We start from the raw sequence: 72,089 nt of genomic DNA on the forward strand, positions 1-72,089 counted from the left end.
TCTAATGGCGATAACTTTGGCTAATATTTTGTAATCTAAATTTAACAAGGACAGTGGCCTGTACGAACCGCCCTGCATAGGATCCTTCCTGGGTTTGGGTAATAAAATACCGCTTCTCGAAACGTCGGAGGGAGGACACCAACCTCCAGTGCCTCGGCATACACTTCAACCAAGCGCGGCACCAACAGGTCTGTATAAGCTTTATAGAAGTCAGCCGAAAAGCCGTCAAGCCCCGGTGCAGAGGACGCGCGTAGGGAATAGATCGCCTCAACAATACTGTCCGACGTGATTGGGGTCAGAAGAAACTCCTGCATATAACGCTCCAAATAGACCAAGGCCACTTCAGATAGGTAATCCTCCTGACCGCCGGTATCTCCAGAGAGGGGTGAGGAATGAAGGGTCTTATAATAAGTGAGAAACAGGTCGCAGACCGTGGTGGTGGAGTGGACGGGGGAACCGTCCAATACGGCCATAGAAATTATATGCGTGGGGCCTCTGGGGGGACGAAGCGTGTTAGCCAATAAACGGCCGGGGCGCTCACCCTCCCTGTACCGCCGTGCCACACAGTGTTTATTAAGGAACAATAGTTCCCTCTCGGCCTCCTCCCAAAATTCGACACACAGTTCCAACCTGCGGGCAGCAAGAGGGTCCGAGGGAGAGACGAGCAATTCGCAATCTGATGCCGCAGTTTTCTCCTCAGCCCGATCCAAAGTGGAACGCAGATCGCGGAGAACCCTGGCGTGTTTTGAAATACAGACTCCCCTTATATAAGCCTTAAAACCCTCCCACAAGACCGCCCAAGTGTCGACAGAGCCAGTGTTCAGGTCAAAATAATCTTCTATAGCCTGTCTGACTTCCTCTTTGAAAATGGGGTTTAGCAAGGCCTGACCGGGAAAGCGCCACTGCCTTTCATAACCACCCTCCCTGGGAATAAATAGCTGAAGGAAAACCGGGGAATGATCGGAGAGAGTGCGTGGGAAGGTCCGAACCGATCCTAACCAGCTAGTGACCCCGGGGGAGACCAGCCAATGGTCAATTCTGGTACAGGTGTTGTGGAATCCAGAGTAATGGGTAAAGGCAGGATGGTGTGCATGTAAATGGGATTCCACGTCTACCAAGGAGTACTGTGTGAAAATCTCACGTAGGGCCAGTCGGGAATGGGGCTTGGAGTCTGGAGTAGAAGCAGTACTGTCTCTGGATTGGTCCAAAAGGAGGTTAAAGTACCCACCCATGACCAAAAGCCCAGCGTCCACAGCTAGAAGACAGGTCAACAGGGAATGAAAGAAGGAGAGAGAGTCAGTGTTCGGACCATATACGCACACAAGGGAAACCCTATGTCCCATCAGCAGACCAGTTACTATCAAGAACCGGCCATCAGGGTCCCGATGTGTGGAGTAATGTGCAAACTGAATTCTTTTATGTACAAAAATGGCAATGCCTCTTGAATAAGAGCTGTAAGTAGCAAAAAACCTGTGGGGGTGCATGCAAAAGCTATTGCGTTAGCACCAGCGCCAGCCAATTGTGTCTCCTGCATAAAGAGGATGTCAGCCTGATGTCATGCTACATAATTCAAAACCTGTCGACGCTTCCTGTAATTATTCAGACCCCGTACATTCCATGTTAATAACGAAAGCCCGGAAGGACCGGACACATTTCCTAACTGTACCATCTATACTGTAACAAAAAAGGGAAGTCAGTGTAAAAATGCAACACATCACATAAAGCAAGCCTCATTTTCTGAAAGTTGAAATATCCGTCATTACTCAAAACAAAAGCCCCCCTCCACCCACCACCCAACCTCTCAGTTACCAGAAAGAGGAACACTCTGACATCAAATCCCAAAAAACAAACCATGGAGGTATTCACCATGGGGCATGGCGACGCCACGCCAGACGGGCAAACCAGCAATAAAACAGCAGAATGAGTGATAATCAGGATAACATGTGAACGAGCCAAAGTTCGTTAAACGCTATGGGGCCAAGTTACAAAAGAGAAGAAAAAAGGAACAAAAAGAATACAAATCTGCACTCAGCCATTCCCTGTAGGGGAGAAAAGGTCCACGTTGGACTGTGATGCCTGCTGCGAAGGAGAATTGGACCTGGATCCATTCGACGCCCTACCTGTATTGTTCTTAAAGTCACGAAAGAACTCCTGTGCAGCATTCGGAGTGTCAAAGATCCTAGGACGGCCATCAATGTCCACCTTGAGACGAGCTGGATAAAGCATTCCGTAGTGGAGGCCCAGATTTCTAAGCATGGCCGTGACACTTTGATACTTGCGCCTGGCCTCCTGCACCATGACTGTGAAGTCAGGAAAGAAAGAGAGGCTGCTTCCCTGCCACTGGATCTCACCCTTCTCGTGGGCCGCGCGAAGGGCAGCGTCCCGATCGCGGAAGTTCATAAGTCTGGCGACAATTGGTCTGGGAGCCAACCCAGGTCTGGGGCGAGGGCCTAAGGATCGATGTGCACGCTCTACAACAAAGCCCTGGGTGAAGGATTCCCTGCCGAACAGATCAGAAAGAAGCTGCTCCACAAATGAGTCCAGTCGGCCAGTGGCTGTATACTCCGGCACGCCAAGAATGTGAATGTTTTTGCGGCGCCCCCTGGCTTCCAAATCTTCATTCTTAATAGCCACTTCCTTAAGGATTTTCTCGACCCGGTCAAGCCGCTTTAGAGAGGAGGAGGCCCCATCTTCAATATCAGAAACCCTTGCTTCAATCACATCCAGCCGACGATCGTGGCCCTGGAGCTTAGCATTCATGTCGGCAAGTTTCTTGTCGAGGTCATCGAACCGGGCATCCAGAGCCTTGAAGCCCGCCTTCATTTCAGCAAGCATGGCAGCAGCAATGGGGGCCGAGCCAGTCGCGTCCTGATGGGGTGCGGTCTCTGTGTCCGAGCACTCAGCAGGGTCCGATGTGGCACCAGGAGTCTTTTCAAATTGAAGCTTCTACTGCTGAGGGTCCTTCTTAACCATTGTGGCAAGCAAGGTGCACCAAGAGGGCGTGGAAGAGGACCAGACTATACGACCCGCAAGTGTGACACTGGGCAGGTAGATGCAGCCAGGCAGGAGAGCAGGCACAGGGGTGTAAAACTGGTCCCGGGGATGGGAGAGGTCGCCCGTGCAGTCAACCTCTCAGGCACAGTAAAAGGAGTAGCGAAATCCGGGCCTCCAAGTGCACACTAACCCAGGATTTAGAGGAGCGCCATCAGAGAGGAGTAGCAGTCAGGTGGGCTGAGCGTAGTGACAAAGAGAGGTGAATCGGTACTGGCATCATGGCAGGCCAGCTAGGAGAGTGCCACGTGGCAAACTGCGGAGGCAGGACACGGTCAGCCAATTGCTGGTAGAAGGACGGCCAATAGGTGCAGCAGCCAGTCCAGGAGGACAAAGGGTAGATGGAGGCTCAGCCAGCAGGGAAGGACGCAAATCAAATGGCCCAGGCAGCCACCAACACAGCCGGGCGAACAGCACCTCAGGTGAAACCCAGAGGGTCTCCAAACCGGAAGAAAGGGGGGGCTTGATAGACCCTTCAACCAGCCGGCTACGGAGCACCCCCCAGGCGTCGAGGGAATGGGGAGCCCGACCGCCCACCACCACAAGTCCACTACCTAACCACAACCCCCACCCGATCCCCGGGTCACCCCCCCAGCGACCAATGCCCAAAATTGAACCCCTCCCCTACTCGAGGCCCTGGCTTTCGGCTGCGTGGTAGGCCGAAACTGGCCAAAGTATCTGCACTGGCACTGGGAGCCAGGCAGGAGAGCGTCGGACAACAAGCAGGCCGCAGGAGCAGGCACCAGGGCAGGCGGGAGCCGGGAAAGTGATCGGGAAGGGGGCGGCAAGGGGCGCAGACTCACCCCGTCCTCGGCAGCACCACAATGGAGACTGGCTGGCCCGAGCCGGGTCCCGGTGTATTCAGGCACTGGCGATGTCCAGGATTGATCCCCAGCAGCACTGGCGGCATCAAACGCTGTCGCGTAGCCCCGCGGTCAAAGGGGGAGGTGTGTGTTCGTGGCGAGGCTCCCACATTGCAGGATCGGGGCTGGAAACATTGCCTGACCTGCGGAGCTCTAAGCTGATGCGGCCATCTTGGTTGCCTCCGTAGCCACGCCCCCGCAGATTCCAGTAGTTGGCTGGCTACCCCGAGTTGGTAAACTGGTCTGAGAAAAGGTCGCAAACAAGAAGGAGTTTGGTCCCTCTTATAGTGCTCCAGTTCCTGTGCTTAGCGTGCAGGGTACAAGAACAGTCATTTTACCTCCACTTCCTGGCCAAAACAAAAACAGGTACATCTCCATTGACAATGTCAAAGTACACAGAAACTGCTCATTTCTACTCGTAAGCCTTATAGTTTGCATGCAGCTCTTTCACACTGCTTCATAACTCATTGAGCAACATATCAATAGTTATAACTTATGACCCACGGGTAACACACCAATCTCTGCAGCAAAAGTTTCAGGCCACTTACTTGTCCACATAAAATACAAATCTTAGGCCTTGATGTTGCGCGTTGTGCTTTGTAACCCGCTCAATAATGCTCAATGATATTGTATGTAACACCATAGCTACTGGGTTTATAAAGACCACAACGACTGGGAATGAATGGGAAGATGTTTCCATAGACTGGAAACCAAAGTAATGTTAAACAAATCAAGTTAATAGTAATAACATTATGAAAAACTTGTTATGATAATGAAGTACTTATCTGAGCGTGGAGCAGCATTTAAAAGAGTAAGATTGTTCAGTGTGTACTTACACTGTGTGGATGTTCTATTCCTGATTGTTTTTGTATTATGTTGTAATGTTCTTTCAAGAGCTGCGTGAAGTGGCATTAAAGGAATAATGCATAATGGTAGCCTTCAATCTTGTATTGAAATTCGATTTAAACCTCAGTATCTACATACAAAGTATCATCTTTATTCAAATGATATCAGATCACTGCTACTTAACAGTAACTCGACTCCTGTGGATAAATGGGTAAAGCCTTACAATCTCACACTAATCTCTAACAAGCCACTTCCACAACTGGGCAATCCCCTCTAGTATGATTTTATTCATCTATTAGTCACTATGCCCCACCACACAAACCACTTACCAACCAACAATTAAAAAAAGTAAATGTACTTTCCTCTCCTATCTTCACCAATTCCACAATGACTCTACACATACAAATACCCAGGTCAGATGGGAGGCTACTGATTTTGTAAGCCAAAAATTGCTTTATTGTGCCAGTCTGGAACTTGAAATTGACTCTGCTACAATAAAAGTTAATGGAGGATACAGTTATATATTTTTTGAATTCTCCAGATTTCCTCTTCTAAAATGTTGGCGTGTGTGCCTTCACGATGTAGGAAACGTGCTGTTCTTGGTACTCAGTTGCTCCTGCCTCTTCATGTGCACAAGCCTTGATTTTTTAGTGTGACACACTCAGTAGGAATGGGGCAGTAGCTGTGGGCTCCTCAACAATGAGAAAATAAAGACTCTTCAAGTGAAAGAATATTACTTTCTGATCAACCACAGGATCGTTAAAAGCCATACACACAAGAATTTAAACAAAGCATTCAAAATACTTCAAGTAAATCTATTTTCCATCATGATTGTCCTCTCACACCCCTAATAAAGTCTGCTTCATTATTGAAAATATATTATATTTTCAAAGGAAACATTTCCTTTAAATACCAGAACAACCTCCTGTCCTTTCATTGCCATTTACATGGTTGATGATTATTAAAGCACATATCTCTGCCTAGTGACTTACCTCCCAATATAGGTATAGGTATGATTCCATTCAACTGAAAGTAAAACGAAAATACATTACTGTTAGCAACACTATAACAAACTGATTTTCGCGTATTAAACAATTTACTAAACAGGACTAAAACAGGGTCTTCATACAGATGAAGCAAACGGTTGTTTATTATAAACACTTCAATAAACACCAATGGGCAGATTTACATGCTCCTTGTGCCCCCTTTACGCCGTTGTTGCGTCACTTGTCTGACGCAGCAGCGGCGCAAAAGATGCGCCATTGTGCGGGGTACTTACAATGTGACGCATCTGGGAGATGCGTCATGTTGTAAAACCCTGCACCAGAAGGAGGAGTTCCTGCGTAAGGGGGGGGGCGTTCCGGCGCAGGAACGCCTCCTAAAAGTGGCTGAATGAAATCTTTTGCGACGCAAAGCGCCGCTTTTACGGCACATATGCGTGACGCATCTGTACCGTTTTTGCCCCGAGGTGCGCCGCAATTACAATGGTGACGGACGCATGGCGCACAATAACTGGCACATCCCTGCTGATATGCAGGGATGCGCCAGTTTTGTAAATCTAGTTCCAATTACTTAAACCACTCCCTTTCTGCAGCAGTCTGTGGGCCCACCAGCACAGTAGGTGCTTCATGAACCATTTTTCAAAATAGCGGCATAAACAAACATAATGTATCTCAAGGAAGATCTCTGTTGGACTCCCTCCGAGAATGGTGTAATAAATGCCACCTCAGTCCACAGCGCGCCTGCTCTTGCCACAGCTCCAGCAAGTCTCCCCACCGCTTTGCTACACAAAAGCACAGTTGAAGAAGGAGGGAGGTTCAGCCTCTTAAAGGGAAAGCAGTGTTATCAGGTTTTCTCTTCACATTTCAAATTACCAAGCGCACTCTATTTCTTTTTGGCTGAATCAGTTAATATTTAGGGGTGAGAGCGTGAGTAATATAAACTCGGCTCCTTTAGCGATTGATGGATTTATTTTTTCGGAACTCCATCAACCCCTCCAACAGAGCGGAGATCACCGCATACACATAGTTCTCATAGCCTTATAGCCCACTGTAGCTGGGCTATACTGGCCATTTACGTCCTGCTCCCTTGTTAAAGGCCCTCAGCTTTGGGTCGGGGCTTTAACCTGGAGCAGGCCTTTAATGGCTGGTTAAGCCCATGGCAGGCTACAAGGCTATATTAGAAGCCCGGAGCACTCCATGGAGCGCTCAACATTCCAATGTTTTATAATTATTACATTTGCTTCACAGATAGCTCAAGCCAAAACATGTTTCATGACTTAATAAATACAGTGCCGCCTAATCAGGGCTACTTTATCAGTTCAAACACTTATCGTAAACTTTTGAGATCATCACTGATCTACTGACTTCAGAGACTGTCTTTTATACACCACTCTGTGCTCACTCACACACACTGCATGCCCGCTCAAGACAGTCATCTTATGTGGGATAAGGGGGTTGAGCGGGGCATGGGGTCTTCCTCACTGCAACAGTTTTTTTTTATCTGTTTGTACGTGGTAAAAAAGTTAATAAACAGAATTTAAAAAGCCAGTCTTCTTGGTTCCTTCCCCCAAAGCAATATAGATACTTTAAATCTATCCTTACACACCCGCACAACAACCCAGGGATAGAAATACACTTAGACTGGTATAAAGTTAACATATGTAGAATATGTTTCTTTCTTAATTTATGCGCAAAATTATATGGACATGAAAAAGAATGGACAATGGTCCTTTCGTTTAATCTTAAGAATTCTTTCATAGAGGACATATAGTCAAAACCACACCTAAGTAAGAGTAGGTATTAACCGTCTCTAATCAATATGCCAAACGTTCAAATTTTTCCACCCACTTGGAGTTGGTGGTAACCAATTCGCAAATGGGAAAGGTTCCTCTAGGAACCCCTTCCCCTTTATGAAAGTAGGTGAAAGCATTTTTTAGATCAGACAGTGGCCCCACGGACCACTGCCTACCCTTAAAAAATGAAAAGAAAACTTTTCCTTTTCCATTTTGAAAAGCACCCAGTTTCCTTTATGGAAAAAGGGCTGCATTTAAAAAAAATGCTTTATTGAAATGAAATAACAGACATGGTGGTCTGCTGATCTGAGCAAGCCACCAGCCCTGTGATTTTTGCGATTCCCAATGGGTCGCAAACTAAAACCTACTTCATGAATATTAATGATGTAGGTCTATATGCGGCCCACTGGGAATTACTAAATGTGTGAAACACACATTTGTACATAGCGGTTTGCGATTACCAACTAGCGAATCGCAAAATATTCGCTAGTGGGTAATTGCAAACCCAAAGCTACGTACATCTGGCACCAGATCTTTGAACTAAAATTACTTGGAACAATTTACATTGACTAATTGTCATCTATTTAGTTGATGATCCTGATTAAATATTAATTGGTTAATATATTTAATTATTAAATGGTGTTGATTTTATATTTAGTAATTCCATATAATAATTTTATCTTAATTTATCGTTTTTAGTATTTTTTAATTTAAATTGTCAATGTTTGTTTTTTAGGGTAGCTGGGATGGTATTGTGTTTATTTAAAATATTGTTAGTATTTTTTTTATTTTGTATTTGTAATATACAATTCGTTTTTCCTTATGTTGGAGTAGGAATAGTAAAACGGACCCTGTCCAAAGTCTGAAACTTTTCCTATTTTGCTAATGTGGGACAGGAATAGTAAATCAGAATCCTTTTAAAATCTAACACTTCCACTGCTTTTGATTACATTAGACTGGGAATAATGAGTCTGGCCCCTCAAAAGTACAACACTTTCCCTACTTTTGTTCCCGTTGGAGTGGGAATAGTGAATCTGACCCCTCCAAATTCCAACACTTTTCTTACTGTTGCTCATATTGAAGTGGGAGTAGTAAATTTTACCTCTCTAAGTCAATTTTTCTAATTTGATTATTTTAAAGTTTCTATAATATATATTTTTAGATTTTCATCTTAAAAGTTAGTTTCATGGCAATTTTTTTTAATTAATTTTTGGTTATTTCATTTCTGGTATTTTATATATTTGTAGATTTCAATATGTAGTGTTTATATTTTAAATATTCTCTATAGGTGTATTTATTATTTATATTTAAATATTGTATTCTTAAATATAATGTTGAAGATTTTTTGCAGATATTTTAAAGTATATATTGATATTTTATGTTGGTAAATTATAAATCATATATATATATTATATTTTAAATATTCAAAGGTTATATTATTTTTGAATTTACTATATGTCTTTACTAAATATAGTGTATAATAGTTAAAATTCAATATTTTTACTCACCTTTGGATATTGTGAACATCTAGAGTTTTTGTTGTCCATGTTTTTGAAATTACATACAAACTATGTAAGCTTCATATTTGTTTCTTGAAAATGTTTAGCAAAATTATTGCTGCTAATATTTTTGTTCACAATATTTCATCAGAAAAACTTGTCTACACATCATTGCAAACGAATGTATGAAGTTAATATGCCATCCATTACCCACAGTAGGTTACAACGCAGACTTTACATCGTCCGCGTTGTTACCACGAATGGCTTTACATCACAATTAATTTCTACAACTTGTGCTAAATGGCGCGCTTGACTTCGGCATAGTATAAATTACTATTCCTACTCCAGTTAGCGCAACAGCAGGGAATGTGTTGGATTTAAAATCCAGCACATTCCATGGTGTTGCGTACCATCTAGCGCAAGCCGTAGAAATGACTTGCGATGTAATACTAGGCGTGGCAACAACGCGAGTGATGTAATGTCCATGTTGTTACCTACCCGCGTGGTATTACTAGCGTTGTAAACGCTTTTTCCCATTGCAAACAGAAGGGCTGTTTCACAAAGTTAACTTACACTTTTGAGTAAGTTTACACTTTGTAATAAGTTTACTACTTTCAGTATTCATTAGTTGAAGGGCTCATATATAGCATTCTAGTGTAGGCAGTGCAGCAAGGTGCCTTGCCACTCTGCCCTACTCCAAAGAGAAAGGGCAGGAATGCACATGTCTAAGCAATATGGTGCATTCTTGTCCTTTCTCCCTAGCGCCAACGTGGGCACGCTTGCACTATGGTGCAAGGGTGCCTCTGTTGCAGTCAGAAATAATTTTGTGCACGAAGCGGCACCTTCCTGAACAAAAACAATCCTACAAGGGTTTTCATCCTTCCATGTGTGCTGCAGTGAAAAACAAGGAGAAATACGCTTATTTCTCCTTGTTACATCTAACTCGGAAGGTGTGGTAAATAAAATATTACCCTGTCATAATTTCTATAAATAAACAAATGCATCATGCAGTAAATGAGAGGCAGAGTCCGTGGTATCCGAGTGAAAGGGCTTTATTCCAATAACTCGAGTTAAGGGAGAATCTGTTCCATCACCTCTAAGGTTCAGGAAGGGTCTTCTAAAACATTATTTTCTGAATACATATTTATACGTGCAATTTTGTACATAGGAGCGCTCGAGGCAGAGCAAGAGAAAGAGAGATAAGAGCATGTGGGCGTGAATATGGGCGTGCATTAGAGGAGGAGTCATAGGTGGGTGGATACATGGAGGGGGTTGCATGGCAGTCTGGAACTTTGCCCTACTTGTGCGTGCAATTTGATCATGACGTGCAACTGACGTGTGACTGGGGGGGAAAGCTGACATTCAGTCTAGTAGAGAGGCCTTTAGTGTCAGGGCGACCAGCACGTCTGGTATTATCTGATATCTTGAGTCCGGGGATGTTTTATCTGAAGCAAAGGTCGCTCATCACTAAGAGCCAGAGAGGGCATATATTTCTTCGTGCATTGCATGGGGGCTGTGAGCTTTCTACAGATGCAAGTACTGTAATTTCATTTAAACAGAGACAGAAGAGCTAGGCCCTATCTCTGCAGACGGGTTCTGTTTACCTTTTTCACTGGGCAGGAATGTGATTCTGTACAACAAGCAGATAACTATTTTGCAAAACACTGTCTTGGCACCCCTTGCTGGGCTTCTCTCTCGGCTGGGCCAGAAATATGCGAGGTCAGGGATACGTAACTGTAGCTTTCAGAGTGTCTGAGGTCATGAAAAACCCTTAATTCAGAAACGGGCTCAGGCTGAACCACAAAAAGGGTTCATCGTGATTTATTTAAAAGTGCACAATGCAATTACATGGGCCTTAAATGCTAACTTAATGTTTCTTACATGGGAGACTTGATGACTGGCATCCTAATGCAGGACGTAATGCAGAGGCCTTGTGATTCAGGCCACTACGGGAAAATGCATGGATGACATGCACATACATGAAACATAGGGTACACGCAGGGGACATATTGGTCAGGCAAAATATCATTTTCCTCATTCCCTCCTTGTCCCCTACTTTTACCCTTCAGGACACATCTATATTCATGAGACCGTATAGTTGATCATACAGCATCATTTGTTCATCTTTGATCCTTTGTACACGTGGATGTGGAACACAGGCAGTCGCACACAGGCCGCAAATGGCCGGGCCACACTGCAGACAGAGACAGCAGCCGAATATCATAAGCAGTATCATTCCTAGGAACGACAACACTTTCCATCCCCAAGCCGCTATTACACCCCAGAGCCAACTGGACCAAGTCCATGTGCCTGGGTCTTGATGTATATCATGAGCAATCTTGTGGAGTCTTGTTATCGCTGCGTACACAGATGGCGCGTTATTAGGGATAAAAATGCAGCAACTAGAGCTGATCACTCTACAAGCCCCGCCCCTATCCGCCAGGATGACGTCAAGAACAAGGCGGTTCTGAAGAACAACAAGTCTCATGGCAGACTGCTCCTGGGTCAAATTCGCCAGAGCAGAAGCAGTCACATTCACTACTGCTTCCAGAGTTCTTGTTAACTTGCGTATGAGTTTACTGTTTTGGACGGGACCTATGAAGAAAAAGAATCCTTTGTTGAAATCTGTATATTGCTCCCAAGCTGTTTCAGTCTGATCTATCTCTGAGGAATCGGTCTCTCTCCTTTGTCTAACATGCTCTAGTCGTGAATCTCGATGGTAATGGGATGGGGCCAGAAAGACTGGTGGCAGCAGGAACGCTATATAACATGTCCCACCCCAGTCTGGGGGTAGTTGTACATAGGCTGTCTGACCGCAAATGAAATAGGTATGGCGTGATGTTTTGAATGAAGACTGTCCTTTATCGTTAAACTCTACTATAGCTTTACACTCGCTGTGTCCCATATGTACTGAACCTTTCTTTCTAACACATAAATCACCTTTTACCGGTAGGACTGAAATAAATGGTGGACCTATATTTTGCATGGGCTGAGCGTTTAGTATTACAAAACTAACAGATGCATTTCCTTGCTCGTACTCTTCATTTTCTAGATCAGTTCCCTTCCTTTGGGGAAATCCGTCTTGGTCTGGAAAACATGCTTCATTCATTACTTTATTCAGGTTTCCATATATCCATTCATTTTGGTATACTATGGACTTTTTGTCTAGTGAGGTCATTAAGGCAAACAAGGGGCAAAGACCAGGGGTGTGGCAATACTTGCTAAAAAAAACAGGTACCAGTCAGGAAAAAATTGGAGGATTCATGGGGCAGATGGGTTCTAGTAGAATGCTTGGTTAATGGTGACTGGATTACTGTGGTAAATAAAATATTACCCTGGCATAATTTCTAGTCATTAACAATTAGCATGCATCAAGTGAGAGGCAGAGTCCGTTATCATCAAACTCTACTACAGTGTTACACTTGCTGTGTCCCATATGTACTGAGCCTTTCTTACTAACACATAAATCACCTTTTGCTGGCAGGACTGATATAAACGGTGGACCTGTGTTTTGCTTGGGCTGAACGTTTAACATTATAAAATTAACAGATGCATTTCCCTGTTCGTACTCTTCATTCTCTAAATCGGTTCCCTTTCTTTGGGGGAATCCGTCTTTGTCTGGAAAGCATGCTTCATTCATTACTTTATTCAGGTTTCCATATATCCAGCCACCTGGATAAGCTATGTACCTTCTATCTATTGATGTCATTAGAGCAAACCATGCTCCACACGAACCATTGTGTGAGAACGGTAAAGGGAAGAAGGGCAGAACTCCCTTCATCTTTTGATAAGGTGGCAGTTGGCCACATACCCAGCAATCAGTCGCATTGCTGGTCTGATGAGAACGGTGTAACATTCGGATGAAAGTATTGTTACGCAGGGCAAGTCGATATGACAGTTCATGAGGTGGCAGGTCACTGAATGTATGCTCTACAGTGTTGTTACGGGAAGAGTGCATATGTGAGGCAATAGGAGGAAAGAAAACATGTAGTATTAAACTTACACATATGATAACGATACACAGAAAAAATAAAATATTCAAAGAAACTATACATCTACTGCGTAATAACTTGCAGTACTTTTCTCTCATTTTGCTCTTCTTACTATTCTCGTATGTGATCTTATACATGTCAGAAATCTAGTCTAACCGATTCACCACCTAGTGGACTTAAACAATTAAACTTCGTCTGACTTACTAGATCGTAACTTAGACCTATACTCTTGCTGTGGAGTCTTTTCTAGCAAAGGCGGCGCAAGCGGCGCAAGGTCTTTAATGTCTTTAATGTCTTTATTCTTTTCAAAAGTTCCAGATTGTCCAAAGTATCTCTTGCAGTGATGGGCGTGAATCCATCCTTTTCTTCCTTCGATCTTTATAGCAGTCCTCGTGGTCAGTAACACCAACTTCGGCGTCTTCCAACGTGGCTCAAGGGGGCTTGATCGATCAAAATTCCGGACAGACACGAAATCTCCAGGGACTATGGCGTGTTCCTTGACCTGGGTGTTGTCAGGGAAGGTGGCAGCAACCTGTGAACGACAAGAGAGTAGTGCAGACATCAAGGAAGCCAGGTAATCTGTCAGCATGTTACTGTCAACATCAGTTATTTTCTTAGGCATAGGCGTACCCCACATATTTGGCGGTCTACCGAAAACTACTTCATATGGAGATAGGCCTGTTCTGGAATGAGCTACCATACGCATGTAAAAGAGGGCAACCGGCAAGGCTACCATCCAATCCACGCCCTTGTCGGCACAGATCTTCGCTAGTTTTGTCTTAATTGTCTGATTATGTCTTTCTACAAGGCCTGCTGCTTCAGGGTGTCGTACACAATGGAACTTCCAATTATATCCTAACAGAAGAGACACTTGTTTCATTAATTCAGAGGAAAATGGCTGACCGTTGTCTGAGTAGATGACACGGGGCAATCCATATCTGGGGAAGAATTTGCGCACCAATTGCCTGGCGGTTGTCACAGCAGTATAATCTGGAACTGGGTATGCTTCTGTCCATCTAGTTAGTGCACACACAACTACCAAGACGTACTTGTAACCTCTACATCTGTCCATTTGGATGTAATCCATCTGGAGGACCTCAAAAGGGTGGTCAGGAGGATGAAATCCGCCTTGTTCCACCGGGATGCCTTTACCTGGATTGAACTGGCAACAGATCATACATGTTCGTACTTTCTGTTTCGCTGCTGCACGCAGGTGCTTGTTAAACCAAATATTCTGTAAGCTGTCTATCATTGCCTTTTCTCCCAAGTGTGCTGGACTATGTGTTGTGTTTATGATTACTTGTACCATGGAATCTGGAAGAAACCATGTGCCTTTTCCCTTAGTCATCCAACCTTGGTCAGTCTGGATCCCTCCTTGTTCAGTCCATTTCTGCCGCTCGTGAGAGGAGTCACTTTGCCAAATCGTTTGCCCGCGCTACAGGAGTAGCCTGCATCTGTTCCAGGACACTTTGCCTGCGTGAGGAGGGTCAGGCGTGAGGCCGCAGAGGAGGTGAGAGGCGCGGCCCCGGGACTGCGAGGACCAGCCTTCAACACCCACAGCTGTGTCCTCTTCCCGGGTGAGCCGCGCCCCCTCCCAGTGCCTGCCCCCATCTGAGCGCTCTTTACTCCTCGCGGCCCCCGCTCCGCGGGTGCCGCTCGTGAGAGGAGTCACTTTGCCAAATCGTTTGCCCGCGCTACAGGAGTAGCCTGCATCTGTTCCAGGACACTTTGCCTGCGTGAGGAGGGTCAGGCGTGAGGCCGCAGAGGAGGTGAGAGGCGCGGCCCCGGGACTGCGAGGACCAGCTTTCAACACCCACAGCTGTGTCCTCTTCCCGGGTGAGCCGCGCCCCCTCCCAGTGCCCGCCCCCATCTGAGCGCTCTTTACTCCTCGCGGCCCCCGCTCCGCGGGAGCCGCTCGTGAGAGGAGTCACTTTGCCAAATCGTTTGCCCGCGCTACAGGAGTAGCCTGCATCTGTTCCAGGACACTTTGCCTGCGTGAGGAGGGTCAGGCGTGAGGCCGCAGAGGAGGTGAGAGGCGCGGCCCCGGGACTGCGAGGACCAGCCTTCAACACCCACAGCTGTGTCCTCTTCCCGGGTGAGCCGCGCCCCCTCCCAGTGCCCGCCCCCATCTGAGCGCTCTTTACTCCTCGCGGCCCCCGCTCCGCGGGAGCCGCTCGTGAGAGGAGTCACTTTGCCAAATCGTTTGCCCGCGCTACAGGAGTAGCCTTTATCTGTTCCAGGACACTTTGCCTGCGTGAGGAGGGTCAGGCGTGAGGCCGCAGAGGAGGTGAGAGGCGCGGCCCCGGGACTGCGAGGACCAGCCTTCAACACCCACAGCTGTGTCCTCTTCCCGGGTGAGCTGCGCCCCCTCCCAGTGCCCGCCCCCATCTAAGCGCTCTTTACTCCTCGCGGCCCCCGCTCCGCGGGGGCCGCTCGTGAGAGGAGTCACTTTGCCAAATCGTTTGCCCGCGCTACAGGAGTAGCCTGCATCTGTTCCAGGCCACTTTGCCTGCGTGAGGAGGGTCAGGCGTGAGGCCGCAGAGGAGGTGAGAGGCGCGGCCCCAGGACTGCGTGGACCAGCCTTCAACACCCACAGCTGTGTCCTCTTCCCGGGTGAGCTGCGCCCCCTCCCAGTGCCACGCCCCCTTAGAAGCTCTGTCTACATCAGCACGGTCAGTGTCACGTTCCGCGGGACGCGCGCGGGACGCAGCCCGGGGCTAAGCCAGGGCAAAGGGCGGGCCCTCTGTGGCCCTCCGGGGACCGAGGGTGCCGGGCCGGGACCACAACCCTTGACAAGTCTGTCCCCCGCCAGCGCCAGCACTTTGATATGTGAGTCAGAAACTGCTGTTGAAAAACTAATCACGCTCCCCCTTCTAAGCTCTGAATTATACCCCATAATGCCCTCTAAATTGGTAACCATGGACAATTTTTTAATTAAAAAGGTTGCCCAAATTAATAGTAATAGAAGGGCGTCTCTGGGGTTGGAGCTCCCTTCTACAACCACTCTGGAGCTCCCACTTATTCCTATAGAGACTCCCCTGTTAGAGGAACCCCCTGCCCCTGTACGTAAGATAATTACTGCAGTTGCCATGATACATGCGGGCCAGAACGATGAGGACTCCAATGGCCCAGCCTTTCTGGGGACAGGTATAGGCTCTACTGGAATACATGAGCTTGCAGTAAAGGAATCTCCACGCAGATTTAAGAAAGCTCGAGTGAGACGCAGGGGGAAGCAAGGGAAAAATAGTTATAAAAATCCAGAAGGAGGGGGGGTTGAGTTTGTATGAGATACTACTCTGCCTAAACGACCTGGTGATTCTTGTCTTCTGATTGATTTCTCACATACAGGGGTCGCTGCCAATGGCGAAAGCGTTGCCGATGACCCCACCATGACTAACAACCAGCCATTGTCCAGTACACCTACTAGTGTATCTGTACTGGACCTACTTACTGGGAATGATAGTATTAGGCTATCAGGTTCCCCGAAACTCCCCATTGAGCCATCCCCCATGTCCCCTACATCCCCCCTCATTAGGACAAGTAATGAAAACAGGGGGGGGAAGTCATTGGGAATGCAAGTACATAAAACACGGGAAGAGGTTGAGATTGTATCCCAATTAGAAACTGGCGAAACCCCAGGATGTGAGGCAGCTATGATGGCCAAAATCGTAGATCTTATCAGGGGAGTGATGCAACCTCTTCTAGATAGGACTTCTACGATGTGTGCACATCTAGACCTAATTGAGAAGAAGGTTGAGCAGAACTCCCTTCTCTTATCTGACCTGGTAAAGGGGATAGGAAAATCTAAGGTAAACCCGCTACCAAAACCCAATCCACCTGTAAAACCTCTAGTAATAGGTCCCCCTCCACTGCAAGTAATAACAACACCAGCACCAATAATATTGGTGTCTAAGCAAAAACAGAAACCAGTGAAAGAGGAAGTAAGTTCGGCCAGCCCGGCGATTACATTAATCACCCCGACCCCACCGATGGCCACACCACAACCGGCGGCTCCCGTAACTAAGGAGCAACCGTCTAAGGCAGGGGGAGGTCAAATTAAAGATGGTAGTAAGGACATGGCAACGACTAAGTCAAATAAAGGTAACAATAACCCCACTGTCCCTCAAAAAACTAAAACTAATCATATTATAGACCTAACTCCTGATTCAGCCCCTTATGTTATTGTATTGGCAGGGGTACCGGAACTGCCCGCAGGTAAATGGGAAGATCAGGGAGCGCTACGGAACAAGGTGGTGTTCTGTCTCCGTGATAATAGACCGTTACCCGCCTCAATAAATGGTGAAATCTTAAGCCTAAGGCGTGCTAACTGGGTAGGAGCTAGGCCAAAGGACAAAATTGGTGATGTTATAATCATCAATTTCAAGGATTATAGGGCCGTGAGGCATATCGGGGACTGGTTCGATGTTAGTAGTAGTGATTCAATCTCCACACATCTCCTCTCCTATTTTTATCCCTACGCACCCCCAAAAAGTTTTAACAACTGGGGCAGGGATAGGCAACTTATTAGGAAGCCTGTTCAACAACGTCGGAGGTTTGGAAATGTAAGATTATGGGACATGACTGAGTTGGAGGGAGCACCGCCCCCGTTGGGTAATTATGGTTATGTAAATGGTCAAGGTTCCTCCTTTTACACCCAGAGACCGGAGGACTACTATCCTAGAAATGAGTATCCACCCCACCAACACCCCCTTCTCAGTAATCCACATCTGGAACCCAACCCTTTCCAATGTAGATCAAGGAACAATAGAGAATCACTACCAAACATGTATAATTTACCGATCCAAAATCGATACCAGATTTTCTCTGGTTTAGAGGGGGTAGATTGACAACAAGCCCAGTCCCCTATAGAATTCCTGGATGGGAATAAGCCCCCTTCTCCAGCTTCCGAAATGTGCACTAGGGATGGGGTTTCTTCTTCTAATATCACTCCTAATGGTATAGAGGCCCCTAGTGAGCCATTACAAGAACCTTCCATATCAAATAAGCCCTGCGCCTTCGATGGGCTGACACCCTGTGACAGTGTTTCTCTGGATCAGGTGCCTTCCTTCGTAGGTGTTAATAATAATGGGAGTAGGGGAAAGATAGGCATTGGTTCAAGGCAGGCGAAGAGTGCTTTCTGTGAACTGCTCTTTTGGAATGTAGCTGGGCTGAAGCAAAAAATCATCAACCCAGCCTGGGAGTCTGTAATAGGAGGCAAGGATATAGTGGCCCTACAAGAAACATGGACCCAGGTCCCAATCCATATAAATGGCTTTAGAACCTTTTTTACCCCCGCAGTTGGAGGCCATTTTGGTAGGGCAAAAGGCGGTTTGACTACCTATGTTTCTAACCACCTTAAAACAAAACAGGTCCAATGTCACTTAAACTCCAAATACTTCCAGCTAATAATTCTAAGAGATCTTAAAGGAGCAAAGGTGATTATTATCAATTTTTATAATAATGTCCCGAGGGATGAAATTGTGGTTGCGATTAAGCAACTTAAGGAGGAAGTTCAATTAGAGGTAGACAAAAATGACAGTGAACTAGTAATTTTATGGGGGGGGGGGGATTTTAACTGTTCGCTTTGTACCAAAGGGAGTCAGGGCCTATGTGGCCTAATGACAGAGAGAGATGTGAATCTGACCCACTTCGATCACACTTTAATGGGGGATTTGTTGAACGAATTATTGTTTATGTTTGACTTAGGGTTTGCCAATGAATTAGCGTTAAAACCCACACCCTTTGTCCCGACCTTTGTTGGTAGAGGCTTATCAACTATTGACTTTATCATCGCCTCCAGTAACCTTGGTCACAGAGTCGCGACGGTTACAAATATTCCACTGCCCATAAGTGATCATCTTCCCCAATGCCTTAAGATTGCAGATCTATTCCAGGACCCATCTACGGCCGCGCCACTTGTTGAGGCAGCGGTTGATGTGGCTCTTGGGAGACAAAATGGCTATTCACTTAACTGGAGTAAAGTAATCCCCGCGACTTTCTTCAAGGAACTCTGGGAGGCGTGCTCTACTAGTTTTTCGATCTGTCTGGGACATAATTCTAGTAGTGATCAAATAATTGAGCACTTTGGCATAATAGCTGCAAACATAAAAACCAGCTTAAGGGTGGAGTCGAAGCGTAGAGGTAAGGGCCCCAAGAGCTGGTTTGATAATGCATGCACCAGGGCTCTGAAAAACCTAAAACATGCAGTGCACAGAAGCCCCAGGGTTATAGGTGAAATAAGATCATGTAGGCTGGCATATAATCAGGCCCTTACAGCAAGGAAATCTGCACTAAATAAGGAGGCCATTGATTCACTCTGTGAGGCTTCAAAGTCAAAAAACCCCGCTGCATTTTGGAAAGTAATCAACACCCCTTTCCCCTACGAAACCCATACGGCGCGATTGGAGATCGCTATCACTGAAGACATTTGGGTGGATCATTTCTCCAACCTTTACAAAGCACAGGTTGATACTCACAGTAGTGATCCTCAGACCAGTTGGGACTTGGAATCAGGTCCAAATCTGGTTGTTTCACTTGATGAGGTACTGCTTGCCCTAAGAGCTACTAAAGGAGGAAAGGCAGCCGGTCCTGACGGGATCCCCGCGGATATATTCAAAGAAAACCCTGAAATCTGGGGCCCATTGTTGGTACAACTTTTTAATGCAGCCTAATCAAGGGGCCCAAAGGAGTCTTGGTTCACTTCGGTCATTGTTCCCATTTATAAGAAGGGGGATAGAAACAGCTGCGCCTGTTATAGGCCAATCTCCCTTCTTGATTCCTCAATAAAAATCTTGGGTCGAATAGTGTTGGCAAGACTTCAAAGTTGGGCGGAGGAAAACGAAATTATGAGTGACCTGCAATTTGGTTTTCAAAAAGGGATTAGCACAATTGAGCAAGGCCTAAACTTGATGTTACTGCAACACAAATATATAAGGATCAAGTCGGAACGCCTGTATTTCACCTTTGTGGATCTCTCATCAGCGTTCGACTGTGTGTCGCACACCAAACTGTGGGCAGTTATGAAAACTTTGGGAGTGGACAACACCATCATCTCCTTCCTGAGGGACCTGTACAGTGGAGCCACAGCTTCTGTCCGTTACGGCAGGGGGGGCGAATGCTCCAGACAATTTAGTGTGGGTCGTGGAGTGCGTCAAGGATGCGTTTTAGCACCTTTTCTTTTCCTGCTTTACATTAATGGGCTTGAGCATCACCTGTTGCATGAGTGCAGGGATATGCCCAGAGTGGGGAGGAGGGCAATCCCTGCACTAATGTATGCGGATGATGCCGTGCTTATGGCACGCACTCCCCGGGCTCTGCAAAAACTAGTAGTAAGCTTCGAGAATTTTATGCTTAATCTAGACCTGTTAGTTAACTGTAGCAAAACTTTTACAATGAACTGTGGTCCCAAATCAGGTAAACCGATGAATCGGATGATTTTAAATAATGTTCCACTAGACAACACCCCAACTTTTTCGTATTTAGGCATTTTATTCCATGAGTCTGGTTCTTGGACAAGTGCAATCAAGGCGAGAACTCTTTTATTTATGAAAACTATCATGGCTTTAAAGAATTTTGTAAGAAAACTGGGCAGGAAGCCGATAAAAGAAATGATAACCATTTACAAAGCAACATGTGTGTCGGTGGCTATGTATGGCTCAGGCTTGTGGGGGTACTCAAATGTTGATCCAATTCAGGTTGTGGAAAACAAATTCTTGAGGGAAGTCCTTGCTGTTCCACAGTGTGTTGCCACTTTTAATTGTCACGCTGAACTTGCCCTGCCACACATAACTGACATTATTAAAATTCAACCCATCCTGCTGTGGCACAGGGTATGGACTACAAACTAATGTGTTATGAACCGGGCTCTATTACAGGATACCCTCAAATTGGATCACGTGGAGAGATCACAATGGCTGGGCTATGTTAAGTGCTTTCTAACTGAGATTGGGTGCTATTCTTATTATTCGGATCCATCTACAATGGATAGCATCTCAAGGCGCTCACTGAAGGCCCTTTGCTTGGTTCACCTGGAAGATAAGAGGAGGAGAGTTGAATCTCTAAAACACTCAGTACAGTCACACCTCCTGATTTTATGTGAGATTAAGTCTGTACAGCCATATCTATCCCTGCCTATGACAAACTATGATCGTTTCCTTTTAACTCGATTCAGATTTTGTATATTTTTTAGATTGGTGTCTCTGCCTAAAATGAACTCATGGACACGTACTCTGCCCCTCTGCCCGTGCGATGTCACCTCACAACAATCGGATATCCATATCCTTTTCTTCTGCAGACTCTATAGTGCCTTACGCAGAGAAATCATAATCCCCTTTTTAAAAGAAATGAATTTTACCAGATGCCGCCCAGCCTTCTTAGAGCTCCAGAGAATGGATACGGTTTTATCTGTATCTGTGGTTTTAAAATTTCTAAAGAGTGTTTTTAAATCACGGAAATATATGGTAACAGAAATCTGATAAATGTCTATTTCTTTTTCCGTCTTAAGAATCTGTCTTTTCGGTCCTCCTTACTGAAACTACTCTAAGAGCTGTAATTATTGTAATCTGTTTTTCATGTTTGTTACTTTCATGGTTACTTGTTTTTAACCGAATAAAGTTCTTTGAATCTGAATCTTGAATCAGTCCATTTCTTTATTTCATCTGTAGTGGCATGTGTCTGTATGTCGAGTACATCTTGAGAAGGATCCCTGACTGTCATACTTTTTTGTCAGTAATGGTACTTCTGTCCTTGTCGTGTCTGTTGGTGTCTGGGCTGTAAGTTTAGCTGTTCGGTCTGCCAGGTCATTACCCTGGGAAATGGTGTCTGTGACTTTGGTGTGAGCTTTGCATTTCAGGATAGCTATGGCTGTAGGTAAATGTATTGCTTCCAACAGGGCTTGAATAAGCGGGCCGTGCTGAATTTTGGCCCCATGAGAGGTCAAGAAACCTCTCTCCCTCCATAGTACTCCAAAATCATGAACTACGCCAAAAGCATGTTGTGAATCTGTATAAATGTTCACTCTTAAGTGCTTAGCTCTTATGCAGGCTTGTGTCAGAGCGATGAGCTCTGCTGCTTGTGCTGACAGTGTGTCTATTCTTTGTGTCGCTATGACTTCAGTAGCAGTGGTCACGGCATATGCTGCTACTAACTCTCCTTTACTTGTTCTCATGCATGATCCGTCTACATAGAGTGTTAGGTCAGGGTCTGGAAGTGCAATATCTGTCAGGTCTTGTCTTGGTTTCGTCACTCTATTCATTACTTCCACACAGTCATGTGGTGGTGCATTTACTGTACTTGAGGGCAAAAGTGTAGCAGGGTTTAGAATATTACATCGTCTGATCTCTATGTGTGGCTGAAATAATGTCAGTTCATATCCTGTCAGTCTTGCTATAGTTAAATGTTGTGTCTGTGTCCTGTTTAAGAGAACTTCCACTGCATGTGGTACCTTTACTGTCAGGGGGTGTCCAAGCACTATTGAGTCACTTTGTCTTATGGCTAGGGCTGTTGCTGCAACCGATTTCAGGCACTAGAAAAATAAGCACAAGGCTTGTGTTGTCCTGCTTGATCTTGTGTGAGGACAGATAATGCTGTTCCATCCCGTTCAGTTATGAAAAGCATGAAAGGTTTACTGTAATATGGAGTCGCTAAAACTGGCACTTGACATAATGCTCTTTTTAATTCCTCAAATGCCAAGGTATGTTCTTGTGTCCAAGGGAGGACAGTCGAAGTGGCTGCCTCCTGTGTTGTCAATTGTATGAGTGGTTTGGCTAGATAGGCATACTGGGGAATCCATTGCCTACAGTATGAAGTGAGGCCAATGAATGCACGTACTTCCTTTTGTGTCTTGGGCTGTGAAAGGCTAGAAATGAGCTATGTATACGTTCTTGTGTTAGCTGTCACCCATCCTTGGACAGCAAGTGTACAAGGAACACCACTTGCTGTCCACAGAACTGTAACTTTGAAGGGGACACCCTGTGCCCCTTGTCTGCCAGAAAGTGTAAAACTGTCAGTGATGCATTTTCGCAGTCTGGTTCTGAACGTGCTGTAATTTGGATGTCGTCTACGTATTGGAGTAGAGCTGTGTTTGGAGGCATGCTAATACTGTCCAGCTGTCTTTTCAATGCTTGACTGTAAATGCTAGGACCCACTGCAAGAGCGAAACTCCTGCCAATTATTCTGTTTACACTACGAGGGAAAAACTATTCATTTGCAAGCATGCCTTATCTGAAGCCAATGAAGCTTTCAGTGCTGGCTGTAAGGAAGAGCAACTTGACCCCCCCCCCTTATATAAACAATTTCTCCGTGGCTCATCAAGTTTTTTTTCTCTACACTGCCTTCCCCTTCATCGTGATGTCACCCACAGGGCTGTTCCTCCCCCTTTCAAAACTCCGAGAGCTAAGAACAGTTGCCAAGTTACTGGAGAGAGAACTTGGTCAAATTGCAAGCATCCTTTATCTGCATGCGAAGGAAGCCTGAGTCAGTTGGAGGACTGCCAACAACTGTCCGCGGAAAAGAATTGGAGTATGGCCAATAATAACAAGACAGGCACTGCTCGGCGCTCCAAGAGGGAAAAGCCCTCCCTTTACAAAATATCTTTCCCTGGTAGTCAGGCCACCTCAAGGTCGAAAAACACATTCTCTGTAATTCAAAACATATCTGTACCCAGGCCAGAGAGCTAACCAACATTCTCTAACTTAACTGAAGCAAATTCAAAACGTGATAAAAAGCATCCTAAAATCAGTAATTAATAAGGACATATTTTATTTCGTAACCTAGACACATGCTAGCATTTTAAAATAATTATATCATAAAATATTGTTACTAGCTGCAAAGGAAAAAAAGAAACAGAACAACATGACATGGAAACACATCACATTTTACTTTATGAAAATAACATGTGAAACACTATAATTTTCCATTGCAGAACCAAGAGTTTCATAATTAAGTGTGCAAGCTCTTCTATTCTACCTATTAAAAGGGCCAGATTCATCATTTTTCAAAAAAGCCATGTTTTCTAATTGAGTGGATTAACTGTCACACGCTATACTAAAGGGCAGCTTGTATTGGGAAGCATAACAATGTATATTTTGTAGAACAAATTTTAATTTAAAAAAACAACACACGGTTGCATTACACTAATTAACCCCTTCGACGCTCATAACAAGCTCAGCTCGTCATGGAGTTTCCATTGATTTCAATGGAAAATACATTGAGGAGCAGCATCAGCCTTAGCATCCAAGTGGTTAAAAGCACATTCTATGATGGGTCTGTTTTATATTTTCTTCTCAACCGTGAAAACATTAAAGCACCCTGTGCAAACCCTTATCTCAATCCGACTGGTTTATTTACAGCTTACCGACCTCTGAGTCAAACACATTAAATCAAGTGTTCCAAGGCAAACCCACACAAATACACGGACGCATTTGAAATAGAATGTTAAATGAACACTTCTTTACTCTCCATGCAAGACGTTACCATTCAGTCAGCAAACTGACAAAGCACATAGGCAGACCCAGCAACCAATGAAAAAGCTAAATCAAACCATCATTCGTCTGAACACTCACTGACTTTTAGTGTCAGCTCACATAACCATGCATGTTAAACAGCATGTTAAAACAAATACTGCCTTCTCAATACAAGATATTAACTCTTTGGCAGCTGAAGCACAATCTTTCCCCAATGACTGCAGTACATGGGAAAGTCATGAACTCATCTCTCCACGTTATCACATAACACGTACGCAGATCTCCAAAACGTTTTCTCCAAGCACTTGAAAGAGATCCAGCTCTCTCCTGCCTACCGTAATGATAACATGCTCTGCACAAACCATAACTACATGGCGCTATTCACAAGCCATATTCACAAGAAACTCAACAAGTTATAATAATGACATGCTCTTCATAAACCATATTTACAAGGAGCTATTTACAAGGAACTCCACAGCCTCTGATGCTGTCGGCTTCTTTCTACATACTCTATATGGTACAGGTGGTGGCGTTCACGACCTACTGGGTGTTTCTGAGGGGGTCACTCTAGCTAGTTCTTCTGAGAGGACGGGGTAAATACCAGTAACGATGGCATTTCTTTCTCTATCAACCTGTTCTAATTTGACCCGTACCCCCTCCTCTCGCAGTTCTTTTCTTTCGCTTTTTCCCCTGCCTGTTTAGTTCTCTCTACTTTATTAAATTCTTTCTCTGTTCTCCTATGTGACTCTTTGCGCCATAATTCAATGGCATCTTTCTGAGAGGGTCTTGATTTCTTTTTCCATAGCGCTTCCTCTACTCTCATAAGGGGTCATAGCCCGTGCTTATTATACATAAAATGACCAGGTGTGTCTCTAGGCGGGATGTTAACTGACTCTTCTAATATACCTTTCCTGGTCCCTATTTGACGTATTTTCGAAAACAGTGGCATGTTGAAACCAACACAATCGAAATACAATACACATAGAATAGACTGAAACAATCAACAATCATTCACACTACAACATTAAAACACTAAAACAGATACAGTCTAACCTGATACATGGAATAAAACACATACTTGAAAACAGTTAACTTTATGCACTGGAATACAGTACAACCATACCGGTCCCAAAAATGAGACACGTCTTTACCGTGCCCACGTTTTACCGTGGACCCGTCTTTACCGTGCCCACGTTTTACCGTGGACCCGTCTTTACCGTGCCCACGTTTTACCGTGGACCCGTCTTTACCGTGCCCACGTTTTACCGTGGACCCGTCTTTACCGTGTCCGTGTGAACGGACACGTCTCTAACTTGATGCGTTCCCCATAGTGGTACTCACCGGGAAGCAGAACTTGAAGGCCTCGGAAACTTGATACTTGATACCACGTCTACTTCTACTTCCACGCATGCGCCACGGAACAGGTGGGCCTTCGGAACCTCGGACCTTGCTCTCTCACGGGTTGGGCTCTGGTTGGGATGATCCGCGATCCTCACCGCCTCGTGTGGACGCCTGGTCGCAGTCCGTCTCCTCCGTGGGCCTGAGGGAGTAAGCAGGAAGTCCCGCTGCGTGTACACTTTAAAGTCCGTCACGGCTGTAGAAGGGGGCAAAAGCTGGACCTACGTCACCGGCGTGTGGGGAAAGGGATTAGTCCACTATTCGGGCGCCAGATTAATGTGGTAAATAAAATATTACCCTGTCATAATTTCTATAATTAAACAAATGCATCATGCAGTAAATGAGAGGCAGAGTCCGTGGTATCCGAGTGAAAGGGCTTTATTCCAATAACTCGAGTTAAGGGAGAATCTGTTCCATCACCTCTAAGGTTCAGGAAGGGTCTTCTAAAACATTATCTGTTTACCTTTTTCACTGGGCAGGAATGTGATTCTGTACAACAAGCAGATAACTATTTTGCAAAACACTGTCTTGGCACCCCTTGCTGGGCTTCTCTCTCGGCTGGGCCAGAAATATGCGAGGTCAGGGATACGTAACTGTAGCTTTCAGAGTGTCTGAGGTCATGAAAAACCCTTAATTCAGAAACGGGCTCAGGCTGAACCACAAAAAGGGTTCATCGTGATTTATTTAAAAGTGCACAATGCAATTACATGGGCCTTAAATGCTAACTTAATGTTTCTTACATGGGAGACTTGATGACTGGCATCCTAATGCAGGACGTAATGCAGAGGCCTTGTGATTCAGGCCACTACGGGAAAATGCATGGATGACATGCACATACATGAAACATAGGGTACACGCAGGGGACATATTGGTCAGGCAAAATATCATTTTCCTCAAAGGCATACGGATTTGATGCTTGCCTAGATTTTTGTAAATCTAGGACAGCATCAGATTCCATGAGTGTTGCGTGGGAAAACCAACCGCAAAGCTAATGAAACTCCTCATGGGCACAGAGTAATATGATACATCGATTTGCAAGGCATCACCTTACTCATTATTTATGAGGCACTCAAAGCCTCCAAATGTGGCTTTGCGTGGCTTCATAAATCCGATTGAGAGCCATGTGTCAGTCATGTACCAGTTTACGTGGTGCAAAAGTGATGCAGAGCTCTCGTAAATAAGCTCCTAAGAGTTTAAACATTCTATAAAATGTAAAACCACTCTTACTCCTTCCTATTCCCATCACCTTTAGTAGTAAGCCTGCCCCATTTCCAACTCACTCACTTTGTGTACCTTCCACATTTCCTGCAAAAATTAATACTAATATGTGCAGGGACTCCACAGTTATGCCAAAACTTACATTTTGTAATATATTTTGTAGCTTGTTTTGTAGTACTACAAAATGTGCTACCAATTTTTGAAGTTTGAGAAAAAAATGCAAGTATGCATTTTTCATGTCCGCCACCGTGAAAGTAAACACCCAATTCAGAAATAAACTTCTGCTTGGGAGATTTTTTCTGAAAGTTTGGTGAACGGCCGTTGAAACCTACAGAAGTAGTCCACCAAACTTCTCAAGAGGAAATGTATCCTTTCCTTTTTTTTTTTTAAATATTTTTTATTAGCATCATGAGTAACATCAAATACAGATAACTCAAAGAAGAAAAAAAAAAAAAAAATCAAATTAACAAGGGTATCAGACAAATCATGTAAGATGAGACATCGATCAGAACAGTACTAAAAATCAATATTTCAGTTTAAACATTAAGACATAATTAATCCCCAAATTTTTTCCACTTTTCCTTTTTTCTTCTGTCCCTTAGTTATCGCCAAAGAGCTTTCCATATTATGAATGTCTTTAACCAAAAGCCACCATTCCCTAACCGTGGGGGGATGACTTTGAATCCAAACCCTAGCAATAGCTAATCTGGCACATGTCAAAAGTATATTCATCAAGTCCCGGAATCTGTTATTTGCCCCAGCAACCCCGATCATAATATCCAGTTGCATGAGTACAATTGGCCTAGCCATTTTGGCTGAAATAACACCAGCTACATCCTTCCAGAAGATGGATAACTCAGGGCATGAAAAAAACATATGCACAATATCTGCCCCTTTAAGTGCGCATTTACGACATTTTGTACGATCATTCATTTCATTATTGCAAGCCCATTTTAAAATCCTGTCTGGAGAATAGTACAGTTGAAACAAAGTTCTGAACAGCTGTAATTTCAGACTTGACGATTGAACTGCGTTATTTAGACTGTTCAGTGAGGAGGTTATCATATCTGTGGTTACATTCACCTCTAACTTTGTACTCCACTTTTCTGCCACCTTACTGATATCATCCTTGTGTAAGATAGAAAAAGTCTTATAACCACAGCTGATCAGTGCCTTGTCAGAATCTCTATACATACAACTCCAGATTTCAGATTTGGCTATGCTATCAAAGCCTGTTCTACGAATAATATAATCCTTGATCTGATTGTATTTAAACCAAGCCCCTTCTGGTAGGTTATATATCATCTTTAGCTTTTCAAAAGTAGAAAATCCAATATGGTCATACAGGTCTCCAAGATTACTTATGCTGTTATCCGAAAACATAGTACTAGCTGAATCATGAAAAATTCCTGGCAACCCTGGATTATACCAGAGGGGCGTTTTGGCATGAAATAAGGAGATGTTATTCCTATTAAGAATAGATCGCCAAATATTAACCGTGTCTCGAATCGTCTTAAAACGTACTCGTTTAAAGTAGTTAGGGTCATTAAGTCTATACAAAAACATAACAGCCTCCCCCCCTAATATAAATCTATGAAAATAAAGACATTTGTCAGGGATAAGCAAGCTGCGAAATCGAGTTAAAAAAGCAGCCCAATAATATAATTTAAAGTCTGGTAACCCAAGTCCAACTTGGTCATAGGGGAGTTTAAGCAAAGATAGAGCCCGCCGTGCTTTTTTATACCCCCATATGAAGCTACTGATGATACCCTCCAGTCTGCTGAAATATGTGTTACACACTCTTAAAGGTATAGACCGAAAAAGATATAAAAATTTAGGCAAGATCTTCATTTTAATTAAGTTAATTCGCCCCAAAATCCCCATTGGAAGTTTGTGCCATTTCTTGAGGAGAAAAGAGGTTTCTTTTAACAGGGGTTCATAATTAAGTGCAATTATCGATTCAGGATTAGAAGAGATTTTTACCCCGAGGTAAGTTGCCACGTTACATACTCCAGCTACTGGTGTGATTGGAGAAAAGTTTATGATTACTTGCGTTTTGCTAGTATTTAACCGATACCCAGATACCAAACCATATTTATCTGCTTCGGTACCTATACCTAATATCGCATCAGGGACATTTGTAGAGAAAACCGCTACATCATCTGCATAAGCAGTTATTTTTAATATATTAAGGCCATTTTTAAATGGTATAATCATCTCTTGCTTATGCAGTGCAATCAAGAAGGGTTCTATTACTAAAGCGAATAACAAAGGAGATAAAGGACACACTTGTCGTGTACCACGTTTGATTGGAAAGGTAGGTGAGCAACGTCCTGAATAACATACCTTGCCCCTTGGTTGATCATACAAGGATTTAACCCATTTCAAATACTGACCTTTTATGCCGAATGCCGCCAAAACTGCCCAAAGGAAGTCCCACCCCACGCGATCAAATGCCTTTTCTGCATCTAAAAGGATCATGCCGAGTGGGGTGGAACACGTCCTAGCAACGTCAAATGCTGTTATAGCAGTATTAATGTGAGCGGTAGTATCCCTTTTAGGGATAAACCCGTGTTGAAATGGTGAAACCATCTGTGACATTAGTGACGCAAGTCTTGTCGCTAGTGTTTTTGCGAATATCTTAGCATCGGCATTAATTAATGATATTGGTCTATAAGACCCTCTCTCTTGTGGGGGTTTCCCCTTTTTAAGAAAAAATATAATTTGGGTGTAGTTCCAGGATTTTGGAGCTTGTTCTCCTTCGCCAATGGCCTTGATGACCATTATTAGGAGAGGGATTAATTCTTCCATGCACTTTCTGTAAAGTTCTAAGGGGATTGCGTCTTCGCCTACTGCTTTTCCCAGTGCTAGGGAGTTAATAGCTGCCTGAATTTCTCCTGCTGTTATATCTGCTTCTAAGTAATCAGCTTGCTCATCCTCTATATTCTGTACAGCATTTTCTGTCAGATAAGCTTTTATATTATCTCCTGTTGGGGTCGTTTCAGGCGTGTATAGCTTTTGATAGTATGTGGCAAACTGGAGTAGGATTAATGTAGAATCTTGATGTAGTTGTCCGTCGTCACCTTTTATTTCCTTAATCAGCATTTGGGCTCGGTCTTCTGCCACTTTATATGCCAACATTTTTCCTATCCTTTCCCCACTATTATATTGGTTCAGCCTATATTTAGCTAGTTTGGAAATGCTTTTCTCCCTAAAGAGATTTTTCAGTGCTAATCTTGATTCCATCAATTTTAAATTTAATTCTTCAATTTCTTTTACCATTGTAGTGGTAGCTAACATCTTAGATAGCCTATCTTCAATATTAGATATATCATCTAGTAATTTTTTATTTTGAATCCTACCAGCTTTGTTTTGTTGCCAGACAAACTGTTGGGTAAACCCACGAATGCTAGCCTTACATGCATCCCACACCATCAAAGGAGATGTAGAAAACCTATTGATATCAATAAAGTCCTTTATATGCCCTTTCAACAAGCTCACAAACTTAGTATCAGAGAATAAATACCTAGGAAAGGAAAAAGGCCTGGGTGGGTGCATGTCCGTATCAATTTCTATTGTAAATAAAAGCGGGTTATGGTCCGATGTTACCCTAGGGCATATTGACATTAAACTGGTTGATAGAATAGAATCAGAAGCAAAGACCATATCGATGCGTGAGCAGAGTTTATGGGCAGATGAATAATAGGTATAACCTGCTATGTGAGGGTATAGATACCTCCAAGCATCTCTGATTGCATGTATAGTGGCCAAGTCTGAGATAGCAGCCCTCGTCTTACGCATCCTCTGAAACGAACCCTTTCTGGTTGTGTCCAGATTGTAATCCATTACGCAATTAAAATCACCTAACACTATCCGCTCCCCCTCCCAAGTGAGTAACTCCATATTAACCTGATCAATTATTCTTGGTTCGTCCTGATTTGAGGCATAAACCCCACATATTATATATTGGAGACCTTCCAAAGTCACTTGTACCATGGCCCACCTGCCCGCTTTATCTGTCATTTTTCTGTTAACTTCTACTTTAAGCTGTTTATGTTTCAGCATAGCCACACCTCGGATTCAGACATTAAACTCCGTGCTAACCAAAAGATCATAGCCTAATTGATTCAATAAACGTCTATCCTTGTATGTAATATGAGTCTCAGTTATAACTACTATCTGAGGGTTATACATCCTAAGTTCTTCGTATACTAGACTCCTCTTAGTCCGACTGTTTAAACCAGCTACATTCCATACTAGAAGCTTTAATTGATACATTTAATTGTTTGTAATATATATTCTGACATGCCTTCTACCCATAAAAAAAAAGAAAAAAGGAAGAAACACTTTGCAAACATGTAAGCTTTCCTTAGCCAATAAAACATAGATATATTTATACTCATGATGCTTTTTTTTTATTATTTCCCCTCCCCCATTTCCCACCCAGTAGTTACCTGCTGGTCCCCCCGTTTGGTTGACTGCCGTTCCCCTGGCAGTTGATGAGCGGATAGAGCACTGATAGGGTCCAGGTAATCAGTACTAATCATAGCGACAAAAGAAAAAGAAAAAACCCGTGCTACACAATGCTCTTTATCTCGACTGTAACTTAGCCACAAGAACAATCACCTAAATACCGCAAATTTTTAGAGCTAACAATCATATAACCAGAAAAACCAAAGAATCCTGAAAGCCATATATGCTAAGCATACGTCATTAACTTAATCATTTCCCCAATCGCCAGGAGGCAATAGCACTTTCAACCTCATTTACTTCCAAAAAGAAATAGGATCGTCCGTTTTTAATCACTTTCAATTTTGCAGGTTCCTGCAAATAAACTTGATATCCAAGTTCTTTAATCGGATCGATGAATTGCTTCAATTTCCAACGTCTTTCTAGCGAGAGTTTGCTTAGATCCGATCTCACAAAAAAAAATAGTAGAATCAATGGTGACTGGAGTGTTAGGCCGTGCTTTTGAAGAGATAGCTTGTCGGAGCAAGTAGTTACCTATGTAAATCAAGATTGGTCGTGGGAATTTACCACTCTTATCCTTTTGAACTAGGGGTAATCGATGAGCCCGCTGAATCTGAGAGTCCCAATCCCAATCTGAGAGGTCGGGAAAGGCCTTTTGAAATAATTGAGTGATATATGCTCTCGGGTCTGCCCCCTCTGCTCCTTCAGCAATACCAAAAACGCGGAGATTTTGTCTCCTTTGTCTATTTTCTAAGTCTTCCAGCTTAGCTTGCATCTGAAGAAGCTGAGAGGCATGTTTATTCACTGCTATTTCAGAGCTTTGTGATTTCTCCTCTGTTACCACCACTCTTTGCTGCAGTTCCTCTATGTCTTGAGACACCGCCCCCAGTTTACACGCCATCTCTTGCAAAGAGGTTTGAGTTCTATTATTATCTTCCCTCATTTGCTGATAGTGATTTTTAGCTTCTTGTTTCTGTTCATTTAGAAGATGTAGTATTGTCTGAAAAGAAGCAGATACCTCCCCTTGCGGAATCCATTCTGTTGACCCGCTAGATAAAGAAGAAACAATATTTTCCGGATGTATTTCTTGTAAAGTCTCTTCTATTGGAGCTGTTGCTGCATCGCATATAGACGCCATCGGCAGTTCTTGGGTTATACTGCTATTGCTGTTATTACTGCTACTGCTATTACTGCTAATTGACAAAGAAGCAGAATTGTCTTCCATAGGTATCCTAGGAGGTACAGAAGGGTGTGGGTGGTCCAATAAACTTTCCCCAGAAGACTTTATCGGTTCCTTAGTCAGGCCAGGCTTATCCAGGCTATCGGTCTTCGCCTTTGTAGTATTAGAGGTAGTAGACTGAGTGGGGCTGAGTGGTACATTCATCTGTTTTAAGTCTTTGGTGATAATAGTTTGATCATTAGGGCTATTACCAGACAGTCTCATCGCCATTGATTTTACGCCACCCTTAGCCTGCACCCATTGATTAATTGGAATGTTCTCGGCAATCGCTTTCAAGACACTTGTCTTGGATTTGCTTGTGATTTTAGTAACCTTATTCTTGTTTTTACCCTTCGATTTTTTGGTATTGAAAGCTTTATTTTTGTCTTTGATCGCTTTTAAAGGCGTATTACCCCCTTGATCATTGAGATCCACATGTTCTTCGTCTGTCTCAGCGGCGTCTGTGTTGTCAGTGTTTTCACCTCCCTCACCTTCTTCCACGCCTTCGGCATTCCCTTTGTCTGGAGGCATGCTAGTCGTGCTAATCTTTTCAATGTGAAAGGCGTTCACGTTAATGTCGGGGTAGATCACCTTACTCAAAGTCTGAGGCTCTAAGGGTTCTAAGGGTTCTAAGGGCTCGATACCTCCTTTAGCCAGAGTAGTAGACACATTAGTTAGATCTGTAACCCCAACTTCTGCACCAGCCAGCTCCGTGGTAGCTAGCGCAGATAAGTTATTTACATTGCTTAAAGTAGCATCATTCTGAATTACTGCAGTACCACTTTGACATAATGTCTCGGGTTCCTTTGCTCTTATATGAATCCCTTCGTTTAATAAAAGGTTTTTTGCTGTGTTATCCGTGTTATCTGTTAAGTTACCTTTCGCTTGAGTTGGGTTTTTTCCCCCCCCAGGTTTACCGGTGTGCAGCTGCTCCACATCCAAAGTTGTCTCCGTGGCGTTATTGGTAGGTAAAGATTTTTTCCGCGCTGCTAGCTCGTTTATCGCCGCCACCAACATTGACAAGGGTACCGGTGTAACCGTCGCTTTCCCGCTAGCTGCTGTTGTGCGGGTAGTCCGTGTTGGAGGTTTCGGCGCCATCCCGCAAGCGCTCGCCTTCTCTGACAGCACTGCTGCCGGTGCCGCGGGGGGACGCAGACCAAACCAGTTGCCTGCTGTCGATTTTGCCCAGCTCGTCAAGTTCGCCCAGCTCGACCAACCTTTTGATGGCTCCTGAGCAAGACTCGATATTTTCCCGAGTTTCTGTGTGCTGGCGGAGCGTAGCAGGCCCCGGATGCGGCTCCCAATCAGCCGTAGATGCCGCATTCAAGATTCGATCCTTTGGTCTGGAAGAGTCACCAAGCTCTTCCGTCTTTACTTCTACAGAAAGGTGGCAGCGTCTTTGAATCCCGAAGTGTGATGCAGAAGTAAGTGTTCTAACCTCACATATGCTTGGTAGAGTTTTCTGGTACTGGGCTAGTCTGTGTTGGTTTGTTTTTTCGGTGCTCGCCTGCTCTGCCTGCACTACTGCCGGTGCCGCGGGGGAACGTATACCAAACCAATTGACTGCCGTCGATCTCGCCCAACTCGTCAAGCTCCGGATACGGCTCCCAATCAACCGTAGCTGCCGCATTCAAAATTCACGGTCAAACAAAGTCACCGAGCTCTTCCGTTCCAATACAGCCTTACAGCGTTACAGCTCCTGCATTGTGTAGCTGTATCAGTCGCCCGCTAGCCTCGCGTCCCCTGGACCCATTCAGCGTTCTCCACTCCGGCGGTGTCAATCCGCCATCTTGGACCTCAAAAAAAATGTATCCTTTCCATCCTGTAAATGGATTTATTTGTGCTAGTCAGGAGTAAATTGGTGACCTTTTCTATACTGTGATGGTTTGGACAGAATGTCGTGAATACCCACAACCGCATAGAATGCACACAAACTCACAGGTCATTCCAACTCAAAGAACACCAGCTTCCGATTGCTCTCTGCCCTGATTGGATGAATGTGTAGATAGAATTGTACTCTGCAGGAAACACTATAGACGAACATTGATGGCAAACATTTTTTACTGCTTAGTTCTAAAACTACTGTTAGATGCAAAAACCCGAAAGCATTTAGAAGAACTGGTGCAGATATGCTGGCTGTATTCCCAATCCTCTGTTTCTGTCAATAGATTTAGTTGTACAAATATACTCACCTGAATAAATCCTATATATGTGAAAAAACAGATCTGGGCTCAAACGGAAATTTGTCTCAAACTTGGGATTTGCAGTAGGGAGAAACTACCACACTTTTTCACTGCTCAAATCTTGCCAGATTTATTTATTTTATTTATTGAGTTTTATGTAGCGCGAACATGACCCAAGAGGGTATCAAACCGCTTTACAAAGAGTCAGCAGCAAATGAGAGGGATACAAGTGGGGCAAAACAACAACATGAGAGATACAGGTGTTCACAGGAGGACCTATGTATTGCAAAGCCGAAAAAGTCAATGTGCAAGAGCATGTTTAAGCAATAACAATGAAGGGTGTAGAACAGGAGACGCCTGTGCAGGTAACAGCGGTGGGCGGGGTGGGTGGGGAACTCTACAGACTACGACAAGGGGGAACTTAATCATTAATTTTCCCTCATCGTCATCTATTGAGTGCTACTCCCACCCCACCCTACTGCTCTTACCTGCACCGTGGGCTCCTGGTGTTGAATAAGCAACATATTCAGCAACGAAACAGGATACAATAGTGTCAAGCTTGGAGGCAAACCTCGTAAAAGGGGGAAAAACATGTGAAGAGGAAGCATCATAAAATGGACCCAAGGACTAAGTGGGTACATTTTTAGTACAGAAAGTATTCATCAGTAGTGTTTTCACTGGCACAATCTGTGGACGGGAACTACAATAGTCCAAGTTGTGTTCTGTATTTTAGAACTGGGGGACATGTGACTAGTCCTACATTATTCATTCCAGGGTGTGGGTCTCAGGATGGAGAGTTAAAAAATAGCACTGGCATTGGCATTTTCAGGTTGAAGATAATGCTCCATTTGGAAAGGAGTTGAAGTGCTTGATTTCCCAAACCATGCTGATGAGACATTGGAAATGATGAAAGCAGTGCCTGCCACTGATCACCAGCGCCAGGGTACCATTGGCTGAATGGCTCTAGAAGGTGATAACCTGGAGGAGACTCCCAAGTACCAGCACCTCCTCTAAGCATCACAACAATCAAGCTTTTGAGTGGGGACTCAGAACTCTCCTCCTAATGCAGCTGTGGAAGCCAATGATATTTATACTTTGAATCTCGAATCCGCCTTTTTATCTCTTCCACTGGGCACAGGCCACGCCTCCTCATCTCAGGACTCTGCATTACAGCATAAGACACTCAGTATGGTCTCTGGTCTTCAGGGGTATGCGCTCCAACACATCATCATAAAATGTTGGGACAATGTTTCCAATTCACAACTCCAAAGTGAGAAAATTTTAAAGTTAAAAATAACAAAACTGCTAGGTTTCTATTGGAGCAATTCCTTTATTCCATGGCCAGAGAAAAAAAAATGCATAAAACAAAAGGAATGCGCTGTGTAATGTGTAAGAAAGGGCCTTTTACTTTAAAACTTGTGGGTCATCTGCAATGATTTCTTCAGCGGGACTTAGCATAGATTGTGCAACAAAAAGGTGGTGTACTCCTCCTAAAGGCAGCCCTCTGTGGGGGAGAAACAGGATCCCATGGACGTCTCAGACATCACCCTGCAGGCGGTCGCGGTACTCACTGCACCCACCTGTAAAGGAGTCGCTAATCCCCCTTAACAGTGCAGGTGGGCTACCACCTGCACAGTGAATATTCTTGCACGCTGGGGCAGAGGTGAGCATGCCCTGTTTAGCATGGGTTTTGTATACCCTTCCAGTACAGATTCCTATGACTAAAGGCACTCAAAAGCATATTATGAACTGGATTTTACTGTGCACTTCAGCACACAAGCAAGGCATGTTTCATTTGATAAATGAACACATTTCACCAGTTACAATTTACTTCACATCCTCAATTAGCCATCAGCACAAAATAACCACCTGGCCAACCCAGGCATTCCAAAACAAACCAGGAAGGCTTATATAAAGCTAATAGAAACTCTTTAAATAAACTCAAACAATCTAAAGACAAAGGACAGGTGGGTCTCCCAAACTTTAAAGCTTATCAAACCTCGTTCCTATGCAAACAAAGAGCGGCTTGGTTAATCAAAAATCCTGATTACCGACCTCTATGGTTAGAAGTGGAAAGAAATTTAATTATGGATATTCCTCGTCCTGCAATCATGACAAAGACTACCTCCTCTCTCTTCCGCTCAAAATACATCATACAACACACAAAGCTCTCTGCGAATTAGAGAAGCACTTGACCATCCCATTCAAAAACTCTAATATGACAACACTATGGCACAGCCCCAAAATACAGATAGAAGGGCACACACTATATTGGCAGGACTGGTCCTAAAAGGCATTAATGTTATAAAGGATCTGTACGACAACACTGACCCAAAAACATTTTCAACACTAAGGTTGGAAAAATATTTGAAATCAATAGAACTATACATGAAGCTCAAAGTACAAGTAGCCAAACTCTCCATAAAACCGGTCTTCCCTTCACTTCCCATCAAATTAGCTCAGAATAATAAATTGGGACATATGGTATTTAAGATTTACAAATCACTACTACCAGAACCTCGTAAATCGCACAAAGAAAAGGAGAGGAAATGGGAAAAAGAAGGTAACACAAGCAGGATCAAACTTGATTGAGAGCAAATCTATAAGGCACCTTTCAGACACAAAATCTCCCCTACACTCTCCCACACAAAATGTATGACCATTAATAGAACATACCGGACACCAAACAGACTGCACACGCTTAGCCTTATGGAGTCCCCCCTATGCTGGAGCTGTAATAAACAGACAAGTGACCGTGCACGCATGCTAGACCACTGCCCCCTGCTCCAAACATTCTGGTACAACATCCTTCTTTGTACAAGCCACACCTTTCACATCAATCCAAATAGAGAATTTTCCTACATTCTTCTGGGACCCCTAACTACAAAATGACAATGACTGTGACCTTATACTTAATGCTGTCTTTGGCATTCAAAGTTATCTTATGTAACTTGAAGAATTATAAAGGCATTTCATACAAGATGTGGTAGGAGTGGCTCACCTTTCTTAGAGGTGCACACAACTTAACTCTACTACTAATTCCATGGCCCTACCCCCACACTCAAATAAGGAACACATTTGACACTTCCACCTTAGTGTTAAAACCCCCATGAACTAAAGGTGAGACATCAGTGATACTAGACCTACCTCTCAACGAATTAAATCAGGATAGCCCGGTCAGATCCATGTTAGAATAGACCACCTCTAGTGCAAATGAGCGTTTTGATGGCTCCCTCCTCCTTCTTTTAGTTTCCATACAGATTTAAATGTTACTTTTTCCGCTTCCACTATTCCTCTCTTTAGAAAAAAGACAATTACGGAACCCCCACCCATGCTTTAGCAAGGGACTATTAAAAATCAAACTAGAAAATAAATAGTCTCAATGAAGACGTGATATCTAACAATTTACCAATACCAATTATAGAAATTTGACTTTTGAAACAGCCACGATTTGAATATGTAAACAAGTTCCTGGTCATTTAAAAATGTATGAATATTGCTATGTTTGGATTATGAAGATCTTCTGCATAATCCAAACATTGTCTACAGAGATTGTAATACCTGATGTTTGTATTTTTTTTGTACTTTCCTTTTTAAAATGTCTTAAAAAAAAATTGAAATTGAAAAAAACTGACAGCAATGCACAAACTCTTAATTTACTATCAAGATAAGCCACTTAATCAAAGAAAACATCTCAAGCCAAACTGTGAAAGTTTGGAAACAGCTTGGAAAACAAACCTTTTCCCATCTAATGCAAATGTCAAGCCAGTCCAAACATTAGTTTTCTGAATGTACACAACACACTGCTTAATAGTCTCCCTGACACTGACTCCAGTAGAAAGCTTCCTACACACTTTAGCATGTCACATCACAACTCTGAAGACGTTCAGCCACATCTCTCCAACAGTGAAGGAACTACATTGAATCTCCCTCCAGGTTCACCACCATCTCACCCTGAAAAAGTAACCACTTTGAGTGAAGCACACCATACAAGAACCAACCCGTTTTTCAAATAAAAAATCAGGGCAACTGGAATTATGCAATTAAGGGGCTGCAACGATTTTCGCAAAATAATATATTTACAGCATTTGCCAAATACTCTGTCTTCTTATGCATAATCTGCAGATCTTAATAAAAAAAAAATTGGGGCTCAAATGGTTCAAATGTTACTGTAAAAAGTGACACAATGTTGCTGTGCAATGTTAGACCCTTTACAAAGCTTGACTGGTCACCTTTCTGTTGCTTATTGCTAATTTGGGCATTAAACCGGTACTAATGAGGTGCACCTAGTGCCCAGGCTCACACCCTCACTTCCATCTTTCTAATTCTACCTTTCACCTGCCTTCAAGAAGGAGATGAAAGGATTCCTGATAAGCAGTCCACTTGACTTAGGGCCATATTTATCAACATACCCTTTTGCGATTTCTTAATAGCGATTTTTAAGGAATTGCTATTTAGAAATCGCAAAATGGTATGAATGTAGAAATTCGCTTTTTTTAGCGAGTTCTTAAAATTCCTTAATTGCGATTAGCAAATTGCTAATTGTAGTTAAAGAATTATTTCCCATTCTGAGCCAGGAGGCCCATAGGAATAAATGTGAAATTATTCTCAATTTGCGATTCGCAATTTGCTAATCGCAAATTGAGAATAATTTCAAGGGTGCAGGGGTGCCCAAAGGACACCCTGTTGCACCCCTGAAATCAGCATGGGTACACATGTGGTGCACATACATGCCCTAAGGGCATGTATGTGCATCACATGGCACTTTGAAAAATGCTGAAATGTGCATTTTTCAAAGAAATCGCAACTTACCACCAACTAGTAGTTGGTGGTAATTTGCGATTCCTTAAGGGCATTTTGCTAATTTTTTGGGCTTCATACATTACATTTAAGGAATCGCAAAATTTGCAATTCCTTAAATGCAATTGCAAAATAAGGAATCGCAAACTTTGCGATTCCTTAGTTTGCATGAAGATTTGTGTGATACATACCATTTACCGAAAATGCGTTCGCAAACACCGAATTTCTGCGAATTTCGGCGTTTGCGAACGTATTTGGGCTTGATACATATGGCCCTTAGTGAGAAACAATTCTTTAGTACTAGCTCATGGTAAATAATTCATCCAGAATGAGGGTGATACCAGTTGAGAACAGTGCGCCTTCCACTTGATAATCATGGTGTTAAGAAACACCTTAAAAAGGTCAGATAATTGAACAAGTGTATGTTCTATCCATGAACAAATTAACCTCTTCTAATAATTTGTAACCCAGGAAAACACTCGTGAGTCAACAGTGATGTGTTCCACGCTATAATACACTTCACAGAAATAAAAAACTATCTTTCATTAAAAGAGTTTTCTTACTCTATCAAATCTCATAATGAAATGAAATTACAGTATTTGTAAAGCGCACAGCTACCTCAGAAGTGATGTCCCGGCGCTGGGGCCCCTCGAAAAAATTAAGCGAGCTAATGCCTCGAGTCACGTGGTGCTGGGCTGATCTGCAGCTGGTGCCCGAACAGTGAGCCCCAGATTCCAGCATCAGTTGTCCTGTTACCGATCTCTCTGCTCTCTCCTCTTTTTTCCGGGATTGCAGACTAGCACAGTACATCCCCAGGTGGCAATCCTAAGTGATGCCTGCCGTGGGAACCGGTTTGAGCGGGCTCATGGTCTACTTAGTAATGCGGTAACCGCAAGTTCACTGTCATTCAGGCCCAGGTAGACGGAGTTAGCGGTTCTACCTCCTTCGCATAGCAGAGGCAATCGCTACGGATCTGTATCCTTTCATCACCAGGGCCGGACTGGGAACCACAACTGGCCCTGGCAAAGTGCTCGGCAGGCCCCCTTTCCACTCGGGGGGTTGGAGGTGCTGCCGGGCTCTTTGCCGGGCCGGTTTTTGACCGATTTTGGTACAGGGCCGATTTTGCAACTATGCTGCAGAAACGGCCCTGTAACAATAACGTACCCGATGGGCACAAAACCGGCCCCCACCCGTGCGGTGCAGCCGGGGATTGCCCGGTGTCCATTATGGCCAGTCTGGCCCTGTTCATCACTGAAAAGGTAAGCGCTTTCCCTGCGCATTTCCTAGTCTCCCCGCATTTTAAACTGCTGTATGCCAGTGCATAAATGGGATACTCTCTAATCATGTGCAGCGCTTGTTATTTATAGATTGAAAACTCGCACCGCATGTGCTAGGAAGGCACTCTTGTTCCCACAGATGTAGGGTCAGCTTGTGCCACCGGGGCACTCTTATTCCCACAGATGTGGAGTCGGCTTGTGCCAGGAAGGCACTCTTGTTTCCACAGATGTGAGGTCAGCATGTGCCAGGGAGGCACTCTTGTTCCCACAGATGTGGAGTCAGCTTGTGCCAGGAAGCCACTCTTGTCCCCACAGATGCTGCAACACATTGTTAGCAAAGCACACTAATGTGTCTACAGACTGCGGAACTGATTGTGATTTCAACACAATTCGTGGAATAATTACAAGGGGATATTACCTGCAGCACGTCTTTTTTAGTGATGTTCTGGTGGTGCTATGGCCTTCTCCATATTTACAAAGTATTGTTAAGCAGCTTTTTGTGATTTAATGCAGGCTCGTAAATAAGGCCCCTTTACACGCATCACTTACGTGAAAAGCAGTATGGGCTGCTCTCACAGCATAGTGGCGGGGGAGGGGTGTGAGGTGGAGGTAACAGATGGATGACAAAAATAAAGAAATATAAGAAATTACCTTCTCCTCACTGCTCTTTCGCTTCCTGCTGAGGCTCCCAGGCTCCCCTGCGACCAATCGCAGCGCTTCTCTCATGCATGACCCCAGCAGGCTTGCTGTCTGCTCAAAAGGGGCTGGGAGCCTACACGTGTTATTATCTCCCCCCGGCAATACAGCTCGGGTTGGGGAGATGTCTGTGCGTTTGATGATTTGGCCGCCCTCAGACCGCCGGCCAAACCATCATAAGCACTGAGTGCAGTGCCACCACTCTTCCTAGGACTACTTCCCTTGCAATAGCCCGCCCACAAAACGCGTCTGGAAAGGAAAAATAAAGCAATAATAAACAGGTTTTATTTTTAACATTTTGAGGGCTTCGGCAGGGGGGACAACACTGTGCCACAGCAGAGGAGTCACAACTGGTTAAAGGGAAGTGCAATGGGTGTTGAAACACCCATTGCTTTTGACACTGCCCTAGATTTACAAGGAGGTATAAATCTGAGACAACGCCAAAAATTAATACCATGATAGTGCAGGCATTAGAATGGCGATACTAGGAGAAATACTTTTATTTCTCTTTGTTTTTGATTTTTTTATGTGTGCTGCATTCTGACGCACACATAGAAAGAGCAAAATTACATTAAGGGTTGTTTATGTGCAGAAAGGTGTCTCTTCCTGCAAAAAAAAGATAATTAAATAATGACGATTTGCTACTTCCCAGCACACGTAGAGGTGACAAATTGCTAATAGAGATTGTTTTTGAGCAGGAAGGGACAACATCTTGAATATAAACAATCATTCCATGCAACGCAGGCACCCTTGCACTATGGTGAAAGGGTACATTCGTTGGCGCTAAGCTGCCAATTTTAGTGCCACTGCTATGGAAAACGCAGGGGTGCGCCATATTCTTGTGAATACTGTGTATCCAAGCATTTTGAAAATGTCGGAGTATGGGGCTGCCAAATTTGTTGTTGCTCCAGCCTCCAACATTTTCTCATAGATATCCCCCTTTTACAGTTAGAGAGACAGAGGTGGTGTAGTGCAAAAAAGGAAGAAAGCGAGGGAATGGAAGAGAAACATCATGACAGAGAAGGAGTGAGAGACTTGGACGCAAAAGTGAACAGTGGCCAATACATGACAGAGAACAGAGGTGGGGTGACTGTGGACAGAGAGAGGGATACAGCTATGGAGAGGGCTAGAGACAAAAAAGGCAGGGTCAAATAGAGGCAGAGTAAAAAAAGATTAGTGGGTGGGGGCAGATAAGGACTTGGAGAGGAGCACAGAACACTACGAAATTAAGCAATGGGCTACACTCTAGCATATCATTGGCTTTTTTGCTCATAGTGCATGCTTTCTTTATGTCTATGCGGCGAGTCCTCAGTGGCGTAATGAAGCTTGAGTCCCCCCCTCCTTGCAAAGCACATAAGGGCCCCCCACACTCCGGACCCAGCCAGCAGCTCTCAAGCCAGAGGCTGCCACCCATGCATAGTGCCTGAGGGGGGCTCCTTGATCTCAGGGCCTCCGCCGTACCACTGGGGTTTTGGGGGGCAACTGCTAGGCCAGCGCTAGTGCTACTTCAATTGAGGGCACCTGATTCTATTTGTGTACTTGAGCTGCTCTCACAAATCAAGATAAGAATACCAACTTAATTTTCAGATTCCACTTTCAATTTCCTGCACAGTCTGGGGCGTTAAAATGGCTAGGTGGTTTTTCATCGTATTCCAGGCTGTTTCCAAGTAGGAGGATCCAGTCCAGATGAACCAGGTCCCTCCATTTCTTTTGCATTCTGTGACGTAGACTTTATCCTCAGCAGTTTCCCTTTTCTATACTTCGGATCTCCATACCAATCCACTAGGAGCACAAGATGTTCAACAAGCCAAAGCAATGAATACCTGACTAGAAACAGAGCTAAATCAATGAATTTGGAGATGGTCTTCTCGGTCTTTGGTTGAGGCTCCTGTCCAGAAAGGGAGACCAGCGGGTAATATGTGTTTCTTAGGCCTGGCCTTATCCACTGCTGTCACCCACAACCTCCTTAGGACAGGGCAATGGGGCATCTCCATACAATATGGAAGAGAGCTATCTCTTCTTCCCCACATCTAGTGATACTCTGCAATAAATGTCCTGTAGTTACCCGAACATCAAATATATTCTGTGTGTAAAGTTGAACAAAATTAATTTAGCATTTATATTTTTAAAGGCATTTGAGGTAAAGCTCAGCGCTGCTGCCGTTTCCATATGGGTAAATCCTAAATCGAGGATGGCCTCCCTTGTCATTTGCAAGTCTGCAAGCCCACATTTATTTTAATATAAGGCATCTTGCTCTCCATCACCCATGCTAGTATAGCTGTTCAGGCCAAGAAGGAATAGATTAAGACCTGACCCACCAACAGATCAGATATGGCCCTGAGTTGCATAAAATCTACCAACCTATTTACTTTGGTTAGATTGGCGCCCACCAATGACTTCAGATGTGCCTCTACGGTGATCCATGGAATCTGGGTAGGCACCAGAAAGGCAGCTCAGGATTATCCGGCATGCATGGGTCGGTCTTCTTTAGATATCTGCTCTAGCAGTAATTAGTCAGTATCAGCAGAGAAAGAAACAAAGGGTTTGCTTTACGCAATCAAAGAACTCAGATATAGAGTACATGCCAAGTGATGTCCTCATATAGCCTACGTTAAACTGACTCCCAGATTGCAGCTTATGGCACCCAATGAAAAGTCTGTTTCTATCTCCAGTACTCCAAGGCCACTCTCCTCCTTGGGCAGACGTAATTTACGAAGTGAAATCAGACATCTCCTCGGTCCTCATTAGAGATCATGGAATAATTGCCATATTGATTGAGGTGAAATAGTGCAATAGCGAAGAAGGATCATCGTTTTAGATATGACTACTCTGCTCAGTGTAGACAAGGGGAGACGTTTCTAGAAGACCACTGAAGCACAAGTTGCGACAAGCCCCAATTGAGTTGATAGAGAGGGAGGAGCTGGGGTGGGAATAGGAAGTGAGGCCGGAAGTGCCTGACAGCACCGGCTAAATCATAAGAGTTGATAGCTTTACTATTAATGTTGTGTAAACTGAAACATTTTTAATATTAAAAAGATATTCCAAATCCTTTTTAGCCTCTGCCAGGGAATAAAAACTTTAAAAAGCATCACTGTAGACTGGAATACAATTTCCATTGAGTACTTGATCTTTAACTGGATACTGAAGAAGAGATGTCTGTGAGCAGGGGTGAAGTACAGAAGAGGGGTCTTTGAGTAGGAAGTGAGATCTGGGGATGTAGAGGAGCACAAGTCATAATACAGGAGAACAGGCTGTGAGGAACGCACTGGGCTGAGGGTAAAGAGGAACAAAGGCCAGACCATACAATTAATTGCCTAGAAACCTAAAGCTGGGTAGCTCCCATCTAGGGGTCAACATAGTATGCAGCTAAGTAGAGCTGAGATTGTTGATAGGGAATAGACAAGATATGCCTTTATTGATAAATACACCTCAAACTTTGTTTATGGAAATGCTCCAGGGATGGTTCCACATATACACTGAAACTGTGCAAACAGAGATGGATAATATTGACATCAGGGAAATGGCATTTTGTCACCTCTATTTCAACTTACCTAGTGTCTGTATAAACCGGGCAAATTGCCACAGGGTCAGAGGACTGTCTTGCTGAGTGCCTTGCGGCTCTACCTTAAGATACATATGAAATGAAATGAAATGATTACGCTCTTGTATAGCGCACGACTACCCGTAGGCATCACATATGAGATGATCCTACATGTTCCTAATTGTGCAGAGGGCAATGAATATTACAATCCTTTCCAGCCCAACAGTCATTCACCAAAATCCAGGTTCTGCAGACCTAGGATAATGTATTCCCGGCTAAGAAGATAAAATGCCTTTTCCAAGTCAATAGAAGCCATCAATGACAGTAGCTAATGCTCAGTTATCCGGTCAATGACTTGACCTTGATGATCACTTTTGTTGCCCTGCAGGCAAGACATGAAAATGGGGCAATTCCAGCTTTTCTTCTAGTCAAATTGCAATACTAGTTGTAAAAGCAAGAAAGGCTGTCCTGAGCATAATGAAGAAAAGGATCTTTAAGGGATACTGTTTTCTAGGAAAAATATCCCTCTTGTCACTGTGTGCTCTACTGGACAGTCCTTGGGGAAAGGGAGAATAATTTGATATGTGCCCTTTCTCGTCAATAACAGCTTCCTCTTGTGGGTCTGCACTGCACATGTGGTGCCTGTAATCTGCTAATTTTGAATGTTGGTACCTACAAAGCAGCCTACTGTTTTATGTGTTTTACATTTCCTATCTTTAGAATCTCTTCTACCTAACTCACCCCTGTCCTGCACACTGCCATGCACCAGCTCCCTTTCACACAGTTTCCACCAGCTCAAAACAGGTGTTAAATGTATGCCTACAACTTAACAGCATTAAGAGTACCATATGCAGTTCCTCCCCATTATTTGGGGTCTTGATAATTTTTTGCTATTCTATGATGTTTAACTCACTAAAGGAGATAATATGTGGAGATCCCTAGTCCCAGTATCTCCACACATATTCCCTCCTAACTAGAAAATGGATCATATGTGAGACCCTGCTTGTGCAAAGCAGGAGAGATGCCACCACCCCCTGCTGAAATATTCTACTATTAAGAATGATAGTTATCGAAGGTTCTATCAGAACATTTGTGAGTGTGTTTGTAGACATTTTGCAGAGATAAGACAGGTTATTTCAGAGAAGAATTTATCAGCAATGGCATCATCCAGAAGAAGGTTTTTTTGGTACACTAGTAGAAATGCCCCACAGGAAGTATGATACAGATGGGAAGAATATTGAGCTAAAGGTTGAGTACGCCTCAGAAAGTAATCTTTAATGTATGGCAGATGCAGGAATCTGACATGGTCTTACACCCCATCCTCATCATGCACCTGCATGAGATTGGTATACAAGCACCCGCTCTCCACTTGTTTTGCTCCTTCTTAATGGACAGAACACAAGCATTAGCCTGCCCATAATTGCTTGAAAGCTCACAAACTCCTCTTCTAATGCCTCCAAGCTCATCAGTTAGCCCCTTTCTCTTTAACATATATATGATCCCTCTGGCCGTCATCTGCACACAAGACATCAACATTCTCTCCTGTGTAGTTGACAAGCAAGTCATACCCTCCCACTCAAACAAGAGCCCCAACACAAGAAACAAGTTGACCACATGCTTTATCAAAGTTTCTAACTAGATGAAAATCAACTGTCTCAAGCTCAATACTGACAAGGCAGAAGTAGCGATTTTCAAAATGATCTTCAAAAAGAACAACTCACCAAGGCACTCCAACTGGTGGCCGACTCAACTCGGACCCACTCAGACCCACACCCAGCACCCACGCCAGGAACCTTGTACTCATCATTGACAGCAAGCTTGACGTTACTGCACAAGTCAATACTGTCATTGCATCCTGTTTCCACAGCCCGAAGAAGGTGAGTAAGATCTTCTAGTGGCTCCCAAGCAACACCAGAAATGTCCTAGCCACAAGCAAGTTGGGTTACAGCAATACCCTCCATGCCAGCATCCACAAACCACTCACCAGAAGACTTCAAACCATTCAGAACTTGGCAGCGGGAGTCATTCTTAACTCCACACAGAACTCAGTTCACACCATACCTCCGGGAGCTCTACTGGCTTTCGATACACAAATGTGCTAATTTCAAACTCCTCCCATGCACACAGTCAATGCACTATATAACTTTCGACCCACCGACCAGAACAGTCAAATTTTTTCCACCATCCACCGAAAAAACATCTCTCCGTAGGACTCCTAGTCGTAAACATCCTACTTATACCCATAATTGGATCAGGAGGACAAGAGTGCTGCTGCTTCGCTCCCAACACATAGAAAAGCCTCTCACTACATCAGAGCCCCCTCCTCTCTTATTGAATTCCGCAAGCAGCTGAAGACCTGGCTTTGCAATTAACCTACCTGCCTTAGGCACGCCTGCCTGCTCAGCACCAGGATACTCTTGTGGGTGATAATGGGCTTTACAAATACACATAACACAACAATATCATGATACATTTATATTGTATCCAAAATATCGAGGACAAAAATATCAAAAAGTAAGTGAAGCATAGATTTACAATTTTTAAATCAGATCTACTTACCTTGAAGATATCAATACCTTGTAAATAAATGTAAATGTCGGAATTTGTAAAGCGCACAGCTACCTCCACCGGAGGTGTCCCGGCGCTGTCCGTATACCGCTTAGGAACCCTTCCTGGCTTTCCTGGGAAATGTCCACTCCTGGGCACCCCCCAGGTGCAGCCAGGCATCCCAGCGCTTTTGGGGCCATTGTGGAGACTAAGCAAGCTATTGCCCAGAGTTGCAGCGTGGGACCCATGATCAGAACAGGCACTCAGGCGAGAATATCCAGTCAGGGGAATTAATGAGCCGGAGACCCGCCGAGGCGGGAATCGAACCCTGGTCCCTGGCCAGAGCTCTGCATCGAGGTCTGCCTGCTCTAACCATTGAGCCACACTTCTCCACAAGGTATACTCACATAAAGTTAGGTATAGAAAATCCATAAATATTTTCCAGTTGATATTTGAGTCCTCGATATTTTAGCTAAAATATTAAGGTGTCATGATATTCCCTACTGGATATTCAAAAAACACAACATGATATGTTTGATGTAAAAAGCGATCCATAGGAGACAAAATTCTGGGGAAGGTGCAGGTATTCATTGAGTGTTCCATAACACCAAATCAACACCTCATGAAGTGTCTGAGAAAATCCTCCCCTTTTACTGTAGCAGTGTCATAGAAGGCCCTAATCTTGACAAGCTGTAAACAGGACAACCTCAGGAGACCTTTATTGGACTGATATTGCTTCATACCGGACAATATCTTACCAGGAAACCATATACAAAATACTGTCTTCAAAAATATGGGGGCCAAATTGTCAGCTACCAATATATTGTAAAGATGAGTATGTATGTTCCCCCCACATTCTCTCTAATGGGACAGATGTAATTCTTCCTTCACTAATTGAGCTACTTAACCGCTCACTGATCACTGGATTTGTCCCAAAAAACTGGAGATATGCAGTGATCAGGCTACTACTAAAAAAAACCCATCTAGATCTGGCATTACTTGGCAACTATCGCACCATATCGTTGCTATTTTTTGTAGAAAACCTATTACAGAAACATGTCAACTGGGCATTACTCAGTTTTTTGGAGGATAACGATCATCTTCATCCCACAAAGATAGGCTTCCGTACCCAGCACAGTTCCGAGGCTGTCCTACTTTCTGTCACAGAGGAGCTTAAAGACATACTGGACAAGGGTTATTCACCCGCAATTCTGCTCCTTGACTAAGTGCAGCATTCGACACTGTTGACCATGCCATCTTGATAGACAGGCTCAGGGAAGTGGGAATCCAGGAAAAATCCTTGAACTGGCCTACATCCTTTCTAAAACACAGATCCTACCAGGTCAGGGAAAAGACATATTTGTCTGATAGTCTGCCATCTATACGTAAAGTGCCGCAGGGATCGTCGCTCAGCCCCACCCTGTTTCATGTCTCCATCCGACAGTTGGCAACAATTGTGCAGGAGTTTGGTATATTGGTTGTCTTCTATGCAGACGATACACAGCTGGTGGTTGCCTTTGCAATTGATACCCTGCCTGGAAAGTGTGACCACCTGGATGACTAACTGCTGCTCAAAACTCGATGATGGAAAGATGGAACTGATGATTCTAGGGAATAATGCCATACCAGACCACCGACCAGCTGGCAGCACTATATGGATAACCCCCCAGCCCCCAAATCCCCCATTTCGAATCTGGGAATGAGGGTGGAATGGACAACCAAGTGAAAAACTGGCTGGCACATGCTTAGGTCTACTCAGTATGATCATGAAGATACTAGAACTATCTGGTTCCAAAGTTATGGAATGGTTTGCCACTCGGAATAAGACTACTGGAATACAAATTCAACTTTAGGAAAAAATTCAAGACCTGGTTTTCCCCCAGTAATGTCTTATCAGGCATAGTCATCCAGTCCAGTACTCTCACCAGCACAGGGAAGCCCTCGGGTAGCCATATGCTACACAAATACTAAACATAAACATATATGAGTATGTATAGGTCAACTATACCAACCTCCACATATATTTAACATTGCAATATATATATCTTCAAGTTAATAGATTTGGATTTAAGAATAATAAATGTATATTTTCCTATTACACTGTGGCAGTAACCACTTTAATTATGGAAAAGCCACGTTGTGATCGAAGAGATATTTGTTTTTTTGTTTATAATACTTGGAATTCTGCTATGCCTGTATAAAAGCTAGTTTCTAATTTCTTTATTATACATGGGAATCTGTCATCTCTATATAAACAGCAGTCTCTAATGTCTTTATATTCGGACTTTGGAGCACGACTGATATAAGTTCTTATAGTCAAGGTCTGAAGTCACAATGTCTGGTTCCAGAGCCAACAGTGGAGGTGAAAGACAGGTAAGGTCCTGGAGCATAATTGTAGCAGCTGCTTAAATCAAAGAAAATGGAACATAGCTTTTCTTGCTTCAGCTCTATTTCAATAGCTTACAATAACAAGCATAGAGAATATATTTTGCACTCCTTAGATAGAGAAACACTAGAATCTTACTGCGTGTTCCTACACATTACTACAGCTTTTCTTTAAACTGACTTGAATTGAACTGTTTCTAAATTCTGTTTGCAAAAAATATCCAACACGTTTTTGATGTATTTAATGTCCCACTAGGAGGTATTATTTGTATTCTTCATGTTGGCAAACATGTTCACTCTTTCATATGAAAGAGCCATGAGGTTTTAAGTAGTTTGTGGGAATGGTAATGGTGTGGCCATGTCTTGTACAGGCTAAAGGCGTACATGATAAGAATATTGCAATTTATCTTGGAGTTTTATAGGTTTATCAAGGAACTCGCCATTCGCCATTGTTCCTCTATATGATTATGGAACTCCTCTGTGATTTGCAATCTTCTTGTAATGTATGGCAGGGGATAAGTTATATAATCAGCAAGTTGTAAAGCGCCCTGTCAGCTTTAGATAATTATAGACAAGTTAGAATATGTCAGCATATTTCTACACATTCCAAACCACTGCAATTTTCTTTTAAATACGGATTTGTATTAACTGATATCTTTTTGCTTTTTTGGTGTGTTTTGGTTTGCACTAGAGATTCTATTTTTATACTTGCAAAAATGCTCTCGGTTTCATTTGACAGAGCTATGCTCTAAGGATTTAAGTGGTTTGTGGGAAAGGTGATGGTGTGGATAAGTATTATTACCAATGCTCTACATGATAAGGATATTGCAATTCACATTACAGTTTTATAACCATATAAAGGAACTCAGCCTTCTTGTTTGTTCCTCTCTATGGTCATGGAACTCCTCAGGTACTTGTAATCTTTGTTTAAGGTAAGGCAGGGGGTAATTTATCCCACATACAAGTGAACCTCCATGGACAGATCTGCACCAAATTTGGGTCATATTTATCAAGAGTTTTGCATTACGCTTCTGTCACACAAGGGGGCACAGGGTAGCACAAAACCTACATTGGGCTTTACCAATCCACGCAAGTCCACCTTTCGTGGCACTGAGTGGCATAATAAAGCTGGAGAAATCCAAGTCAGCACAAAACGCTGCCATGTGTTACTTTGCCCCAGGGAGGTGTTCCATGGGTGGTGCACGGTAACCCTGTGCATCAACCCATTAACTCTGAAGCATTTCCAGATTTACCATAAGTGGTAGACTAAGGTATACATCAGAATGTTACGCCTTCCCAGGGGAGGCATAACAAGTCTTTATTTCTCCTAATTGTTTCCTCTTTCTATGTGGGCTGGATTAGAGGTTTAGCACCTGGGCTCTGCCTCCTGATAAATCCCAGCTAATTTTACCGACGCTCCATTGGATGCCGACGTGAGGTAGGGTGCCAGTGCTGCCTTTTAGGGGAGACAACTGATGAGCTTTGGAGTGAAGCGAGGATGTGGCATAACGGCCAAAGCTGTCAACAGGGGAACTAGGGAACCAGTTTTGAATCCCGTGATCGGCTGAACAGTTTGTGATTCTGTGCAAGTCACTTAAGCTTCCCGCTGCATACAACAATGAGCGTCTCATTGAGTACTGTAACTAATGAGTACCTAAAGTGTTAGTACGATGGCAAGAAGGAGGACGGAACAAGGTATCCAATACTACTGGTAGTGGAGAAAAAAAAGCAACAGCGGAGAGGGAAGTAGTAGAGGGATGGGACAGGCAGGGAAGAAAGCGGGGATGGGGAGATGGTGAAGCAATGGCATGTGAGGGGGGAAAATACCTTAATTGAAGCAGTATCAGCGACTAAAATGGATGTGTCATTATGAAATGTAACTGGTGAGCATTTAAACAGCTCCACTACCATTAGCTCGTGATCGTGCTATGGCAAGACAGAGGACAGGGCAAGCTCTCCAATACCATTTGACTGTGCAAATGAATGTGATGTTTGTGTTTTAACAACATTTCAAGAAATGCATTTGTTTATGTACACACGCATGCATTTTAGTGGTATGTGTGTATGTGTACAAGGAGACAGCTTGAAAATACAAGTGGTATGGAGTGCTTGAAAACAAAGAAAAAATTGCTGCGCATTCTGGGAGCAGTGTAAGGAGACATGTACATGGTCCATTTGCTATGGCAGTCAAACAAAACAAGTGGGCATGAAGGCTCTATGCCATTACGAAAGGCATCATAGAAAATGAGAGTGACCCTGAAGTTTACCAAAGACAGAAAACAACAAATCTCTTTGAGATAGCACTTGTGCTGTCTAGCTGAGCAGCGAATACAGCTGCAAAGCTAATGACTTCAGCATTCGGCTCACAGCGCATTTTACTTTAGGCGGCTCATTGATCTACAGACCCCCGGGCACAATGGGACCGTTTCTCCAGGCGTGGGGGGATGCAGACACTACTAAGGCAGCCACATTTGCCGATTATATGGTCCTAAGAGACCTGAACATACATTTGAACCAGACTGGCTGTAAGGACACACAAGACCTGCTTGATGGATAAAAATTGGCTCTACTTGAGCAGCAGGTTAGCTTTCCCACTCATCAAGCTGGGCATGTTTTGATCTTATCTGTACTAACTTTCCAATTCAGGTACAGGAGCCATGTCCAGTCACCCGGTCGGACCATTTCATAACCTATTTTTCCTGGGAGGTGTCCAAGGCGGAGCCTTTGGCACTCCCCAGTTATAATTCAGCTTTGGGCAGAATTGATCCCGCAGAGTACAAGTTGGCCTTGGCTGCTTCCAGACCCAGGTTGGTTGGAGAGCTCGAGGACAGGGTTGAAGGGTTCTCCAGTTGGATCTCTACTACAGTTGCCGCGGTAGCTCTCCCTTGCTCAACTAGACGGGCTAGAGATTCGCCATCAAAGACTTCGTCTATTCCATCTCTTAAAGATCTGAAGCATGATTGTAAAATTTTGTAACAGGCATGGAGGAGGAGTGGCTATTGTTCAGCTGCTAAGAGCAAGCTTAGAGATAAGCAGAAGATATACTATGTCGCGATTAAGCTGGCTAAAGGGCAATTTTATTCTGCCTGCATTGAAACTGCCAATAAAAACTCCATGGAATTCTATGCAATTGTCCAGAGCTTTATGTCTCCTGCGGTCCAAGCAAGTGTGATGCCACCTTCACCCTCCTGGTATAATACGTTCTCTGTTTTTTTCAGAGATAAGATCTTGGCCATTCAATCAACCTTTACACCCTGTAGTATTCACTTGGAGGCCGCTCTGGAGTGTCCATTGGCTGACAGGGGACACTAACTGCCAGAATTTAAGCCTGTAGATCCTTTGGATTGTTTGAAACTCCTTACAGGTTTAAAATCAGTTCACCCTCAGACCCTTGTCCTGTGAGGACGTTGGCAACATCAGCTAAATTTGTTTATGAGAAAGTGAATGCCATCATTAATCTCTCTCTCCAGAAAGCAGTGGGGTCCCTGAGGATTGGAAGACGGCCAAGATCTTGCCTCTCCTGAAAAAGCAGTCACTTGACCCCCTTAGTCCAGGGAACTATCGGCCCATCTCCCTTCTCCCTGCTCAGACAAAGGTTTGTGAGAAGGCGGTTAATAAACAGCTTACAGATTTTGTGGAAAAGGAGGGACTGCTTCACCCAGTGTAATCCGGGTTCCGGAAACAGTGGTGGTCGAGGTGGCAGAGGCCATACGGGACTTTCTGGACACAGGCGGGAGGGCGGGGCTTATCCTGCTCGACCTCTCAGCCGCGTGGGACATGGTCCCACATTCTTTGCTTCTTGGCCAGGATTGGGCTATTGGGTGCTGTGTGGGGCTGGCTCCGCTCCTTCTTGGAGGGGCGGTCAGAGCAGTTATGGATTCCCCCTTGTTCCTCCGCTTCTCAGTCAGTTACAATGGGTGTCCCGCAAGGTTCTTCCCTTAGCCCCCTTTTATTTAATATCTATATGACTCCCCTGATATACTCAGCAGAAGCAATGGAGTGTAAGTTGTTGGCTTATGGGGATGACACCCAACTGCTTTTCAGCTTGGCCTAGGTGGCTGATTCGGTACTCCGGGCTCAACACTACCTGTCATCTATTTTTAAATGGTTGGCAGAGGCACTGCTCAAGTGCAATGAGAGGATATCAGAGATTTTACTTTTTGGCTCATTCTCTGCGAATTTTAGAGAACAGCTCTGGCCTCCACGTCCTACCTCTACTGGGCAGCCAGCTAAAAATCTTGGGGTCTGGTTCGATGAAGATCTCTCTTTTGCTGAGCACATAAAGAAGCTGGCTGGTGGCTGCTATGCTTTACTGAAATCTTTTAGATTTTTTCCCCTTTTGCCTCCTCCAGCAAGGCAAACAATCACCTGTGCGTTGATCTTGTCCCGTTTGGACTACGCGAATGCCCTGTTCGCTGGTATTCTGGGCTACCGGCTGAAGAGGCTACAGGTGGTTCAGAATACCGTGGCCAGACTACTATCGGGTCTGTCATCCAGGGACAGTGTTCATCTCCAGCTGCGACTGTACCATTGGCTGCCTTTGGCTGCCAGGGTGAAATTTAAATAATTGATCATGGCACACCGCACGCTTCATGGGCATGGCCCTCTCTATCTGCAGAAGTGTGTCTCTTTTTATGCTCTTTCGTTATCTTTGCGCTCCTCATCTCCATACATGGCCCAGGTCCCACGTTTTAAGCGTCAGAGGATAGGGGGTAGCTCCTTCTCTTTCAAAGCAGCAGCTGCCTGGAATGCTCTTCCTCTGGTCCTGCGTACCATCCAGGATCCAGGTATATTTAAGAAAAAACTGTAGACTCATTTGTTCATGTGAAGCCCTCAGCCATATCCTATGGTTCCGCTACAGGACACTCACGAGTAGCAGAGCGCGTAATAAATTCATATAACATAACATAACATAACATACACTGTCTACCTTGAGCTAAATGAATGTGGCATCCAGGGCCAGAGTTGCCGATTTTGGAACTGGTAAACAAGGTTTGAGTGTTGGCAACCTTAGTTTTGGGCAAATCACTTAATCTCGCCATTCCTACAAAAATAATCATGACCTTGTGACCACATATTCTTTAAACACAAAAACCCACCTAGTACACACATGGGGGGAACATAAACAGAGACTACATGTGTTCTAAGTAATAGTAGCTTTGCACTAATGCTTCATTCAGCATGTCAGCTATACAGTAACAGGACATTAAAAGGCAGAATAACACCACTAGATAGAACAAAACAGACTACAGTGGGGGTTTAAACCAGTAACAGGGTTGGGGGGTGATTTGTAGATGGGAAAAGCGCATGGAGGTGCAATGGAGGAAGCAGAGATGCAAGGGAAGAGGTGGGGATAACAGAAAGCAGCAACAAAGGGGAAAAAAAAGACAGGGAGGGATTGATTATTGGGAGGAGACAGAACTCGTAAAAGCACAAGCACTGTTTAGAATTCTGGAAAAAAAGCAAAACGTAGGTCCTAATATGGACATAAAAATGTGAGCAGTGGATGTTTACAAGTGCTTGTTCCATGCTGTGGAGCGGGAGTGAAACACAAGAAGAGGCATGACCATGGATGCCAGGGACAAATAGTGACAATGAATTTGAGACAGACGATGAAGGGAGAAAAGTCTATCAAACATTTTGGGTCTGGATTTGCATTAAAAAGATGGGTGATAGTGTTGGAATTCTCAAATAATATTCATTGATTGCCAGCATTGCTTCAAAGGAGAGGAAATCAGCACAAAGTGCTATTTATGCTACTTTAAAGGTAAGGTTCTTGCATTCAAAATTTAGCGCTGGAAAGGAAATACTGTATCAAGAATCACCATTGATTTGAATCACTCTGCATGAAGTTATTTTGGTACTAGATAAATCTGCCCATGTATGTTTTACTATGGTTTAGAATTTCTAAAGGTTGTTCAAACAGCCTTCTCTATGACAAGACCTTTTTGTCAACAATCAACAGAAAAGCAGTTGAGGTGAACAGCATTTTGTGTTGTATGTGAGAGTTTCCTGAATCACCTGCAAGGTTCCTATCTATTGTCACAATGTGAATTGCTGAAAGCATAGTGTCCAGCAATGAAATATAAAATCACTGTTGTTTTTCATGGCTCCCAGTGCGTCATGATCAGGAATACCTGATTCAAAATCTTGTTATTCACTGCTATGATGTAGCAACAGAAGGAAACTAAAGTTGCTTCCCAATTTTGCTACATCATAAAGGAATTCCAAATTGATCTGACAGGGCTCTCCAAGACCCTGTCAGTGAACCATTAGCACTCTGCTCCAGTAGAGAGCATAGGGCATTGCTTTGGGAGGAGAGTGGCGGGGCCAAGCAGCCATATGTGTAGGGGTAGATGACATTAGGCCAAATATTATTTTTAATTTGGGTCAGGGATGAGAGGCCTTGCTATGTGGGGCTTAAAAAATTACTCCTCTACCCTTGCATAGGGGATGTTGATTTGAGGACAATACATAACATTCATCTATAGATGGGTACAAAGTGAATAATGAGTATGTTTTTTACCTTAGGATTCAGAGTAACATCAAAGATTTCACTCAGTTTAAATCTTTATTCGACTATCGATAGAGGTAGCCATACAAGAACAATCATATAAGATTTTTAAAAAACAGATTTAAAAAGGCAGGTACAATCACAATCATTAAAATTATTTAATTTCTTATATTACATCGAGACATTCTCACGTTAAAAGGCTACAAAAACAGACATGACATTATTGTTGCTTATAAGAAAATCACAACAGAATTAAAATCAATTCAGTTATTTTATGCTATAGTAGGATAATTTTCCTCGCATTAATTGATTTCAAAATTAACAGAGCAATATTGTAACATATCAGGGGGTCACCTAGTGTCACCAAAATGTTCATTGCTTTATGTGACCTAATGTTGTGGGTGACAATCAATGGTTTAAGATAAAAACACCTACAATTTTTGTAAAAATTACAAAGCAACATGAAGTGCAATGTGCTCTGTTTACTTTTGTTATCACACGGACATGGTACCTCATCAGATGGATGGATTCTCATTTTTGGGAATGCTCCAAAGTGATGAACAATGCCACATCTCATTCTTAGTAGCACAAAACAGTGCTGGGAATAGGTCACATATGACAAATAATTATTAGCACCCTCCTCTAAGCTATACGATTTGTACAAGGCAACAGTAGATTTATTCCGCTCAGCCTTTGATCTCAGATCCAGCCTATATTGAAGATAGGAGTCTCTGATCTCCTTCTTTGTATTGGAAAATATTTTTGATGTCTCTGACCATACTGATATTTTAAACAACATTTCTGAAGAGGAATTAATATATGGTAGCAACTGAGTTTTTAGTGCATCGTGCAAATTAAGACAATCTAAAATAATTTATTAAAATCAGTTTCTTCCCTTTTCCAAATTGAGTCCCACAAAAACAGTAGTCTGACCAATAAGAGATCTTCTAAAAACTGGAGGCCCACCTTGTATTTGAAGTAGATGGCAGTAATTATAAGAAACATTTCGGGAACAAATTTTCTTGCATTTGCAGGACATTGCTTTTTATATGCTTTTTATATGGCCACAAAGCCCTGCCCTGTAGCCCCGTAGCCCTGCCCCGTAAAGGGCTATACTTGATCCTTTAGCTTTATATGTGAAGGAGTGTGGCTCACTGATTAGAGCGGCAGACCCTGATGCAGAGGTCTGGCCCGGGACCAGGGTTCAATTCCCGGCAGGGTCTTGGGCTCAAATGTCCGTGGACCTGATAATTCTCGGCACGGTGCCTACCCTAATCATGGGGTCCCACGCTGCAACTCTGGGCAATAGCTTGCTTAGCCTCCACACCGGCCCTAATCGCTAAGGATGCCTGGCTTCACCAGGGGGGTGCCCAGGAGTTGGGTGACTCACAGGAACAGGCCAGGACGGTTTGTTCAGCGCGGGGACACACTGGTAAGTGTAACCATTTGCTTTATAAGCTTCAGAATTACAATTATATGTTGCTACCATCTTGTTGATTGGTCGGTTCCCGAATTTTGGAGAGCATTTTAAAATTCCCTGGATTGCCCTTCTCATTTTGGCTCAGGTGTTTAAAATATGTTGGGGCCAAGAGCCGTTATCTGAAAATAACATCAAAGACTTTACTCTTCTTGTGTCTATGATGGGATCCAGAGCCCGTTGGGGAAAGCCATCCATATAGTTTATTGTAATCCTTAAATATTGTAATAGATCATTTATGTGATTTAGTAATCCATGTATAAATGGGCATTTCTGCTTTCTTTAAAAGGAATTACTTGTGACAGCCAGTCACCTATTATAAAGAAAAGACATCAGAACTCGAATATTTTGAGTTATTACAGTTGAGTTCTGATGTCACAAAATCTGCTGCCAGAAATAGGAGCCGAGGTAAAAGGCAGTTCAGGTCAAAGAGCATAACTGGAGCAGCTGTTTAAAGCAATGAAAACTAAAATCTTGCTTTTCTCACTTCTGCTCTATTTTAAAAATTGAAAAGCAGAGAGAATATTTTTATTTATTTAAGTTTAGTTTTTGCACTCATCATATAGCGAAATACTGGAAGTTTCTGCATATGTCTACAAATTCTGAGCTAGTGAAGCTTTTTTTTAAACTGACTTCTAATATCTGTTTGAAAGAAGTATTTAGAGCTCGAAAACACTTTTGAAGATTTTATGGGATGGCAGTATTGTTTTACTGAAGAAGAGCACACCGAAACGCGTCGATGCTGAATCAATCAATCAATCAAAGCATTTATATAGCGCACTACTCACCCGGAGGGTCTCAAGGCGCTGGGGGGGGGGGGGGGGGTCCGCTACTGCTCGAACAGCCAGGTCTTGAGCTGCTTCCTGAAGGCGAGGTGGTCTTGGGTCAGGCGGAGGTGGGTCGGAAGGGAGTTCCAAGTCTTGGCGGCCAGGTAGGAGAAGGACCTTCCTCCTGTGGTGGCTCTTCGGATGCGGGGGACGGCGGCGAGGGCGTGGCTGGTCGATCGAAGGTGGCGTTTGGGAGCGTAGAAGTTGAGGCGGCTGTTGAGGTATCCTGGGCCTTGGTTGTGTAGGGCTTTGTGTACGTGGGTGAGGAGCCGGAAGGTGATTCTTTTGTTGACCGGGAGCCAGTGCAGGTCTCTCAGGTGTCCGGAGATGTGGCTGCGGCGGGGGATGTCCAGGATGAGTCGTGCTGAGGTGTTCTGGATCCGCTGGAGTCTCTTCTGGAGTTTGGCGGTGGTTCCGGCGTAGAGGGAGTTGCCGTAGTCCAGACGGCTGGTGACGAGGGCCTGGGTGACCGTCTTCCTGGTCTCGGTGGGTATCCATCGGAAGATCTTACGTACCATGCGCAGGATGTTGAAGCACGACGAGGAGACGGCGTTGACTTGTCTGGTCATGGAGAGGGAGGAGTCCAGGATGAAGCCCAGGTTGCGTGCGTGGTCTGTTGGTTTGGGTGCGCTGCCCAGGGCGGGGGGCCACCAGGAGTCGTCCCAGGCGGAGGGTGAGGATCCCAGGATGAGGACTTCAGTCTTGTCCGAGTTCAGTATCAGGCGGCTGTTAGACATCCATTTGGCTACGTCTGTCATCCCTTCGTGCAGGTTGGCTCTGGCGGTGGCGGGGTCGTTGGTGAGGGAGCGGATCAGCTGGGTGTCGTCGGCGTAGGAGATGATGTTGAGGTTGTGCTGGCGTGCGATGGCTGCGAGGGGGCTCATGTAGATGTTGAACAGCGTGGGGCTGAGCGATGATCCTTGTGGTACGCCGCAGATGACTTCGGTGGCCTCCGATCTGAACGGGGGGAGGCGGACTCTCTGTGTCCTTCCGGCGAGGAAGGAGATGATCCACTCCAGTGCCTTCTCCTGGATTCCGACGTTGCTGAGGCGCTGTACTAGGGTACGGTGGCAGACAGTGTCGAAGGCCGCGGAGAGGTCTAGGAGGATGAGGGCTGCTGTTTCTCCGTTGTCGAGCAGGGCTCGGATGTCATCGGTAGCTGCGATCAGGGTGGTCTCGGTGCTGTGGTTGGCCCGGAAGCCAGACTGCGAGAGGTCGAGGGAACCGTTCGTCTCGAGGAAGGCGGCCAGTTGCTTTTGACGGTTTTCTCAATGACTTTTGCCGGAAACGGGAGCAGCGAGATGGGGCGGTAGTTCTTGAGGTCGGTGGGGTCGGCTGATGGTTTCTTAAGTAGAGCGCTGAGTTTGGCGTGCTTCCAGCTCTCCGGGAAGGTGGCGATGTCGAAGGAGGTGTTGATGATGTCCCGCAGGTGGGGTGCGATGACAGCGTCGGCCTTGTTGAAGACGTGGTGAGGGCAGGGGTCTGTCGGAGATCCGGAGTGGATGGAGTTCATCGTGCGGATGGTGTCTTCTGTCCTGATCGGGGTCCAGGCGCGGAGGGTGGTGGTGGGGGGCGGTGGTTCGGTTGTGGCGTGCGTCGGTTGAGTGCTGAAGCTGTTATGTATGTCCGCGATCTTGTTGTGGAAGTAGGAGGCGAGGGAGTTGCAGAGGTCTTGCGAAGGGGTGAAGTCGTTGTTTCCGGCGTTGGGGTTGGAGAGCTCTTTCACGATGTTGATGTTGATCTCAAACTACCGGCCCATTTCCCTCCTCCCTCAGTCAGCTAAGATCTTGGAGAAAGCAGTTCAACTGCAACTGGCTGAATTTCTGGAGACTAATATGCTCCTCCACGATTCTCAGTCGGGATTCAGAGCAGGCTTCAGTACGGAGACGGCTCTTCTTGAAGTCTCCGAAACTGTCAGAGAGTGTGTGGATAGGAGCGAGGAGGCCATGTTGGTCCTCCTCGACCTATCCGCCGCCTTTGATACGGTTTCCCATTCGATCTTATTGGATCGCCTGAGCCAGGTGGGCATGGGAGGTACTGTGTTGACCTGGATCAGCTCCTTCTTGAAGGATCGCTCTCAAAGGGTTTTTTTGAGGCCTTTTACATCGGCTGGGAAACCCCTTCTCTGTGGTGTTCCCCAGGGCTCGGCCTTGAGCCCTTTGTTATTTAATGTGTATCTTGCCCCTCTGGCCAAGGTGGTAGAATCTTGGGGAGTCAGAGTGATCTCCTACGCTGATGATACCCAGCTGGTGTTTTCTTTTAGGGATCACTCTGACACCTCGTTTGCCAACTTTCGTCAGTGTCTAAATAACATCTGCAACTGGATGACCACCAACCACCTCAGGCTTAATACAGATAAAACGGAGGTAATGTTTTTTAATCAGAAAACGACTATTCCTTCTAGCCTGTGGTGGCCAATGGTCCTTGACCCCCCCCCCCCCCGATACCAGCTATCACAGTTCGCAATCTGGGCTTCCAGTTTGACAATACCCTCTCCTGTGCTCCTCACATTAACAAAACTACATCAGCTTGTTTTGCGAAATTGGGTATGATTAAAAAAATTCTGCCATACCTCCCTTTGAATGCTCGCAGAACTGTGGTTCAGGCATTAATTACGTCTCATTTAGACTATGCCAACAGTCTCTACGCAGGTGCCCCTTTGTACCAGATTGAACGTCTACAAATCGTGCAGAATGCCGCGGCTAGATTGATTGGTAATATTCCTTATCGACAATCCGTAGCATCCTATCGTAAACAACTGCATTGGCTCCCTATCACAAAACGTATCCACTTTAAGATACTGATACTTGCTTTTCGAGCCTTGAACAACCTCGGCCCAGGCTATCTGAAAAAACGGCTTGTTCTTTCACATTCTGTGAGATCCTTACGATCTAATGGTCTACGTCTCCTGGTTGTCCCACGCTTCCGCCTATCTAGAGTAGGCGGTAGAGCATTTGGAGTAGCAGCAGCCAGACTGTGGAACAATCTCCCCTTGGAGCTAATATTTGTCTCCACTGAATCCATCTTTCGCCGCAACCTAAAGACTTGGTTGTTCTCCTCTTGATTTTTTGTCCTTTTTCCTTTTTCTCTGGGCTCATTAGTTGTTAGCGCCGGGACACCCCCTCGGGGGTAGCCGTGCGCTCTATAAAATCCAAAAATAATAAAATAAAATAATAATAAGAGTTCCTTGCTGTTGTGTGCGTTGTTGTCCAATCGTTCCTTGAATGCGTTTTTCTTGGTGGCGTGGATCAGTTGGTGGTGTTTTAGGTTGGCGAGCTTGAGGGCAGTCATGTTGTCCAGTGTTGGGTCTCTGCGGCAGGTTTTCTCGAGTGCTCTGCAGTTCTTCTTGGAGCTCTTGAGTTCGTCGTTAAACCATGGGGCTTTCTTGCTGCCGGGTCTGCTCGGTGGGGTCTTCAGAGGGGCGAGGTCGTCGGCGCAGTCGCTGATCCACTTCGTGAGGTTGGTGGCCGCTTGGCTGGGGTTCGTTGTGCTGGTGGGAGGGTTCTTGCTCAGGTAAGTAGCGAGCTGGTCTGCAGTTATCTTGTTCCAGCTTCTGCGGGGAACCTGTTGCTGGTGATGGTGGAGCGTGGTCCTTCTGAAGCTGAAGTGGACGCAGCTGTGGTCCGTCCAGTGGAGTCCCGTGGCGTGGCTGAAGGCGATGTCCTTGCTGTAGGAAAAGACCGGGTCGAGCGTGTGTCCGGCGTAATGGGTGGGGGTGTCTACCAGTTGCTTGAGTCCGAGGTTGGCGAGGTTGTCCAGCAGGGTGGTGGTGTTGCGGTCGTTGTTGTTCTCCAGGTGGAAGTTGAGGTCCCCGAGGAGGATGTAGTCGGCGGAGGGGAGGGCATGTGGGCTGATGAAGTCGGAGATGTCTTCGCTGAATTGTGTGCGGGGTCCCGGGGGTCTGTAGATGAGGGTGCCTCTGAGGGTGGTCTTGGGGTTGACGTGGATCTGGAAGTGCAGGTGTTCGGCGGGTGCGAGGGTGTCGTCGGTGTTGGTCGTGATGCGGATGGAGTTCCTGTGGATGATGGCGATGCCTCCTCCTGTCTGGTTGATGCGGTCCCTCCGGATGATCTTGTAGCCGTCCGGGATGGCGACGGCGATGTCGGGCGCTGAGGAGGCGTTCATCCAGGTTTCCGCGAGGAAGGTGACATCTGGGGCTGTGGTGTCGAGCAGGTTCCAGAGCTCGACGGCGTGTCTGTGGACGGAGCGGGTGTTGAGCAGGATGCACTTCAGGTGGGTGCTGCTGGAGTTCGGCTTGGTGGGTGCTGGTGTGGCGTGGGTCCGGTTGCAGGTGAACTTGCAGGAGTGGCAGCTGAAGGGTCCGTGGGTGCGTCTCGGTGTGGCTCGGTAGCAACCCGGGGTTCGGCCGGTGTTGAGTGCGATGAGTTCGGTGGCGTCGTAGGTTCGTCGGGTCGGCTTCCGTCGGTGGGGGCCAGGGGTCCTGGCACTGGGCGCTGTCCAGGCGCGGACGGGCGCAGACAGGCTTACCTGCGGCGCGCCTTCAGCGCACAATCGGCGCGCCCGCTGCGCGTGACCGCTGCGCGTTATCCACTCTGCCATAAGTGGAGAGTGGGGAGGGCGGAGCGAGGGAGGGGCAGCTGGGAGGCGGGAGCGGGGAGGGCACAGAAAGGAAGAGGGCGTGGCCGCAAGAACGGCGACGGGAAGCGGGGAGCGGGGCGGGGAGGGCACAGGCGGAACAAGCACGAGAGAAACGTGAGAAATAAACAGCAGTCACAGGTCAAAATACACAAATACTGAACTAAACTAAACTAAACAATAGTACTGAAAGAAAAACCGGGCAGCAGGGTGCTACCTAATCCGGCGGAGCCGAGATCGAGGGGGAGAGCGCTCACAGGGTGCGAGCGTTGCCTGGCAGCAGAGCACGCCGCAGGGGGAGGCGGGTCAGCTGGGCAGAGGACTGGGGCGAGGCTGAGCAGCAGCGAGGGGAGAGGGCACCGGCACAGCTGGTGGCCGTGCGGCGCTGGAGTGTCCTGCGAGCAGGTCACGCGGGTCAAATATAAGGAGGAATAATTTAAGCATTAAGAGACAACAATTTTGATGTGAAGCTATATTGATCTCATTATTGTATCTCCTTGTTTACAAATAGGAACTAACTTTTCCTTTTATTTTGATCTATCCCGTTATTTGTTATGCAAATATTTTAATGTTTATTATTGTGGAAAGATTTAGTGAGCATAAAGTATATTGTTTATGATCATTTTTACAGTGTTTGTCTTAAATAAACTGTGAGGCACAATTTTTATATATATATATGTTGTTTTTTTGCATTGCCTTTGTTGTTTGTTTTATCTGTTTAACTTGATATATTTTTGTTTTTCAATGTATTATGTACATGTATGAGTGAATGCCTTAGCGTTAATCTGCCCAAAGGGAATCATTTCTTACTGACTGTGTCTATGAATTGTCAAGGTTGACACTATTAATATTAACTTTTTCGTTTTTTTCATAAACAGACATTTTCAATACAATCATTGGACTTAGGTTTTATGCTATACCGCTTATCGGCCATGTATAGGGTTGGGAATATTTACACAGTATTGAAAAACAGTTTGAAGTAATCCCTGATATTAGACACACATGGGTTACAGGCATTACTGTCGAAAAACAATGGTTTCTCTTGATATCTGCTTTGCAATAATTACATGTATTCTCCTGCATTTTGGACTATTATTTCCACAGAGCGGGACCTCTTTGACATACGCTGGTGCCAAGAGAGATGAGGCCTAGTCCTCGTGGTGCTCTGGTAAGTTTACCATTGCTTAAAACATTTAATGATAGGGTTTTTTAGTTTGATAGACAAGAGATGCCGTTTTTCTTCTTTTTCCTCATTTATTTTTCAAATGTCAGGTACATCATGTCCACATGGAGGATCTGAAAATGGATCACATAATTTGTTACTTCTTTTCAAACTGTATGTATAAGATATGACTTGGTGGCAGTGACAAAGCTTCTTTGAAACATTAAAGTCCTGAAGAAAGCTAGGGAGTTTTTGCCCCAAAAACTGAAACATGTCGACCATAAGAGCAGTGCCGTATCTCAACTGCTCTTGATATATTTATTTCACTATTTTCAGATAGGAGGACATCTGTGAGATTACACTTGTTAGAGTCATTGACACTCTGTGTCTCCGTTGTGTATCCTTTTTAATTCACATTCTGTTTCTTCTTGCACTGCACTATTCACTTAAGAGAGTCTTGTCATCTTACACTATTCTCTTGTATGGAACTCTACAAGAGGATACAACTATTTTCTTCTATCCCCCTCCTGGTTGGAGGTAAGGTGAAGTATAGTTGTTTGGCTTCCCAGATGATGACACTGGACACGTAATATGTAATGATGGGACACCAATGATCCCTTACGGAGCTTTTTCCTGTTCCTTCCTTTTTGAGGTCATCCAAGTGTTGGCCGTTCATTCTGCATTTCGACTCTGATTTCTATCTAAACCTTTCTGTTTGTCTTTTGTACTCTAGTTTTTGAGCACTTGAGACTTGTAGTGTTCATACATTCAGGAACACTCCTTCTAGACTTCGGACTACTTGGTGGTTGACAAATTGAAGTAGGAGATTAAGTACGGGAGTCTCTAATTGATCCCTTTGGCCCTCCTTTTTCTGTTTTTGAAAGAAGTATTTAAAAGATTTGTAATGTGTTTTTTATTTTGCACTAGAAATATAATTTGTATTGTTCACGTTTGCAGATTAAAGAGCTGTGCATCAAGGTTTTAAGTGGTTTGTGGGAAAGGTGATGGAACAGCCATGTAACATATGGGATTAAAATACCCCTTGGGGTACATTATAAGGATATTGCAATACACTTCAGAGTTCAATAACATTATAAAGGATCTCAGCCTTTCGGCCACGTTCCTCTCTATGGTGATGGAACTACTCAATGACTTGTTATATCCTGATAATATGTTGCAGGACGTACTCTATCCCTTATGTTTTCTCTGGCTTTTGTGACGCCCTACTGTTCTAAAAGTTCCTGTCTTTAAATACAGGATTTCCAGAACAAGTTACAGGAACTACATTTTGCTATACCTGTTATATTTATGAACAGTATTTAATTTAAAATGTTTAAATAAATGATTAGCTGGAGAGCATAACTGGAAAACAGAATGGCATTTCTATTACCATATTGGTCTTAAGAAAGTATTAAATGTTCAAGACAGCTATAACAATATTTTAACATAAAAAGCCACTTGACGTTGTCACTCACCGAGTTTGAATTATCTTTACCACCTGCATGAACAAAAAAAAATTAAACAATATTAATATTGCCTTAATATTCCTTCAGTGTTGCTAGAATTCCTAATGCCCTACTGAAGGTTCCTCTTTTCTGGCGTCCCTGACATCATGCCTTCTTTGACCTTGAGACTCATAAAGGCCATTATCAAAAGACCCAAAGTTTATTTTCATTTTGCTAGCATGACTGTTACTGTGACCCTGCCATGCACATCTGAAACTATCTGATGATTTTTAAATGGATTTTCCGTTTTTCACCATTTCTTAAAGCCAGAAAAACATTTTTGTTAATTTGAAAACATTGATTTATCTTTTTTATCTTTGTGTTCTTTCCCCTTTTTTCTCATATTCTTTCTTTTCTTTTTCTTTTAATAAAACTTTATTTCGGCCAAATGGCCACAAAAGCAATTATACATATCCAAATTTACAAATACGATCATGATTAAAACATTAGATAATAACAACTAAAATCATTTTGTGTCTGACCAAGTCATCAATCTCCTTAGTCAACTAGACTGCTTGAAACATAAATGTGGACATGTATCACAGGCTATTTTGTAATTTCATTTACAGATTAAAACACTAAAAAGAAATTTTAGTCAACCACATTCATTGTAGATCTATCGGCAAATAAAGTTGATACAGTATATAAGACTCATAACTTGTATTGAAGTGCTTTGTGCATGTGCAAGTAAAGTTACAGCAGGGCCCTGATGTTAAATGATAGCAACCTTTTAGGAGATTTAGTGAAAAAGTACAAAAAATGTATCATTAACTGTAAACATTGACCTACACCCATGTTAGCCGAGTTGTCACATACTGGGCGACAACAAAACAACGTGTAGGCTAACCTGTACATCCTTATGCTGTACAACCTTATAATAAACTGAATTGCACATTAAAATGTACCCGTTAATTATCGCAATATACTGGGGGAGATCTTAAATAAACTCTTTGTGTACCACATAGAAAACAAGAAACCTCTGAACAAGACTATGGGCCATATGTAGGTAATCCATTTTTACCGATTCTAAAATACCGAATTTTATCGATTCAGTATTTTAGAATCGGTAAATGGGATGTAGATAATAATTCAGTAAATTTTACCGAATCGGTAACATTCGGTAATTACCGATTCGGTACTTACCGATTCAGTAATTCCCATTCAATATTATTGGCCTGGAGACCCATAGGAATGAATGGGAATTACCAATTCGGTAAATAAAGAATCGGTAATAGGGGGAAGACTTACGAGGGTGGCAGGGTGGCACATTGACACACTGTTGCACCCCTGAATAGTGCATGGGTACACATTTGGTACACATACATGCCCTAAGGGCATGAATGTCTGCCACATGGCACTGTTAAAAATTGCTAGAAATTGCTTTTTTAAAGTTTTTTCGATATTTACCACCAACTTGTAGTTGGTGGTAAATAACGAATCCTGAAATGAGAAAAGCACTAATTTCAGTGCTCCCTACAGTAAGGATTTGGTAATTTACCAAATCGGTAATTTAAGAATTCGGTAATTTACCGATTTCTTAAATTACCGATTCGGTAAATTACCTAATCCTTCAATTTGGCCTCCTACATCTGAAAAGCCTAATACCGGTCGTTAACGGCCGAAATTCCGTAATTTCGGCCGTTACAGACCGGTATTAGGCTACCTACATCTGACCCTATATGTAGGCTGGCATTGTATTTCAAAATCCTGTTAGTCTCTACACAATGCCTAGTCCCCAGGTTTCTGCAGATCTGTATGAGCCATCGTTTTCTAGCTTTCTTATACCCAGGGCTAGAGAATAGTACGTGTTGTTCTGTTTCAACTCCATTGTTACATGCTGGGCAGACCAGACATTGAGAGCCAGCCCATTTGGACGTGAAGGCATGCAAGGGGAGTAACCCGTGCCTGATTTGCAAGTATAGCTTCCTTGCCGCTGCCGGCGTGATGTCATCCAAAGCCGGCTCTAATCTATACTGGTCTTTCATTTCTAGGAACACTATAGTCAGTCTGCCGGTTGTGCAACTCACCTGTATCAAGGTCATTTTATGCTCCCAATAGAGATCCTTTAACATGTCCTTTGATACAATAGGGCAACTTGTTTAAGGACTCCTCCAGATATTACCCACTTCCATGGATACAAGCATGTTTCGTGTGGTGAATAACCATGGTATTTTTCCTGCACCCGGTAGACTGATCACCTCCTTTAGTTCTTTAAAGCTAGCCAATTCTGGAGTGGCCCAAAGACGATGCCAGAATAAAAGGGGACTAAGGGCAACAACCTCTGCAATTGGTCTGACCCCCAAATCTACTCTGAGTGGAATAAGGGGGGAAGCTACGGGGGAGCCTGAATAGTTGTCTTACAAAGGAATTTTCAGCCTGAGTAAGACTATTGGAATGATCGTAACCCCAGAGTTCCACCCGGTTAACAGCTGCTCCTCTTGCTTGGGTCTTATATATTTCCAAAACTCGGCTATCTGGTTTGTGGCTAGAGTTTCGAAATACCTAGGTCAAACCCCCTGTTGTCTGGGCTAGTTTCAGACTGGATCTTTTGATTTGTGCCCCTCAGTCAATTTTATCAGTAATTGTTAAGCTAAGGTACTCAAGAACCGGTACCCTTTCTAATGGTGTGCCATCCACGCATGGATTTGATATAGTGCATTTTCCTGGGTTAAACAACATGCACTTCGTCTTTTATGAATAAATCTCAAGACCCCTTTCCTTACAGAAAAGGACAAATTGATTGAGAATCCTCTGTATGCCCATGGGGGATTTGGAGATTAGAATGGTATCATCGGCAAACATCATTGCTGGAATTTTACAAGCCACCAGTTTGGGTGCATCTAAGTTTTGCTCTGAATGTAAAAATTCAAATAACCCATTTATGAAAAGACAGAAGAGTGTTGGGGCTAGAACGCAATGCTGTCACACTCCTTTTGCTACTGGGAGAGGTGAGGTGAGTTCCCCATGCTTACCAAACCGTATTTGGGCAAGGTTTCCCTTATGAAGCCGCCTCAACATTTGGCACAAATATGCCGGTACTCCTAACTCATGTACGACACCCCACAGTTTGTCTCTCTGTACCAAGTCAAAGGCAGGTCTCAGGACTACAAATAATAAGTAGAGGCTGCCACCCTCAATACCCATCCTCTTCCAGTGTAATAGTTGTAGCCTGAAAATCTGATCCAGGGTAGACATTTTTTCCCTAAACCCTACTTGTAGCTGGCTCAAGACATTATGCTCCTCCATCCAACTTTGGAGGTGGACAAGAAGCATACTTTTTTGCCTGATATCGATAAGGCTGATTGGCCTGTAATTGGAAGGGAGCAGTGGAGAGCCTTTTTTGAAGACAGAAATGATTTCCGCACCAGCCCAGGTTGCGGGGATGTCTATGCTTTGTAATATTGCATTGAATAGAATCCATAAATATGGTGCCCAAATGGTAGGTTCGCTGAGGTAGAGATCCCTGGGTATTTTATCTAACCAGGGGCTTTAGCTGCGGCTGTTTTGCTTGGAGCAGAAATTACCTCTTTAAGAGTAATCATTGGACTATCTTGGTTACCCCCAAGAAGTATTATATTACCAACCGAAGTGCTACTCTGTAAGAGGGAATGGTCATTATCCTGACTTCCAGCCTCTGTTTCAGCCCTCGAGTAGAGGGTCTCAAAGTGGTCCATCCACCCCCCCCCCCCCCCCCCCCCAAGTTTGGAGCTACGGCTGGATTTTCAATGGCATTACCAGCATTAACTGTTAGCCAAAAAGTCCTCATGTCAGGAGCCCCTTAAGCACTCCTCAGGGTGTCCCACTTTGCACTCTCCCACCGTTTTTTGGCCTCTCCTTTGGCTTTACGATAGGCCACTCAACTAATTTTAATCATGATCTATCCTTGGCCTTAATAGCATCTATCAGCGCAGTTTTAGATTTTCGACATTCCCTGCTATACCCGGGACTTTTGGATTTACTTTTGGCCTTGAGTTTCTTGTTCAGGAAAAACAATTCTTTCATAGTGGCTGTCAGGCTGGAATGATTAGTGGAGGCCATCTCAAGGTCAATTGCTATGCCGTCCTCTTGCACAGATTGCATTGAATTTTAGAGGAAGGGAAATAGCCATCTGGTATAAGAGTGTTAGTTTTTATTGGGATTGACTCTTACTAGTGCGCATGACGTCTCGGGGATGGCCCAATATTGGTCCTCTACACAAGCGTTATCTTCGTTCATGCTAACTAAAGGCTCGTATTGGCAATTAAAGTCCCCTCCCAGGATCACAGTGTAATTGTCAGGGTTGTTAGCTAAGAATGTCGAAAGCTCATCCAGGATTTTTGACTCTTGGCTGCGACTTATGGGTGGCGAGTATATATTAATTAGGGCAATTGTAAACTTTGTGGAGAAGTTAAGAAGAATACCTTGGATGTCTTTTTATGATGCACCCCATTGATTTACGGTGAATCCCAAGTGGGTGCCCACCCAGATACAGAACCCCCCTGAGGGTCTACCCTTATTCCCCGAAGTTGCAGCCAAACTATACAATGCATACTCAGATGTCAGTGTATGCTCCCTTGCCCATGTTTTTGTAGCATACAAATATCACGTTGTTTAATAAAAGTGCTCCATTCAGGGTTCTCCAATTTGGAGGCTATTCCGGCTAAGTTCCATGATAAAACCCTTAGACTGACAGAATCCAGCTTGTTAGCTGGTTCTACCGGTATGGGTAAGGACGAATACCTAGTCACACTATTAGCCTTAACGGTTAACTGAGGGATTTCTATTGTTTTGTCACCTAGGTGGCTAGTGTTAAAGTCCCTAGTTCCCTTACCAGTTGCTCCTATTCTCGCAGTATTCTTTCGCCTACTTGTCTCATCCCCTGCAGGGCACGCACCACATGTTTCAACCAACATTGTATATTCTGCCTGTGGCTTGTCCTTATGATACAATTCCTCCAGCCTATGACTAGCAGGTTCAAGTCAATCTACACCCTGAACCTATTGGTTGTGTGAATGTTGTAGTGTTGGTGTCTAAACCAGTCATGAACTGGGTTAATTGGCTGGTTGGGCTGATGAGCTTTGCCCTCCTCCCATTCGTTTAACCTTCTTGTTTGTCAAGATCCCCCTTTGGGATAGAAGTAGCCTAGCTGTAAGGCCACTATAGGCCTCTCCTGTATCCAGTTGTTTCTGATTAAAATTACACTTGCTACCTGAGGGTTTCTAAAAATTATAACAATACAGCCCTCCTGTGAATCTTTACGTCTCCAGCCCAGCCAGTTAACTCTATGATTTGTTAACATCCCTCCTGCTTCCTCGTATGGGAATTGCTTCTGAATTTAGTCAATACATACATTTGTTTTTTAGTTCCTGGTGCGATTCAGAGCACCCCCTCCCCAACTCCTTGACTGCAGAGAGAACAATGACATAGGGTGTTGATGCAGGTGGTAAATTAATGCATGGCAAGGGTGAATACTTTTCTGGGCTTTTGCTATGACATGCCCCCCTCCCCCTCACCGAGGTCTTATTTCTTGCCCTGATCTAATGTTGTGCACTGGTGGTATTGTAGGATTTCTCTTAGTTATATTAATGGTAGGCAAGCTGTCTTGATTTCCAGTGTTACTAACTATATCTAGCCATTCAAAGACTGGTGGGGGTCATCCTTGGTTAAGCTGGGTGTGGCCTGTCTCTCTTGATTCTGCCCTTTGTTGCCACCCCATTTGTTACCCCACAGTTACCAAGATAGTCCTCAAGCATCACAGCCAGCTTTTCTACCCTTTCAGTCAACTGTT

This window comes from Lissotriton helveticus, chromosome 3_2 (genome assembly GCF_964261635.1).
Source record: "Lissotriton helveticus chromosome 3_2, aLisHel1.1, whole genome shotgun sequence".
Classification (NCBI taxonomy): domain Eukaryota; kingdom Metazoa; phylum Chordata; class Amphibia; order Caudata; family Salamandridae; genus Lissotriton; species Lissotriton helveticus.